General features: G+C 49.5%; 2 protein-coding genes and 1 non-coding gene across 6 annotated transcripts in view; all 3 read right to left on the bottom strand.

Annotated features, from left to right (window-relative positions):
• Positions 1-21,119: 21,119 nt before the first annotated feature.
• KIF14 (kinesin family member 14) lies at positions 21,120-54,547 on the bottom strand. Of its 4 annotated transcripts, none has more exons than XM_066379861.1 (30): positions 54,480-54,547; positions 51,429-52,595; positions 49,079-49,333; positions 48,331-48,418; positions 47,967-48,065; positions 46,979-47,031; positions 46,403-46,433; positions 45,930-46,037; positions 44,651-44,767; positions 44,221-44,336; positions 43,011-43,183; positions 41,994-42,141; positions 41,720-41,783; positions 39,887-40,071; positions 37,764-37,866; positions 36,941-37,095; positions 35,755-35,902; positions 35,073-35,225; positions 33,530-33,650; positions 32,776-32,869; positions 32,140-32,272; positions 30,584-30,684; positions 26,397-26,461; positions 25,717-25,938; positions 25,324-25,514; positions 24,637-24,777; positions 24,013-24,135; positions 22,715-22,789; positions 21,824-21,962; positions 21,120-21,464 (listed from the first exon to the last, which is right to left on the bottom strand). In XM_066379861.1, exons 2-30 carry the CDS (start codon positions 52,496-52,498, stop codon positions 21,133-21,135), a joined length of 4,803 nt encoding a protein of 1,600 aa, XP_066235958.1. In that variant the 5' UTR covers positions 52,499-52,595; positions 54,480-54,547; the 3' UTR covers positions 21,120-21,132. The 4 variants fall into 4 exon arrangements, with proteins under 4 accessions (XP_066235958.1, XP_066235960.1, XP_066235961.1 ...); XM_066379863.1 differs by having other exon boundaries at positions 25,717-25,896; XM_066379864.1 differs by lacking the exons at positions 21,120-21,464; positions 21,824-21,962; positions 22,715-22,789 and adding an exon at positions 23,352-23,656.
• On the bottom strand, positions 50,612-50,743 carry LOC136389850 (small nucleolar RNA SNORA42/SNORA80 family). Its single transcript, XR_010748411.1, has one exon. It is a non-coding gene; the product is annotated as a small nucleolar RNA SNORA42/SNORA80 family (small nucleolar RNA).
• A 10,666-nt stretch (positions 54,548-65,213) lies between the features above and the next one.
• The window catches only part of DDX59 (DEAD-box helicase 59), an 11,868-nt gene continuing 6,027 nt past the window's right edge, over positions 65,214-71,054 (bottom strand). The window contains exons 5-8 of the mRNA XM_066379860.1: positions 69,971-70,222; positions 68,789-68,941; positions 67,853-67,981; positions 65,214-65,603 (exon numbers count right to left, since the gene is read on the bottom strand). Coding sequence (XP_066235957.1) covers positions 65,340-65,603; positions 67,853-67,981; positions 68,789-68,941; positions 69,971-70,222 — 798 coding nt within the window. The 3' untranslated portion in view covers positions 65,214-65,339. The remainder of the gene's footprint in view (positions 65,604-67,852; positions 67,982-68,788; positions 68,942-69,970; positions 70,223-71,054) is intronic.

Here is a 71,054-nt window from a genome sequence, read left to right as displayed (position 1 = left end):
CGTTTCCAGCTTCAGAAAAATACAAAAAAAAATTAAATAAAATAAATAAAAATAAAATAAGATATGTGCAGTGTGCAAAGGGATTTATTTATAGTTTTTTTTATCGTCGGCCCTCCAATGGTCTGAGGAATAGTGAACTGGCCCCCTGTGTAAAAAGTTTGGGGACCCCTGTTTTAGGGTTTCAGGTCAGGATATGTCAAAGGGGGACAGAGACAGCCCCACCAGGTCATTCTGCAGGTAGCAAGCCAAACTCCAGGGCAGTGATGTGTCCAGAGCCAGTCAGCCAGGCAGGGGCAGACCAAGGGAAATCCAGGCTTTGCCTGGTCCACACTTCACCCCATTTCCTCTGGCCTCAGGGCATAGGCTGGGGAAGGAGAAGAGGGGAGTAGCAGTTACAAAGTTTTAATAGATTTTCTTCCATCGGCACAAAGCCCACACCCCCTGACCAGTTACCATGGCAATGGGCACACCCGGGGAGCAGCTGGGATCAGCTCATTTTTTTTTTCTTCTGCTCTCATCTCTCAATTTCTGATTTTGTTTTACGAAAAGCAAACCATTCTGTTCTGTGGCATCATGTTTGGTGGGGACTCAACCGCAATGTTCCTGCATTCAGCCTACAGAGACTACGGAGCCTCCCCATGCTGCCAGGGACAGTGTCAGGTTCTGGGATGTGAACGGATCACTGATCTGTCTGCCAGGGGTCAGGGGCTATGGATGCATGTAGCAGGGGCACCAACCCCAGCCTGGGGGCCAGGGAGGCCCCCGGGAGGGAGTGCTGACTCACGAATCTGAAGGGAGTGTGGGGACAGACCACAGAATGTTGCTCTACATGATAGTGATGTTCTTTGATGTTTTTAACCACCTCATTTTTTATTCTCATAATAATTCTCGAGAGGTAGGCAGGGCAGGCATTAATTGCACTTTTAAAAGACAAAAACAATTGCAGGAGAAATAGAAGAAGGTATTAGAGCTGGGTGAGAACCGGGGTGTCCGCTGAGCCCCCAGCAGTGTTCCTGACCCAATGCCCTCTCCAAGAGGGAGCAGCAGCCTCTTCCACTGGTGTGGGGTCCACACCCATCTCCCTCCTCTAGGAGCTCAATATCCCTTTCTCTAGGTCCACTTGGCTCACGGGGCCCTACTTGGCACCCAGGGGCTGTGGTTTACAGCTGAGATGGCCCTGCCAGGCCCCAGAGAGGGCTTCCTTGCACCTGGAGAGCTGAGGGTGCCAGGCAGAGCTGGGACCTCAGTGCCCACAGGACACCAAGAGGGCAGCCTGCAGATGGGCCTCCCAGCCGCCCAGGACGTTGCCAAGGGTCCCATCTGCGGCTTCTCCCTGCCTGCCCACTCCCTTCTCTTTCCCCTTGGCCTTCCCCACCCTGAATGCTTGTGCTAGCACACCCAGTTTCCTTCTCCAGCCCGGCACGCACACACACGCGCACGTACACACTGCTAGCCCTCACCCCTTCTCGTCTCTGGGGCAGGGGGGGACTCTAAGCCACACTGCGGTAACCGTCCTGGTCAGGAGAGACCCTGGCTCTTCCAGAAACAGAAAATGCAGCTAGTCTGCGAGGCCACAGCGCTGTCGCTCATTTCAGGCCCTGGGGAAGGTTTCTGTTTTGCATTTTGTGATCTGGGGCTTTTCCGGTGGCCAGCCTCTGCAGAACGGGTTGTTTGCCCTCTGCTTCTTCCCTACTTTTCTGAATTTACCAAAATGTCTAGGATGATGATGTATTGCTCTCACAATCATGATTTCAAAAAAGTGTTTTAGAACATTAAAGCACTCCAGCACGTCAGCCTCAACCCCATCGTCAGGGTCTTCCTGAAGCCCCATCTAGTGCCGCTGAGCTCACAAGATGCTGCCTGGGGCATGCAGGTGGCTGGTGTGGCAGTCCTCACGTTAAAGGCTCATGGGGGTGGTGGCCGAGGGGGCACCAGCCGAAGCTGTGGGGAGAGGCGTTTCACGCAGAGGGCGGGCGAGAGCGGTGACCACGAGGAAGGCTGGGGAGAGGATCCTGGAGAAGAGAACGGAGAGGCAGACGTGGGTCTGGTGAGGCGGGGGGGGGGGGGGGGGGGAGACTTGAATTTTACTCTGAGTGTGAGGGGCAGCCGTGGCAAAGCTCCCAGCTAGGACGTGTTGGCAGCCGATTGTTCTGGTGAGCCCTCCCGGTGAGAGGAGAGTGGGCCTCAGGTTTAAGAGCAGAAGCAGGCCAGTGAGGAGGCAATGCCCAGGTCAGGGTTGGAAAAGACAGTGACCTGGGCCAGGGAGGCAGCATGGGGTCACGGAGACGCATGGAGACAAGTCACAAAGCCCAGAACCTGTCCCAGGTCGACCATGAGGCCTTTAGAAGGTGCCCAGTACATGTGCATTGAATGAAAACAACCGGTCTCACACCTGAGACCAGGGAACTCCTGGGGGCTCAGTGGTCTCGAGGGCTGTTCTGCTCTGAGACTCACCTGGTTCAGACGACAACACCCTTCCCTTCCACCTGGGGTTCCCACAGGTCCCTGCAGATGTGGTCCAAGGTCCCAAGAGAAGATAGCTTCTGTCCCAGAGAAAGTGCAAAGAAGGCAAATTAAAGCCCAATCAAATTAAGTGTTGAAACCTGGACGTGCCTCTGCCCGCCACACCCCTGCACACTTTACCTTTCTGTCTGAAAAGCCAAGGCCAGAGGAGGGAGTCAGAGGACCCCGGGAAGATGCCCAATGTGCCGGCCCTGGCAGCCTTCTGGCCACAGGATCCCCATCTGGAGTCACCTCTGTGCCTAGTGAGAGGCCAGGGCACAAGCGACTAAGGTGTGAGTATGAAAACTGCCTCCCTGGGATAACTAAATACACCCCAGATGCAGGCTACATGGAGCTGGCAACCACACCTGTGGCTAAAGGGGGGACAAAAGGACCCGAGGGGCCTTTAAAATAGACCTGCACGCAGACCGAGTCCACCGGTGTCTAGCGTGAGGCCCGGCAGGCAGCTGTAGCTTTTCAAAGCTTGTCAAAGCTCCCAGGTGAGCCTCAGGTGCGTCAGGTGAAGCACAGCCAGGTAAGGTCAGCAGCTTTCTCATCTGCCCTTAGCCCCCGGACATCGAGGGGTCCTGTGAACAGGCTACCACTGACGGCACGGTGCTCAGACTTCCACATGCATGTTCAGACGCACACCTGTCCTTGAGAGAATTACTTGGAAAAGACTTCTCACACAAACATGTTAACATGTTTCAGGCGTAGGAGTGGGCAGCCTCTGAGAGGCGGCTCAGCCCTCTGTCACCCGCCATCCCAGCCGCCGGTCTTAGCCCTCTTCCTCCTCCTGTGCGGTCCTGTCCCCTCGCCAGGATGCCCCCTACCCACACTCGTCCACCCATCTGGCCTCCTGGACACCTGCTCTCAGCCCCCAAGGCAGGCTGGCAATCCCAGGGGGGCATCAGGCCGCAGACAGCAGCTCTTAGGAGGAGGGGTGGATGAAAAGCAGAGCTTGTTGCTGAAAAGCCGACGCGTTTGTAAAAAGCCCAGCATTACTACAGACGTGTGTGCTCCACGGCTTTGAAAACAGTCGGCAGTTCTTCCCCAGGTGAGGTGTGGAGTTCACACAGGGCCAGGAAGTCCTGTTCCTAGAGACATGCCTGAGAGAAAGAAAAGTCTGCCCACACGCAGAAACGTGCACACCCGCGTGCGTGGCACACAGCTCAGAGCAGCCAATAAGTGGAAACTGTCCCCGTGCCTGTCAGCTGATGGGGCCACCCACACAGGGGAATATTACCCCCTAGAAAAGGAGCGAGGGCTAAAACGTGCTACAATTCTACCGCTCGGACGTACCTTGAAGACAACTAACGACTCCATGAAAGAACTTGGCCCCAGAAGGCCTTCCGTTGTGGAATGTCACTTATGGGCAACATTCTGTGCAGAGAGAAAGGAGACTAGGGATTGTCAGAGGTTGGGGGAGGGCAAGGGAGGAACGCAGAGTGACGGCTGATGGTGGGTGAAGTTGTTTTCAGGTGAAAAGACATTCTGAGATTAATTTTCACACTCTGTCTATTGCCAGGTGATCACAGAGATTTTAGCCTTTCTTGTGGGGCGGATCACAGTTCTTTTTTTTTACAGAGACAGAGAGAGAGTCAGAGAAAGGGATAGATAGGGACAGACAGACAGGAACGGAGAGAGATGAGAAGCATCAATCATCAGTTTTTCATTGCAACCTTAGTTGTTCATGATTGCTTTCTCATATGTGCCTTGACCACGGGCCTTCAGCAGACTGAGTAACCCCTTGCTCAAGCCAGCGACCTTGGGTCCAAGCTGGTGAGCTTTGCTCAAACCAGATGAGTCCGCGCTCAAGCTGGGGACCTTGGGGTCTTGAACCTGGGTCCTCTGCATCCCAGTCCGATGCTCTATCCGCTGTGCCACTGCCTGGTCAGGCGCCGGATCACGGTTCTTTCTGTCTCACAGGTTCTGCTCTGAGCTGCAGGATCCACTCCAGTCACAAATGACACCCCGGACCCCTCCACCCAGCCCCGTGCCCCAGCCCCACACTGGGGCCGCCAGGGACTCTGTGGAGTCCTCCTCGGTTCTGGACTAAACGCCCAGGGTTTGCAGGATTTCTTGTCCTGCACCCTACCCAGCCCCTAGGGTGGATCTGAAAATGCTCATTTATTCAGACGCATACCTCACAGACACGTCCCGAGTTCTGGACTTTGTTCCAAGACCAGGAGACACATATAACGGGACCAACAAAAGCCCCTCAGGTGAGACAGACAATCAAGACAGCACATTAGATAGGTCGTGAGTAAGAAGGTCTCAGTGCTATTTGGGAGGGGCACGCAGAGCAGGTAAGGGTGGGGCTGTAATTTTGGAAAGCAGCGGCAGAACGAGCACACGGAGCTGACATGTGACAGACTTAGACAGGGGTCCGGAGAGAGGCGAGCGTTTCTGGAGCAGAGAGCTCCCGGTAGGGAGAGAGGCGAGCGTTTCTGGAGCAGAGAGCTCCCGGTAGGGAGAGAGGCGAGCGTTTCTGGAGCAGAGAGCTCCCGGTAGGGAGAGAGGCGAGCGTTTCTGGAGCAGAGAGCTCCAGGTAGGGAGAGAGGCGAGCGTTTCTGGAGCAGAGAGCTCCCGGTAGGGAGAGAGGCGAGCGTTTCTGGAGCAGAGAGCTCCAGGTAGGGAGAGAGGCGAGCGTTTCTGGAGCAGAGAGCTCCAGGTAGGGAGAGAGGCGAGCATTTCTGGAGCAGAGAGCTCCCGGTAGGGGCCAGCCAGGCAAAGGCTGAGGTAGAGGTGGAGGTGAGACTCAGGCTGGCATGGCTCAAGAGACGGGGTGACCGAGGACAAAGGACACAGCTTTCCCTGGGAGCTAGGAACCTGGCAGGGACAGCGGGAGACCCGGCTGGCTCCCATTCTGAGGACAAGCCGACCTCCCTGTTCACTGGGGACCCTCCCCTGAGTCAGGAACCCCAGCCCTTCCTTCGCAGGGTCTGCAGAGCAGACACTAGCCGTCCCCCTCCCCCCTGCCTGTCCCTGGTCACCCCCTGGTGGGGGCACTCAGTTACGGGGAGGAGGAGTCTGTCCCACGGACAGGCTGCAGACGTCTGGCCAGGTCGAGAGAAGGGAAGTGAGGCCCACTCTCCAGCTGCCCCTCTCTTCTCTCCTGGAGGGTCTCACCACACCCCACAGTCAATTCTGCACACAGCCAGTGGGGAGGGGGCAACAGGGCGATTGATAGATGCCAGGGGCATCTCCCAGACAAGAGGGACAGGCATTGGCCCGCAAGGGTCAGTTATTAGGATGCATCACATGCCTTGACTATTTGTGTCCAGGATGCTGTCATGGGGTGGCGAGCAGGGGTGGTGTCTTCTTTTTGTGGCCCCAGATTTCTGACCCCATGAGGCCTGAGCAAACGAGGAGGGCAAGAACACCCTTGTCCACTCACAGCCCATGCACCATGCCATGGAGCAGAGACGTTTCCAAATACGCATCCCTAGGAGGCAGGGCTGTTATAAATGAAAGTGAATAGCTAGTTTTATTGCAGAAATTTGATGGTGGTGTTAGGGGTGTGCTCTTTATTTAAAAAAAAACACAACAACTGTGTTTGTGCTGGTACAAAAATGAGCCATTTATGAAACTTCTATTTCTTCATATTTAGAATTATCAAAAGCAAACCAGGGTGGTGGTGAGGGGACACGATAGGTTCAGAAAATTACAGAAACCTGTTTCCAATACAGGCCTGTGCGTGCACACCCCCATCTCTAAGCACGCGTGTACCTCTGGGAACGAGCAAGGCGGTTTTTTTCCCCCACTTGCAAATTACTGGCGTGTTTAAAGTTCAAAGTTGATTGACACATGCTTTCGCTTAATGAAGGTAATTACAAAGAATAACAACCCCGGGCAGATCTGGTCAGTGTAACCACCCGTCCCCGCTGTGGAGATCCCACTGACGGCTGTCAGACTGCCTGGTTTGCCACCAGCCATGCGTGGGCACGTTGGGGAGACGAGAAACAGATTAATAAGTGTCAACACGTTCCTCTAAACACTTGTTGAAAGGAAGAAAAGCCGGCCCGGGCTGGAGGAAATGTTCCGAGGTGGACGCTGTCTCCTCCAAAAAAGAAACAGCAAATAAAAACCCCAAAAAACAGCCGGCCGGATTGGTGGGAAGCACACAGCCGCTGGGGCACAGGCGTCCGGCTGCTTTTTACTAAAAATCTCTCTCCAGCACCCTTTGTCGACGTTACAGCCCAGAGAGGGAACTGTTTATTTCTGCTCCAATGGTTAGCCTTCGTTGGGGAACCTACTGTCTGGTCAAGACTCATCTACCTAACACTCAGGTGGTCCCGGGGAGGAAGGGCCACAGTTAAATGGGGACCGTTCCCCATCACCGTTTGGGGAACGCGGCTACAGATGGAAAGGGTCTGTGATTACAATTACCCTGCAAGGCTACTCGCTGGAACTTCAAACACCCAAAGCATAAAACAGGGCTCCACCCGTAATTAGACTTATCCTGCCAAACATGTTGGGTAAATGACGATCGGGCCTCAAATACCAAAGAGTGGATTTTCCACTTGACTTTTCCCCCGCCATGTTTAAATTGCAGGTAAAATGAGAGCGGATGGGCCAAGGATATTGAAACAATCAAAGTGCATACACCGCGAACTTCGTTACGTTATCGTAATTGTGGGGCCTTTCGTTCTAACGCTGGTTAGAGTTTTGGGTCATGGTTTTTTTTAAAGTTTTTTTTTTTTTTTTTATAGTAAGGGGGCATAGAATTATAGCCTGGGAGTCATATGATCTCAGCCCCATCATTAATGTAACGTGACTGTGTTTGCTTTTGTGTGACACATGGCATTACGAGGCACCACCGACATCCCAGATAATGGCAAAATAAACAAACAGAATGGGGTTGAGGACCAAAGCTGCCCAGTCCCAGTGGCTTGTGGGAATCTGCGTGTGACATTTACACCGAGAGGGGAAACAGTTATCATCTGCATTCAGGGGTTGAAAAACGTGTATTGAAAAATTTTCTCCCATGGAAAAAAAATACATTTCTGCCATGCTGAGTGAATGGAAAAAAGGGTGGATGGGTTTGTTTGTTTTTCAACGTCTCTGGGGAACATGGTTGGCTAGTTTCACACAAGCAATCCAGGCTGTGGGCCGTAGGCTCGCGGTGCCGCTAGTCAAGTCCTGTTTTAAAAGCATGAAACTCAACGGACATGAGTGTCTTCGAAAATGTTTTGAGTTCTGAGTTTCGCTCATTATCTGTGAAAGGGCTATAAAATTGGAGACTTAGTTGCAGTAGAAGGATACTATGCAACATCATCACCTCCGCGTATGACTTCAAGGGTACACTGTTACTCTCTCCCAACAAACAAGTGTGCCAACAAAGAGTTCTCACCACAATCAGCTAAATTCTCGGGCTCCCAGGCCTGTAGGAAGAAAATGCCCCCCATTCCCAAAGATGTTTGATGTTTGCACTGGCCTGAGTACCTACCACTCATCTTTCCTGTCCCGCCGGCAAGAATTCAGAGCAGCCTACAACAAGTACCTGCCAGGTGCCCATGACAGGCCACTCCTCGGGACCTAGGAGTACAGAGGTGAGGAGGACAGACCCTATCCTGAACTCTGTTCTCTCAACGGCGGGAGATGGACCAGTGAGTCAACGAGATCGATACAGACCACAGTAAATGCTCTGAAGGAACCAAACATGGTGACCTGGGGCAGCGTGACCGGCAGTGACTGTGCAGAGGGCAGGAGAGCCTTCCCGAGGTCTGCAGCTGAGGCCCGCAGGGTGACAGGGAGCTGCAAGCAGGGGACATGCAGAGTCCCCAGCAGTCCTGAGCTTGGCCTGTTTGTAGAAAACATGTCACTGTCAGAGTCTTGGGGTGGCCAGTCGGGACCTAGTCCTCAATTCCAAATGTTTCCCCAGGATCCTAGGCACAGGTACTGGAGGAATAGCTAAAACGGTCATTTCTCCAGAAAACAGTTTTGCAGCAAATCGAAATCGGTCCCGCATGATTGCGTCCAGTCACTGCAGCTCGGTGGCTGAAATGCCACACGCTGGGGTCTGAACTCATTTGCCGGTGCCTGGGTCTGGCCTCACCGTGTTCAAGGGTGAGTCCAAGCTTGCTCTTTAGTGGCATGCGGACTGACCTCAGGGAAACTGTGAGAAGGGTCATTTGTCTCTGATGTCCCCACTGCCAGGGTGAGGACAGGTGCCCAATAGGACCTGAGTCCTCATTTCCACCTGGTGGGCAGTGTCCGTGGGACCCGGCCCTCCTCTGTGGCCACCTGTCTATAGCAAGAGAGCTCATGGTCTTTGAAACGCGGCAAGTCTTACGATGGGCAGCTGTGTGGTTTGTGGTGAGTTCACTGAACTTCCGGAGGCTTCATGTTCCCCATCTGGCAAGATTATGTGAAATAACATACGCTGAGTGCCTAGCACTTACTAGAAACTTCCGCCTTCAATATATAATGCACTTCCCAATGGACAGATTTCTAAAAGCCTTATTTTTATTTTAATTCAATTTATTTTAACTTTGAAAAGTTACTTAAATAGGACATGATCACGGAAAACATGTCCGCCAGTATGGAAATGTGTGAAACGACCATGCGAAGTCACTGTTTATCTTTGAATGGTTTTCTCTGGTTCCCCTGCACCTCCGGACCAAGTCCGCACATTGAACTTGTTCCCAGGAGCCATGACTTTGGGACCAGCCCACCGGGGATGAGGAGACCGCACCAGCCCCCACGTGGATTCTCTGTCTCTCTAAGTAGCGGCGGGTGGAGAACTGTTTCATGGCTCCTGGCACACAGTGTCCCGAGAAATTCATGCTCTGTGGGCGTTCGACAAAAACGTGTGGAAAGGAATTGAGTTACCAACTAAAACTTTAATTTCAAAATAACAGCTCTCCCGGCATAAACGGGACACTCTGGGTGGGCGTCAACCCTGAGCACAGGGTTGGCATCACCTGGGGACTTTTAAGGACTCCTGATGCCTGGGCCCCACACTCAGAGATTCTAATTTAATGGGTCTGGGGTGTGACCCGGCCATGGGGATTTTTAAAAGCTCCCCCGGGGTGGAGTGGGGTTTCAAAGCTACAATCAGCAATGAGAAGCCCTGGGCCTAGGTTCCACGAATGAAGAGTTTGAGTCACTGTTGAAAGGTAACATTGAGGGCAAAAATATACCCCACCAAACAGAATTCTTCAAGGAGACAACCACCTCATGTGAAGCCTCCCCCCACATCTTCTCCGGGGGAGGGAAACTGGACCAGACTTAGCTCCGAAGCGAGTGTGGGGAAAGGCTCTCCTGACCGGGATGAGCCACCAAGCCTGGGGTGGGGGCGCTTGGGTCAGACAGTGTGACCCAAGAGGCATCGCTTCTCCAAAAGGAGAACCAGCAGACCGTGCCTGCAAAGGACCAGAGAGGGGAATGTATCCCGGGCTTTGCAGACCCCGCCCTCACTCCGCCCGGGAGTCACACAAGCAGCCAGACGAGACACAGCATGCAGACAAGCCAGGCGTGCACAGTCCAATCTAACTCTCTGTGCACCCTAAGACGTGAATTGCATGTAAATTTTCACATTGCACAATAGTGTTTTCTTGATTGGTCTCCAGTCACTGAAAAAGGTGTAAAAAAACCCAAAATGAACAGAAAATGCTTAGCTAGGGGCACAGACCTGGCCCATGTCCTGGAAGAATGTATGTATGACACACACAGAGAGCAAATAACAACTCTTAATAAATCTATCGACATAGCAAAAGGCATATTGGATAGACTTGACTTCATCTGTCCCATGTACCCTCACGGGAAACCTGAAAATGAACCACTATCTCTCCCCCACCCACTCACGTGCTCCCAGGTGAGTACCTGAGATTCCGGGTGCTTCAGGTGGGGCTGGCTCATCTCTGAACCCCCCCCCCCCCATTCTGGGAGAAATTACAGGCTGCAAGACATCAGGACAGGGCTGCATCTAACTAGAACTTAAAAACTCAATCACAAAACTGGCAGCGGCTTTTACTGTCCTTTGAGTCGTAAAAAATCCCCAGCTCCTGCCCCCCGTGACCGATTTATAGGTGTTGATTTACACAAACATAGGTCTGTTGAATCGGAGCCCAAAAGATTGTGGGGGGGATGAGATGTGAACGCTGGACATCAGAGATGAAGTGAGCCCCACACTGAAGGGCCAGCAGGCCATTTCTGCGCAGGGGACACTAGATCAGGCTCTGGCAGGCAAGGGACACCTCCCGCAGCAGCGAGGCCAAGGCTGAGGGGAGCGGTCCTGGTGTACAGTGACCGCGCCCCCACTTTCTGGGTGACTTAGTTGACCTGTGCACCTGCCACAGTGACACCTCACGCTTATGAAAACAGTGACATGCAAACGGCATTCTCTCAGATGAGATTCCTCAAAAACGATTGAGCATCATGGAGAAGAGAGATGTGGTCGTGGTGGACAAGAGAAAGAGAGAAGACATTAAGAGATGGTTTCTTCTTATTTTGGAGAAAAAAAAACAAAGATGCACATGTCAGAGAGAGGAGGAGGGAGGGAGAGGGAGGGGGCAGACCTGGGAGCTGTCATTTGCAGGGGGTGGGGTCTCATTAGCAGCATCAACCCCCTCCGTGGGGACTGGCAGGCTGGCCCCCAGGCACGGCGCAGAACTGCTCCTGTCTCCATGTATCACAAGCCACCAACAGGCTCTGCCTCGGTGGGCGTCATGAACGTGTTTTATGTCACCCTGTTGCTGGAGGCAGCCTTATCATCCCCAGCCCGTAGCCACCTCCTAGCAGTCCGGAACAAAGACCAGAGTCCAAGCAGAGTGAAGGGCTGGCCTGACCTTCCCTTCGTTGATGGGCTTCGCTTTCAAACACCAGCCCGGTCCTCTCAGTCGGCTGGACCGAGAGCCTGTGCCTGTAGCATCTTCCCAGCCTCATAGGGAACTTTCCAAAGACGCACACAAAATAAAGCCCCCGGCCTGAGAGCCGAATGGTGTTGGAGACACCCAAGACTGCTTCTTATCAGGGCTGAAAGCTGATGACAAAGTTTATAAACAGGGAACTTCGAAGGTGGGGGCTGAGGGCTCTGAGAAGGTTACTTCTGAGAAAAAGTAGGACCGTCGGCTGTTTGGGGGTGTTGGGGGGAGCCGGCTCACCCAGGCACACCTGTCCAACCCCCACCGAAGGGCTCACCACTCCATTCCACAGACCCTAGCTTTGTTTGGCCTCGTGCTGATGTCCCAACTGTCCTGATTTCTGTCACTTCTAGATTAAATTGCTTTCTTAGAACAAATATAAAAAAACACACCACAAAACATGATGAAATATGTTTGCTCTAACATGACTTCATATAAAGAAACAAGCATGTCTGCGGAAATAAGCTTTTTCTGGATCGTGTGGCTTTAGTTTTATTTTGAAAATAATTTATAGAGTGGCCAGATCCTTTGGTGTGTACAGACATGGTTTTGTTTGGGGGCAGAGGGGCTAGAGTGGAGTTAAGGAGGACTGTTGTCTCGAAGTGAAGCCCAGTGACCAAAATCCAAAGATACAAAGAGGGAAAAAAATGTATAACTGACACCTGGGCTCAAATTTGTTTTTTTAATTGCCTTTGGAGGCAGATAAACCTACATTTGGATCCTGAATGTAGCACTGACTGGCTCTGCGACCAGATAATGACTGTGGGCAAGCTGCTACACAGTTCTTGCCTCGGTTTCCTGCAAATTAACAATAACAACAATGCCTTCTGTCTCTGGCTTAAGTGAGGGTTAAATGAGATGATACATCAAAGCCCTTAGAACGGAGCTATACTGACCGTGGTCAGTGTCCATACAGGACAGCGGCTGTGAGGATCCTCGTGATGTTTCCTGTAAGACATCCCCATCCATGTCTGTGGGATGCCCACTCAATAGTTAGTTCCCTGGAAAAACCATTTAAGACATGAAGGAAACTAAACAACAGAGAAAGCAAGGCCTGGCTTCCACGCCAACGGAGCAGGCTTCTAAAACAGGGCTGGAAATCCCCCAACAGCTTTCCATGGATCTGGACATCTCTGTAGGAATGTCTCATTCTTTTTTATCTCCCCACCACCACCAGAAAAAATTGAGAATGCGTATCAGCGCCCCCCCTATCAGGACCCCATGTGCATGGGAAGCTGAGGACAGAAACCCAGCTCCAAGGGCACCTGATGACTCAGAGCCCGGAGTCATGGGGCTACACACAGCCTTCACGGAATCGATAATAACTGCATTGTTCTTGTCGGCCACTGCAGGTAAGAAAAAAAAAATGGGTGTACAGTGTCACTCAAGAACCTTCTGAGAATGCTTAGAGAGAGAGACTTCTTTTCACAATATTAAGAATAAAAAAAAAAGAAAGAAGAGACTTTTTTTATCTTGCTTGAATTCAAGTTGGAGTTGGGAGCTGCTGAGAGGGCCAGAGCCCTGGGAGACACTGCCATCCAGTGGCCAAGGTGAGCACTGCAGCGGGTGACCCGCCTCTCCTCCATCCCTCCAGTTCTGGGTTTGATATGGCAAACCTGTGAACGTGCTTCTTTTGCCGACATTCCCACCGATTACACTGACGACAGCCAGGTTTTCTGTCCTTGGTAGAAAGAACACAAAGGGGCCGTCATAAAGACCCATAAGCAATTTAGATTAAGTGCTTTAAATATATATATGTTTGAATAAATGATGTTTGGGTAGAAGCGTTTTACTTGTGAACATTAAACACTGCATTTATAATTAGTTCACCACACTCTCCTGCCCCCACGGGAGAGTCTGTGAAGTCCAAGGGAACTGTAAGGGAGATTATTCTCTCTCTTTCTTTTTCTTAGGTTTCCATGGCAGCTGAGTGAGTCCAAAGGAGAGAGATTTCCCCCTCCCTGAGGTGACTGAAGAGGCTGACGCCTCCATCAGTGTTCCATGTTGCCTGGAAGACATAACTTCAAGCCTAGTCCCCTCTCTGACACATCTGTTTATAAGTTCCTCACGTCTGACCCTGACTCAACCAAGTGACTCAGGCCTGACTCCTCGGTGACACAGCAAACCTCAGGACGGGGGTGCCTAAGGTGTCACAAAACACAAGAGGTAGCTGTCACGAGGATGGTGGGATGGAGTGCTCCACTTGCACAAGTGTGTGAACACATACACACACACACACACACACACACGCACACCCAGTGTGGCAGGCATTCCTCACCACCCTGGAGAGCCAGGTGCACCAGCCACTTGGGTGATGGCAATCTATTTCCAATTAGGCCACTTTGACTCTGTTCACGTACCTGTGCCTGTCATGGGTCCTCCTGAAATGGCCTGCTAACTCTCTGGTGGGGTTTAAGACATCTACCGATTTTCCCCCCCTCCTTTCTAATTGTCCTGACAAGGAACTACGTAATGTTCAATACGGGTCAATCTGGATGGAGATCTATCATCTGCTTCTGATTCTCCTCTCTGTTGTCCACTGGGGACTTTCAGGGCCCCACCCCCATCCCATGTGGGGTCAGGATTAGCTAGGCATCTGAGGAAGCAGCAGGCAAAGACTTTATTTCAATTTAACGCGTAGGCATGTAACATGCACATGTAAGACCAGTCTTTCAAATTGGATAAAATCCATTCAATGTCTATTCAACTAATAGACAGGGGGGAAGAGTTAGGAAATTCTGACAGGTGAGGAGAAGGAAGGTGGGTTTACTTTACCAGAGATGAAATCCAATTTTAAGACACATTCATCAAACCATGATAACAGCATGAGAACAAATAAATAAACCAATGCAAGAGATTAAAAACAACAACAACAACAAAGGTTATAAAATGGGCCCTGGGTAGGATACTGAAGATATTCGGACATTTTATTTCTTTCCAAAGTCACAAGTCAATGAAGGAGGGCTGCAGTGTGTGACAAATCATATTTTAAAACACAATTGAAGCCCCGGTCGGTTGGCTCAGTGGTAGAGCATCGGCCTAGTGTACAGAAGTCCTGGGTTTGATTCCCAGCCAGGGCACACAGAAGAAGTGCCCATCTGCTTCTCCACCCCTCCCTGTCTCTTTTCTCTCTTTCTCTCCCCCTCCCGCAGCCAAGGATTCATTGGAACAAAGTTGGCCCAAGCGCTGAGGATGGCTCCATGGCCTCCACCTCAGGCATTAAAATGACTCTGGTTGCAGTGGAGCAACGGCCCAGATGGGCAGAGCATCACCCCCTGCTGGGCATGCCGGTGGATCCTGGTTGGGTGCATGCGAGAGTCTGTCTTTCTGCCTCCCCGCTTCTCACTTCAGGAAAAACAAAACAAGATGATTGATCATTTGGGGGGGGGGTCCCCCCTCCCTCTTACCCTACGTCGCAAATGCATTACAGAATTTAAAGTGAAAGCAGTCACAGGAACTAGACCCCAATGGTGACAATGGAAACATCAAGGATGGAAAAGATTTTCTGGGCTTGAATTCTTATGGCGCAAAACAATGGAATAAAATATTGAAAGGTTCTGACCTCCCAAAACATTTTAAGTTATGAAATTTTGAAAATATGGTAAAATTAAAAGGCAAATTATGATTGGAAAATATTTGGGCCCTGGCCAGGTGGCTCAGTCAGTCAGAGCATCATCCCCATTCCCCAAGGTTGTGGGTTTGATCCCCTGGTCGGGACACATACAACAATCAACCAATGAATGTATACATAGTGGAACCACAAATATCTCTCTCTCTCTCTCTCTCTCTCTCTCTCTTTTGCTCTCTCTAAAAAATCAACCAATAAAAAAAATGTCACACCTGTGTCCCTGGGATGCAGAGTCCTGACCAGGGAAAACCACAAAGCCACAAGGCTGTGAACTCACCTTGGCTGCTCGGGACAGGACAGGTGTCTCAATGAGCATTGGCCTGCCTCTTGCCTGGTGTGTTCGCCAGCAACCTCATCATCCTCAATCCTCAAGAGAAATCTAAATTAGCTAGGATTTTCATCCCATTCTGGTGAAAAGAGGGGAAAGGGGCTCACCACTACTAGAAATGGCTTATCGAACGGCACATTAGAATCCACTCAGCTTTTAGCCTGTGTTCTGTGGACACTTGGTGTTCAACCAGGTCTCCTCCAATCCCTTTAACACCAGTGAAAATTAATATTCTGGTTGGCGACCTTGAGACCCTGGCCTCCCCAAGACGGACCTGCGGTGAATGTCCGCATGAAGACATTGACTCTTGTGTTGAAAAATACTGAACAGGAAAGGGTATGTTAAATTAAAAAGAAAAAACAAGACACTCAATGAGAAAACCAAGATGCAACCTATGCTAACCAGCCACATGCGTATAAGACCAGAAAGAAATTACACTTTACATGTAAAGCAGTTATTCTGTCTGTGTAGAAAGGGGCACCCTGTGATAGTTATTTTCTCCTCTGATTTCTCTAGTTTTCTGATACAAAGTGAGCTCTTTACTAATTGCATCATCTGACGAAATGATCTAATTTTTAGAAAAATGTTATTTGCACATGGTATCCTCTCCTAAGGAAGGCATGCAAACATCTAGCAGGAATTTCAGCAGCTCCAAAGGGCTGGAATAAAACCCTACGATCTGCTAGACCACTATTCTCCCTGCTTGTGGTACCCGGGGGTCCCTGTGCTGTGAGTGACACTCTGTGATGCACCCAGGTCACGGTGGGGGGCTCACCCGGACAGGACCTGCCAAATGGATGGGCATCCTGAGCTGTGGCCACGCCTCCACCCACAAGGAGGGTGTATGACATTGCTGACCCCTCTCAATTGATCCGGACCCATCAATGGGGACCATAAGGGGGTCCAGTTGATGAATAATAAATAGCGTATTTTCACGGCCCTGCTCTCCCAGAAGACCTTTAAGTACTTCATAAGCGGAGAGAGAAATCACAGTTGAGACACAGCCCCCAACCCTGCATGGCAGCCCCTCCTGGGCTGACAAGTCACGGGGTTAATTGCTGCACAGGACACAGGCACAGCTGCCCTGAGCCACCTGAGGAGCATCGGCATGTGGGGAGCAGAAGGGAGACAGGGGAGAGACCTGCGGGTCCCCCAACCTCGCCTGAGAGAGTAACAGGAAGATTTCCCGACCACAGGGCTCCCTGTGAACAAAGCACATGCTGGGGGGGGGGGGGGGTAGCTTGTTGCCAAGTTTTCTCTTGGTTCACACTGAGCTTGGTCCTACCTGATCGAGGGGTTGTATATTCAAGCTCATCACCTGGACGATGTCCATGGCCTCCTGAGAGCCCTTCTTACTTCTCCCCCTGATCCCCAGCGGTCTGCGCTGCACCCCCCACCCGCAGCAGAAAGAGTGAACTTCTCAAAATGTGACTCCGATCAGATCATGTGATTCCTCCCCTGAAAACGCGCCAACGGTTCTCTCCTCGGAGTTCAATTTAAAGTCATTATTGCCCTGGCCGGTTGGCTCAGCGGTAGAGCGTCGGCCTAGCGTGCGGAGGACCCGGGTTCGATTCCCGGCCAGGGCACACAGGAGAAGCGCCCATTTGCTTCTCCACCCCTCCGCCGCACTTTCCTCTCTGTCTCTCTCTTCCCCTCCCGCAGCCAAGGCTCCATGGGAGCAAAGATGGCCCGGGCGCTGGGGATGGCTCTGTGGCCTCTGCCCCAGGCGCTAGAGTGGCTCTGGTCGCAATATGGCGACGCCCAGGATGGGCAGAGCATCGCCCCCTGGTGGGCAGAGCGTCGCCCCTGGTGGGCGTGCCGGGTGGATCCCGGTCGGGCGCATGCGGGAGTCTGTCTGACTGTCTCTCCCCGTTTCCAGCTTCAGAAAAATGAAAAAAAAATAAAAATAAAAATAAAGTCATTATTACCTGCGTCTCCAAGGCCTGGGCCGCTCTGCCCTGCTCCTGTCGTCCGCCCCCCCCCCCCCAGCCCCTCTGTGCTCTGCTCACTCACCCTGAGCCCCGCAGGGCTCTCTGCTGTCCTTGGGGCCTGGCTCTGCGGGGTCCTCAGCTTTCAAGCCTGTCCCCAGGATCTATCTGCGGCTGGCTTCACCCTTCCCAGTGGGTCTCTGCTCGGCCATCACAATCCCTGTGAGGTCGTTCTTGTCCTCCACCCATAGCACGGCAGCCCCCACGCCGCCGGCCCTTCCTCCCAGGCATTTTCTCCATAGGCCTTCCCACTATCTGATACAACACGGATCTGTGATGGATTGGCTACGACATTTCGATTTTATGAAATTAAGGTTCCGTGGACATTTTAGATTTATTTCATCCTATTTTTTAAAAGCTTATCAGTTTCTAAAATTATACGTGTGAAGCCTAATGACCTACTGAGTATTTAAATGTTAACGGGGGGGGGGGGGTCAACCGCTTTGCGGTAAAATCAAGTACTACTCGGAAGCACCTACAGTCTGTATTAGCGTCAACATATTGCACAAAATAATTTGCAGTATTTGGATGTTAACTAGTATCTGCCTTCTGCCCTCATTCAATGCAAAACCCTTGGGAGAATGACTGTCCCCTGCTTTTCACTGCAAGTGACAGAGGGGTGTGCCATGTGCCCCGTGGTCTGGTGACATTTCCCACGTGCGTCTGCCGTGCCCAGTGCGCAAACCAGAACACTAGCAGCAGTCAGGACCGGCAGAAATGTGGGGGGTGGGCCCTCACACCAACGGCCAGGCGCTCACAATGGCACCGCAGAGCCCTGTATGTCTCTGTTGGCACCAACTTCATATGAAAGGCATCGTGGCTGGAACAAAATTCTCATCGTGGCCTTTGAGATAAGGAGTCATTTTAAAACCTTTTCCTAAATGTCGGTGTTTAGTTGAAAAGTAAACCCTTTCTGCTTTCAAAAGGGGGCCCGTGAGCCACAGGAGGCCCCAGGGTGGGGGCAGCTGGCCAGCTGATGGCTAACAGATGCCTGGACGCAGGTCCTTTTGCAAGGACCTCCGCACTTCTCTCCTTTGCCGGCAGGTGTCGCCGTTGAGCCGACAAGTGGCTCACAGCCCAGGTGACACCCTGGGGCGCCCTGGGCTCTCTAAACAGGCCTGGTAGAGACACTGCGTAGGAAAGGGGATGGCTGGAGAATTGTTGTATTAAAAAAAAAAAGTCTAGTTGCTGAGTGTTGGGTTGGTCAGGAGTCTGAGTCACTGGCTTCTCATAAGTTTATGTGGCACACCTGACCTGTGGTTGCGCAGTGGGTAGAGCACTGACCTGGAATGCTGAGGTTAGTTCAAAACCCTGGGCTTACACAGGGAAATTGATGCTTCCTGCTTCTACCCCCCCCCCTCCTTCTCTCTCTTTCTCTCTCTCTCTCTAAAACAAATAGTTTTTTTTTTTAAAAAGTTGAGGTGGCATTTTGTTCCAAGGAATTTCAACAGGACACAGACCCTCCCCAGAGGGTCACTGCAGTGCATCCTGGAGGACTTCACCCTGGACTTGGTGTTTCAGGGCAGATAAGCTACTTCACTGTCCACCTGAAGCAACTTGAGCCTGTGTCAGTGTCAATGTCTGTGTTGGGAGGGAGCTGGTGTCGGAGAGGGAAGTGGGGGGTGAGTCAAAACTCCAGTCTGGGGGTCGGAAGTTCTTCCCTTCTGTTCTTGAGTTGCTACTGCCAGGTTTATCTAACACCCCTCAGAGGTCTTCTGTGGGGTGGGAAGGGGCCCCCCAGGGCACAGAAGGTGGCATTTGAATGCAATCACCTAAGAGCGTGAGGTTAGGAACAGCTGGGTCTTTCACAAGATTTGAGGCAATCTGGTCTTTTTTTTCATGTTTCTGTGACTTTGCCCTGCAAGTGTGTCTGCCATTCAATACACACACAACCTGTGGATGTGTGGATGAGCCCGGGCATCGGACAACGGTAAAGGAAATGGAATGTCCACACGTCACTCTGAGAAGTCTGCAAACTAAACAACCTAAGAAAGATGGAGCACTCAGTCTTGACACTGTCACCCTGGGACGGTGACTTACCGAGCCCAATGCATGGACCCACCTGACAGGTCAGCACCTCTGTCAAACGGGACGTCTCACGGGCAAGTTCATCCCAAGCCCAGCAGCCGTGGCTGGCAGAGGCTGCTTACACGGGCTGCTTCTCATCCCGGGAAAAGCCACAGGTGCACTCTCAGCTTTCCCTGCACTGGGCTCCTGCCCTCTGACTCTGTTAAAGGGAGTTCCTGGTTTCCCGCTTCTACCAATGGACTGAGTTAGACCCACCCCAGCCAATCAGAACTGCACCACTGCATCCAAATTTGCACCCTGACCAACCAGAACTGTACAATTTTATTGAGAAACCTCATTTGCCTAACATGGGCCTCAGGGGAACCTGGGTGCAACAGTCCCTGTAAAAGGCAGCCGCCTCTTCATTTTGGGGGGCTACGCTTTTGGGTTCCACCTGAGGGCTCCATCTCCCCGGGTCGCAAACTGTCCCCTAAATAAAGTCCCTCCTCTGTCTCGCCAGTGCCTTTTGGATTTGATCACAATATCAACTGTATTCATTTTTGTGAAAAATGAATCCCTACTTCCTGTATTTAGGCGAGACTTTGAAACAGTTATTGGATCATTAGTTAACTAACAATAGAAGGGTGGGCAAAAGTAGGAATAAATAAAATCAATTAAAAAAATTTTAAAAAACCTCAGGTCAAGAGACTGACAAGATTTATTAAAAGTGTTTTCTCAGTAGCGTTTATTAATGCACATGATTCTAGTAGCAAATACATTTCTCACCACTCATTTACAAGCTGTAACAATTTATTTGAGAGTATAAATATATAAATACACTTTACAAAGACACTAACCGCTTCTGACCAATGAAGCCGTGAGCAAGCAGCTGGTGAAGGACTTTGAAAAGCACCCACTGGGGCTGCGGCAGGCCCTTCGGGAAAAGCCCAGGGCCATTCGCTCAAACTGCAAACAGGATCGGGGGAAGGCAGACGCAAGGCCCCGCCATTTCATAGCCCCAGGAAATCGCCCCTGTGCTGCATGACTGGCGTTCACACAGGAGCTGCCTGGGGAGGAAACGTCAGATCTCTTCACTGCAAGCAGTGGGTTTCCGCTGGTCATGCCAACGCACATGTGGCATCTGCTCGGCAGGGTGAACAGGACGGCCGTGTGGGGTCCCCTCCAGCTCTGCTCTGTCACCAGCAGCAGTGTGTGGTTTCCCGGTCATGCTCACGCTCATGGTGCAAACAGCAGGTCCTTCATGGAAGATCTCGAAGCACAGTCTCCTCTTTACGTGACCACAAAGAGGTTTTATATGCCGTGAAGCCACGTCAGTCACTCGGGTTCATCGGGTCACGTGCAGACTCCACTGCACACTCAGCAGAACAGCGCTGGGGCCCAGCCCCACCCAAGTGTTGAGTGTGACTCTAGAAACGTCACTGCTCTGAAGTCATGCTCGTTCACCCCCGTTATGCAACACGAGTAACAGTATATTGGTGTGAAAGATGCATATTAAAAACCCAGGCAACTGAAACTGGAGTTTCGAGCTCCTTGTCCAGTCTGTCAGCCACAGTGGTCCGTGTGGTGACTGGCTGCGGGAAACTTCTGGGGCGCATTCGGGTGCCAGGAGACCCAACTCCCAGCAGGCCTGTGCCCAGACCAACGGCAGGCCAGCGCCCAGACCAACGGCAGGCCAGCGCAGACACGGACATCCCGGAAACAGGCTGACTTCTGGCTCTACCTCCCTCTGCGTAAGGAAGCGGCCTGCCCACCCTCCCTCCCACAGTGGTCCAGAGCCTGCACGCGTGCTCACACCCACCGTGTCCTGCTGGACACATGCCCCTCTGAGCTCCACCGGGGACGGGACGGCAGCTGGCAGACGCGCTTCGGGATGCCCGTCCTGCCGCTGGATCCGGTCCTGCTCAGGCCACACTGCTGGCGCCCGTCGCTGCCGTGCAGGTCACGCATCTCCTGTGGTTTCAGCAAATCAGGCCCCTCTTCAGACTCGAAAGAGAGCAGCAGGGACTTGGCAGCAGACTGCAGGTCCCCGCGGCTCCGACAGCCGTCGGTGGGGAGGGACCGGGCCAAGCTGCAAACGCTCTCCACACAACTCCTGAGCTGACTTCCGTCCCCGGCGCATCCTGTGTAGGGGAAAGAGGTGACTGGGCTGCCCTCTCTTCACCCAGCGCCCATCACTGTCACGTGACTCCTGGGAACTTTTCCTCAGAGCAACCCACTGTGACGACTCCAAACCAGTGATGGCTGTCTGTCCAACTGATCTACTAAATAAGCTAGTGGGGTTTTTCAAGGACTGAATTCCTCAGGGGCAAGTACTGACACATAGTAAGTGGGAAGTCCACCACCCAAGCCCCTATGTTGCTAATGACTGTCAGCGAAGTAGCATTAATTACATTTTGTTAATAAATGAAACTAGAGGTGAACAGATGTCTGAGCTTCATTAAACTATAAAATTTTGATTAAAACTACCAATTCCGTTTACCTCTCAGGGCAGGAATAACAATCTGAAAAGCTTGCTCTAAGCAGTGCTGCAACTTCAGAAGTTTTGGGGCACAATCAACCATCTTCTTCAAGTCCTGGTATCCAGAACCACCTTCTTGTGCAGGACATCTGGAATTTCTCTGTGGGAACAAAACTCATACATAAACACAGGGCAGGTCACATGGCAGCAAGGGTCCATCCACACGGCTTTAACACCAGAGCCGTGTCTCTAAGAAAGAGATGAGTTTCATTTCCTCACCAGTGTTTAACTCTCGTTCTACAAGCAAGACTAACGTACAATATTAACAGTTACTGTTTTCAAAAGAAATAAAAGTTTTTACCTAATCACCCCATCACAGGAGAATGGAACAAAACAACAGTACCGCTATCATCCAATTTCATAAAAGATACATGTATTTAATATTTAAGATCTTAACTTTCTACCTGCCATTCATTCTACTTAAATGTAAATTTTCAAGCCATAAACATCTCCCTCCCTTTGAACACACTGATTACAAACTTAAGTTTATATTTTTCTGTTCACCTACGATATAAGGATAGTTTGATCCAGCTGTGTTTTAGAATCTGAGCACATGGGTTAGACACACACGTTTTTAGCCTACAGTGACTATCCCAGGAAACGCTGAGCATCACTAAACCAGGGGTATAAGAGACAGACAGGTTACACTGATCAACGTCCACACAGTGGCTCCTCACTAAACTGCTAAGTTACGACATCCAGGCGGACACAGTGGAGAGCTACCATCGTGCCTGGCCCATGGTCATTTGGCTAAGGGTGAGAGATGAGACCAGCGTAACAAACTCGAGCCCAGCGAGATGGTAAAAAAACAATGAACAGAATTAAACAGAAACAATGTGAAGTTTCTCTTACTGTTTTCCATTCTGCAAAGACACTTTCAAGAGCCCCTACGAACGCCTGGGCGTTGGCGTTCATCCGCTGAGTGACCTGGAGAGAACGTTACAATTTATTGCACAAGCAATCCTTTGCAAGTACAAACCCCAGAACTGCAGGGGCCAGCAGGGAGAAGTTCTAGCCCAGAGGTCAGGAGACAGCGTCCTAGTCGTACGACCACAAGTAAACAGCTAGAGCCCAGGGAGCTCCTCCTGGCTGATCGACTCAGCAGGAAAGGGAAGCGGCAGACAGTCTAACACAGTGATTTTCAACCTTTGTTTCTCATGCACTCATAAACTAATTACTGAAGAAAAAGGGGCCCTGACCTCTTCTTCCTTAGTAACTAATTTATTTGTGCCATAAGATGAAAATGGTTGTATTTAGTCAGGGGCACTGACTTTAGTAATTAGTGTATGTTTGTGCCATGAAAAAAAAAGGTTGAAAATCACTGGTCTAACAAGTCGTTACAACCACACCTAGAACAGACGGGTCTCTGAAAGTCAGTCATTAGAGCTGAACTTTACCTTCGGAATCCTCAGCTCACCAATCATAATGCTCAATAAGGAAAATTAGTGCATGAATGATTAAAAAAACTCATGTCGGTGACACACTGGGGACATGACTCCCTGCCTGGCAGAGGCTCCCAACTGACTAGTTCATACCTGTGACACAGGTGGCAGCACAGGTGAAGGACAGGGTCAGAGCATGGGTGACAAGCGAATGCTGGGAAGTGTCACGGTTCTAGCACAGGCCTTGGGGTCACACCCACCCCCACCACCTCTAAGACTGCGGGGCTTTTGCTCGGTGTCAGGGAGCTGGGGGTGGGGAGGAGCTTCTGCAGGAGCCGCACACTCTTCACCAATCAGCGTCCTGGTGTGAAGTCATCAACTCGAACCCCTGGCCTTGAACTTAGTCCAGGCACTACAGCAACGCAAGTGAGAAGCAGAGATGGAAACGCAAGGGAGAGTTACCAGCAGGGGTCACAGCCTCTCCGCCTGCCTGGGGCTCTGCACAGCGGTGACCAGCAGGGGTCAGGGGCCAGGGATCGCCACCGCTTCACCTGCTGGGGCCCTGCACAGTCACACAGGCCGCAGCAACCCAGGAGCATCAAGGGGAAATGCCACCCCAACAATGACAGCAACAGCCTTTCCAACAACACGACTTGACACAGATTCATGTACACAAATGTGCAGAAATCTCATCCGTGCAGTTACACATATAGAAACCAGACTCCTCCACCCTCCGCTGCCCCAGAGAATGCCCTCTGCTACTCTCACCTGGTCCTGGGGGCACTGCCTCAGGAGCTCACGCTGTATTTCCTGCGCCCTGGCTACCCCGGACGCGAGCAGGGTCTCCAGCCCCGAGCCAACGCCACCCCGCACAGTGGCCACGAACTCCTCCTGGGGAAGGCGTGTGAGCATTAACTGGTAAATTCAGGCTTCAGATTTATCAAAAAAGTTAAATAACTGCTATATATTTCTGCTTATTTAGAAACAGTACATTCCAAGTTTATTACATTCAACCTAAGCCAGGTAAGAATTGTAACATCCGGCATGCTATATTGTTGTCGTAGACACAATGTTGCCAGAACAGACACATGGTAACACTGTCTACAGCCTCAGCAGCCTCCCCCGAAGACACAAATTTCCTGGGATTGCAGAGTTGTCTGCATGCAAACCCTCCAGGGTAGACCATCAGCATCAAACCAAAGGTCCAAGGGGTCAAATGAGGACTCCAAAATCACCCAGCACGTCCACACATGTGGCCACCTTAGACTGAAACAATTTTAGTTCTCATTAAAGTAAATTAAAAGTAGGAACTATTTTAAAATAAAAACTGGCCATGTGCAGGGACACTAGTATCAGAGTTCCTCCCACTCAGAGCTCCTGGTGCTGACTTACCGGGATGCCGGCCTCTGGAAGACACAGTTCATTCCCCTGAAGGACCACCAACTGCCCTACGCACTTCATGGCCTGCTGCACGCTGTGGACGGCCTTCTTCCGCGTGTCCTTGACCATCGATGGTATGTCTGCGCAGCATCCCTAGAAGACAGCCGTGGACGGCACGTCGGACATGCGGCTCCCAGGCAGAGCGACGTGGACAAAGTAGACTCTGCGTCCATTGACAAAGTGATCATGCTTTCTCCAAGTCCCTGTCCCAGAAAACATGTGGCCTGCAGCTACCCACAGTGACAGAGTGACAAGGAACACGGCCGCCTCCACCCTCTGGGCGTCCATGTGAGCAGGGGACATGGGTGTGTATACAGTTGACCAGATATAACATGGGACTGGTCAGTGAGCACAGGAGACTGGACAATACGGTGGCTCTTTTGCCCTTGAGCTTTTCCTGCCCGATAGTGCCTGACAGGTGGTTACCGCAGACATTCCCATGTGGGGACGACAGACCACCTGGTGCCCGGCACACAGAAAGCCAGGGACAGTCCCTTACAGAACCCACAACCTTGGGTTCCAGAACAGAAGTCGCTCTAGAAACCCCATGGCCCTAACTCTGGGAGGCGCAACAGGACAAGGTCAAGTGAAGCTTTCCAAACAAACACCCTTCACATGACCACCAGCCCATTGACACACCTGCAAGAACACCTGCAGGTGTCCGCCCAGCATCTTCACCTCCTGCCTCAGCTCATCTGCAAGCCTCACCACATCGGTGCCAGTGCTGGGAGAAACGCTCACCAGCCAGTACATGAGGAGCGCCGTGAGCTGCCCGAAGGCACAGGCGACCCGGACAGTTTGCGCTTGGGCCATGCAATCGGAAGAGAACACTTTGAAAGAAGGAGAGTGATCAGACAGGGCAACCTGCAGACAGAAGGGCTGACCCAACACCACTCATGGCCACCCAGTCAGGAAACGGGCCCCGGTAACGATGGTCACGCACAGCAGTGCCCGGGCAGAGAGGTGCTGCCGCGGTGAGGACAGCATGCACAGTGGTGCCCAGGCAGATAGGAACCACCGCGGGAGACTTACGGTCATCCTGGCTCTCCTCGTCCTGCTCCTCATACGCCTGCGCGATGGCAAGGAGCCCGCTATGAATGGCGAGGAAACTGCCTACCAGGCTGTCGGCCACCGTCCCTCCCTCATGACTCTCTCCAAGCACAGCCAGTGACGAGCTGATCAGCTCTCTGCAAATCCTTGGAAGAGTTGATGCTGGGGGGCCGGGGCACACGGTGCTCAGTTTCTGCATCAAGCCTGTTCCAACAGGCTTGATGTCAGCCTGGTTTCAGGCACAGGGCCTTCACAACAGGCACTGTGTGTGTGTATATATATATATATATAGGCCTGTTGGCCAGCACGCTCAGGCAGGAGAGGCTCACTCCATACGCCCAACTGCTAGGCGCCCCGCTGGCTGGCCCGGGCCTCATTCAACAACTGGCGCGGCCCACGCCTCCTCCCGCAGAGGACAGTGCAGACTGACCATACGCACTGGGCTTGCCTCACAAGGAAACACACATCTTGTGCACGTCTGCACACCATGCCCTCCCCACGTGAACAGCTTTGGGATGACACAGCACAGGAGGCTATCAAAAGGGCAGCGGCTCCGTCCCTCCTCTCAGAGGAAGAGACTATGGGTCGCAGGGCCCCGACACAGCATTTCTCCGTCTGTGAGGTCATCTGAGGACACACACATGACGAACATGGACTCTGACCTGAGGAAGCCTGGACGTCATGCAAATAGCCGGAGATCCTCCTGTCCTTCACCAGGCTGCGGCTCCTGACAGGGGTGGACCGGGCGATTAGTGGTCTGCCGCATGGAAGTGTCACTAAGAACAGTTGTCATTTAATCCTCTGAAGAAACTGTGTGTGTGTGTGTGTGTGTGTGTGTGTGTGTGTGTGTGTGTGTGTGTATGTGCTCGCGCGCGCGCAAGTGTGTACACGCTGCAGGAATACTTCATCAAGGGTTCAATACACTGGGTTCACTGAGCAAGAATGGTACTATTATTTCTAGGTACTGTTCCAAGCAGGTAGTTAACTAACTACATAGAACAGGCTCTGACCTCCACAGAGGGACACAGCATACATGGCTTCTGGGCTTGCTGAGCTACAAGTTCACAGGAAGAAACTAGACAAATAACTACAGTAAAGTGCTGAGTGTCGTGAGAGCACAGAGCTGTCGGAGCTCAGGTGAGACTGGCCCAGGAGGGAGAGGGCCGCTATATTGATATGAAGCATCAATATGGACAGCTGAACGGCAAGGCTGGCCTGGGAGCAGGGAACAGCATTCAGACGCAGGGAACAGAGTTCAGACGCAGCACCAGCATGTCGGGAGGAGAGGCCAAGGCTGGGGGCGAGGCTGACCTCATGTGCCCACTGTCCTGAGGACTGTGAACAGGGAACGGGTGGGTGAACACTGACATCTTTGCTGCCCGTGTGAAAAGCACGCACCTGTGTGGTACGGCAGCTGCACAAGCGGAGGAAGTGGGTTCTCCCTGTCTCTCCTTGGCTGCTCCTTTCCCTCAACCAAAAAAGACACTCTCTCTCCCTCAAGGGGACGGCTATTTAGCTGTTCCCTGTTTCCTAACTGCTGGGAAAGCAGGCTCCCTCCATACCTGCCTGTCACCATGTAAACTCTGCCTCCAGTCCCCAGAGCTCAACAAGCCTCCAGCTATGACCCAGCTCTGAACCTAGTGGCCCCTCTAGAGTCCCTTTTTACAGACTTTGCTCCTCTGGCCCCACAGAGAAAAGCACATCAGCTGTAAAGACTGATGTGCTCCGTCCATCAGAGGCTAACTGATTCAAACATAACCCTCCCCATGGATGCCCACAGAACAGGCTGGCGACAGGAGACAGCAACTCTTAAAGGTCACAGTGCTTGGCACTCAGGCGGAGGGCTTGTCGTTGCAGTGAAGTCTGAACCAGGAGACCTGTCCCCTCACCACTATCATAGGCAAATGATGCTGAAACTCACATAAAGAAAATACGTTTGACGTTCCTTTCTAAGAATTTCTATTTAGCAGTGGAGGGAATTTTACTTTTAACTGTCAACAGTACACATCAAAATTTATGGGCCGCTGGACCTCTATTTTACGGCAGGACGGCAGGGCCTGTCAGAGCCCGGAGGTGGTGCTGTAATTGAGAGGCTGTCAGGGCTCCCGTTACTATGGCCGCCTCAGGGCGAGCCATCCTGTCGTAAACATCCTCACAAGGCTGCAGCTTCACTACAAGGTCTCTGACCAAGAGCAATTCACTGCCCTTAAATGATACTTTTAAATTACAGACGTTCTCAGAAACATCTCTGCCAAACAACACCCAATTTCAAAATTTTAGGAAAGATTAAAAAAAAATTGATTTTTCAGTAACAATTGAAACTTCACCTGATTCCCTAATTACTATCCTAACAGTCGGCGAGAAATAGTGTGTCAATCGTCAACATTCCATATGCTAAAATTGTAATGTTAATGACCAATGCTCGTGTTGTGGTCTATAATTACAAGAACTCAAATTTCTGCTCACAATAAAAAACCAGTCATTCTAAAATCTAGAGGAACTTATAAATCACCCTATAATGAATCTGTAGTTCTGGTTTGATTTTTTGGGAGGCTGGTGTCACTCTAGGTTGGTTTATGTACCTCACGCCCAGTCACCTAACTCCGCCCAAGGACACTTCCACTCATCTCAGTGCTGGAGCCGAGGACCTCAAGAAATGTCCTGAAGAAATAACCGTCATTGGTATGAGATCAGAAGTCATACCCTGTCTTTCACACATAGGCATCCAATAGCGAGCTGCCACTTACTAAATATATACCCACTATAGTAAGAGCTTTACATACATTACCTCTAATCCTCATAACTGGACATCATCACCACCATCATCACCACCACAATCACCACCTTCATCATCACCACCATCATCATCACCACAATCACCACCTTCATCATCACCACCACCATCACCACCACCACCACCATCACCATCACCACCATCATCACCATCACCATCACCACCATCATCACCATCACCACCACCACCATCACCACCATCATCACCACCACCACCACCACCATCATCACCACCACCACCACCACCATCACCACCATCATCACCATCACCATCACCACCATCATCACCATCACCACCACCACCATCACCACCATCATCACCATCACCACCACCACCATCACCACCATCACCACCACCACCATCACCACCATCATCACCACCACCACCACCACCATCACCACCATCACCACCATCACCACCATCATCACCATCACCATCACCATCACCACCACCATCACCACCACCATCACCATCACCACCACCATCACCATCACCACCATCATCACCACCACCATCACCACCATCATCACCACCACCACCACCACTCCACTCCTTCCTTCAAAGTTCTAAACCCAAAACTGCACACCTGGATGTCCCCTGGGAACCTCAAACTCGTCTTACCCTGCATCTCCGGAGACACTGTTTGCTCTAGTCAGTCACCCCAGGTGAACCCAGGACTCACCTGTGAGCCCTCTCTCCCTCCACCCCATAGCCAGCCAAAGCCTTCTGGAGCCTGACTCTGCCCTGCAGCCCTCCTGCCTGAACACAGGCCCGGCTTCCCAAGCTGTCCCTCCAGGTTCCTGAATCCCACTCCTCAAGGACACAGAGCCTATCTACCCATCTCTGTGCCCTCGGGACAGAGCAGAGAGCAGTCCTGATTAAACCCCAGAGTAAGAAGGACTTGTGTAGAAAGCAGTCTGTGAGCACACACCATGCTGGAAGCTAAACTGGTTCCAAGACCAAGGCCGCCCTCCTGTCCTGAAGCACTGGCTTCTCCACAGTCTGTGCACTGGAGGCCTGTGTGGAAACCTCTCTTCCCAGAAGAGCACTGTTGAGCAAATAAGTTTGTAAAATTTGTGTTATTTTGTTTTGCTCACTTTTATTATTAAAAATGGCCATCGCTCATGTGATGATGCTGCCACGTGATACAGCTAATTACCTTCATGCTTAGAAAGGGGCTTGGTTATGCTAATGTTTGCTGGAGGAGAGAACTATCCCGCTGCAAAGTTTGAAGAAGGAGGAAGGAGGAGCTAGGAGGCCATTTTGGGCAGAGAGGACATTGTTGCAGAGGAGGCAGGCAGCCAAGATGGTGGGAGCTGAAGGGGAACAGAGGTGAGGGGCTTTGTGAACTCTGCTGATAACTGGTGGGGCCTTTGATTCTAGGAAAACTCGGAAAAGATTCTCCTGGTCGTGGTACCGGAGAATGTGTGAATGGATTTTGGTGCCCGTGTGTTTGTTTTTACTCGCCGGCCAAGTGCAAGGCTACAAATTAAGAAAATGGCCCACCATTTCTTGGCTCTGTTGTTTCTCTACAATCTGTCTGAATCTAATGGGAACCTGCACATGCCAAGTGGCTGTGATGGCTGCGACTACTGGCCATACAAGCACCTATGTTTTCAGTTAATAAGTAGCACTTGTCACGTACAGAAGTTCTCCATCACCACGATTTATTCTCTGTGGTGCTCATGTTAACTGGACAGCATTTGAAATTCAGTGACTTACAATAAAATATCATAGAATATGCCAAGTTCTTGAGAAAGGGTAATTTAAAAGTAATAAACGTTGTTCATTGTTATAGGAAATTAGATTTATGCCATTCCAAGTTGCTCTGAAGACTTATATGGTGAAATACGGAACATTTTTGTTCCTATTTTAACTGAGAAACAGTATGATGCCTCATGTGCTGTAATTTAATCAGTAACATACTGTTTCTCTTCCGTCATTGTGGTCCCTTTGCAGACACATCCATCATGACAACTGACAGTTCTTTAAAAATAAGGAAATGAAATATATGGAGACCCAGACCAAGAAGACCAGTAACACACATGTCCTTACCTCCTTCTAGAAAACGAAGAAAGGGATGCATTTGTGATGTCGGGTTCCCACTCATCCTCAGGGTCACAAAAGAGGTCGTCACACTTGTTGGCACAGTTACTCTAAGAAAAACAACAGTCATTTCTGTTCCTTATGAACTTAAAAAATCACATTCATCACAGGTCAACAGGTCATCCGCCAAAATACTAAAAAAAAATTACATTCCTTATCAAATAAAAACTCAATCCTATGAGGTTAAGAATTATTTTAAAAGAAATCTGATAAAAGCCACAGAAATCATTCAATAACTCAGAGATAATAAACTTGGGATTTAGAAAACAGTAAAAATAAAAACAAAAACAAAAAATCCTCAGGAGAGAAATAAAATAATCTGATATTAAGGCCTGACCAGGTGGTGGCACAGTGGATAAAGCGTCAGACTGGGACGGGCAGGACCCAGGTTCAAAACCCCAAGGTCACCGGCTTGAGCACGGGCTTATCTGGTTTGAGCAAGGCTCACCAGCTTGAGCAAGGGGTCGCTCAGTCTGCTATAGCCCCCCGGTCAAGGTACATATGAGAAAGCAATCAATGAATAACTAAGGAGCCGCAAAGAAGAATTGATGCTTCTCATCTCTCTCCCTTTCTGTCTGTCTGTCCTTATCAGTCCCTCTCTCTGTCTCTGTCACACACACACACACACACACACACACACACACACAGACAAAGATTTACTTACTGGTTGTTTCTATCAATCATATAATAACCTATGTTTTAAATCCATTAACATTTAAAGTTCTAACATGATACTATATAGCATGATTCAGAAATAGTATAATTACATGGAAAAAAGAGTAAGGAATATTGTGGTGAACAATTGGGAAAAAAAATAAAGTAGGGTAACAATTGCTCACTGACCAGATTTCAATGTCTACACCAAGGTAAGGATGCCCACAAGACCTCAAGACAGTGATTCACATTTATGGCAGAACATTTAGAAACTGCTCACACATCTCAACACAAAGACACAACAGAGGCACTCAGAACCTGTCAGTCAGAGATAACAAAGTCAGCACACTGGTGTGACTCCTTTCATTGCTGGGTTTTTGATCATGAGCACGCCTGTACTCCTGGAATAAACCCGGTGTGCTCATGGTGTGAGGGTTTTCTGGGTACATGTCAAGGTCTACACAGTTGTGAGCCTGTTATGAGTGGTGTGCGATTCTATTCTGAATCATCTTTTCAAGTTTGTGGTTTTGGTTTGATTTTAATCAATTATTCGAGCATCACAAGACTACTGTGACAGCTCTATCTCATGCGATGTTCTAGAATAGTTTACAGGATACCACATAATTACGAGCGAATAGATTCAGCACTAAGTGCTTCTATCCCAGTTGTATGAAACCAGCAATACTTTATCTACAGACGACAGCAAACGCATGTAACTGCTCACACTGGTTGGTTTTCGGGAATACAAACTGACTGTTCTCTGCCCAAGTTTCTTGACTGAGGAACATTTGCTTTTATATATATTATTTTGTATTTCAAAAAGTTCAGTGAGACTTTAATAACATCCAGACCTCGTAAAGTTCTTTCATGGCTGCAAGCTTGGACTCAAACTTTTCCAGGCTCCAGAAAGTGGACACTCCGAGTCGCAGGTTCTGTACCCGGACACAGGGGTCGGGGCCACTTCCTTTGTCTGAGGGCTCATGTCTGAAATAAAAAGTGTTATCTTAAAACACACACACTTGTTGTTTATTTTAGGAGCTTTCCGAATCAGATTAACTTCCACAAAAATCTGGCCCACTGATTAAATATATATTTCTATATTAAGCATTTTTATTACAGTGATAATCAAATTGAGTATATGCTACATTAAAACGTACATAAAAACTTTATAAATCAAAAGAGGTCTAATAAGGTAATTCCCTTTAAAATGTGAAATACTGATAAATTTTCAACTCAGAAGGAAGAAAGTCCTAAAGCATTGAGAGTGCTCAGTGTATAAACCACAGCAATCAGCAGGCTGCTGAGAGCAGGTCCCTGCACAGCAAGCCCGGGAGGGGGTCAGACGGCCACCAGGCATCGAACACCCACTCCTTCCCAGACAGGCACAGCAGAGAACCACGTCTATAGAGAAACTGAACAGATAACATGGAGGCAAATTCTTTTAAGACAAGGAATGGCTTGAACGATTAGGACAGTTGATGGCTCACCTGCCAAACACGTAGTATCTCTTTAGTCTGCTGCTGATGGCGTTGGCCTCCTGTAGCATCATGGAGAGCTTCATGGAGCTCCAGCTGGTGGGGACTGAGAGATGAGGGAAGAGGACACAGATATGAGAGTGATGGGCGCCACCCACCTGCAGAACAGCTCCGGGAAACACACGTTCTGGATGAGCGGCTTTAAGCAGCCATACGGAAGTTGGAACAAAGTGAGTAACTCCCCTTCAGCCCTTGTTGCAAAGGACACTGTTCACATAAAACGAGGTTTGGGCCCTGGCCAGCTGGCTCAGTGGTAGAGCGTCAGCCTGGCATGTGGAAGTCCTGGTTTCAATTCCGAGTCAGTGCACACAGGAGAAGCGCCCATCTGCTTCTCCACCCTTCCCTCTCTCCTTTCTCTCTCTCTCTTCCCCTATCGCAGCCAAGGCTCCATGGGAGCAAAGTTGGCCTGGACACTGAGGATGGCTCCATGGCCTCTGCCTCAGGCACTAGAATGGCTGCAGTTGCAATGGAGCAATGTCCCAGATGGGCAGAGCATTGCCCCCTGGTGGGCATGCTGGATGGATCCCGGTCAGGAGCATGCAGGAGTCTGTCTGCCTCCCCACTTCTAACTTTTGTTTTATTTTGTTTTGTATTTTTCCAAACAAAAAAAACACATTTTCAATATATGAAGGTAATCAACGCTAACCTTGCAGTAATTACAGAACACACACAATTTCAGGAAATGTTAAACTCATCACATACTCACTCGTGAGAGTTTTATTCTTGTGACTGTGCTGTAGTATTTGTACTTCTTTGGCAATTTTTTGTTTCTCGGCTTCTAGAGCTTCCAGAATCCTTGTGTGGCGGATGCTGTGGTCCTCCAGTGCCTAGGTGATGGTCATCAATAGAGACCCACACGTGAGAATATGCAGAGATTGTACAACCAGAGTAATTATCCTAACATAATTATACCTCATTTTACAGTATGTGTTTTATTAAGCATAAAAGGCTATTAAAAATATGTAAAATACCCCAAACTCGATTCCCAGTCAGGACACACAGAAGTGCCCATGTGCTTATCCGCCCCTCCCCCTCTCACTTCTCTCTCTCTCTCTCTCTCTCTCTCTTTTTCTTTTCTCCTCCTCTCCTACAGCCATGGCTAGAATGGAGCAAGTTGCCCCTGGGCTCTGCGGATGGCTCCATGGAGCCTCTGCCTCAGGCACTAAGAAGAGCTAGGTTGCTAAACAACAGAGCAACACCCCAAATGGGCAGAGCATTGCCCCCTAGTGGGCTTGCCAGGTGAATCCTGGTCAGCGCGCATGCAAAAATCTATCTCTGCCTCCCCTCCTCTCACTAAACAAAAAGTAAATAAATAAAAATGTATAAGATCTTTATAAAGTGATCTCCGCCACAATAACAACAAGAACAAAAAACTTCAGAAGAAAAATTTGCTCAAAGCAGCCCACATTCAAGGACCTCTGACTAAATAAAAGTTAAATTTAAGACACCAAAAAATCTCATGGGACACAAATGAGCCTCATGACAGCCCACTAATCACATTTCAAGATGTAAACAGTTCTGCTTCTCCTAAAGCTCTGGGAGTTTTGTGCCCGTTGTGTCCTGGCGCTGACTGGTAGTATGTGAACAAGTTACTACAGCATCCAAACTTGGTCACAGCTGAGATTCCCACGGAGCCGTCACCATCACTCCCCGCCCACCTGGCCGGATCAAGTTCGGGTCTGCCCAGTCCCTGGGGACCCGGTGTGGCTGGCAGGTGTGCCGACGCTGCTGCTCTAAGCACCGCTGATATCATGAGGCTGACCACAGAGATGAGCAGCACTGACCATGACACCCTGGGCGGTACATGGGTTAAAGGAGCGGCCATGGAAGAAACCTGCCCTCCGAGATGATGGGGCTGGTGCCCACACCTCTCAGGGCTCAGTCAGGCAGGCGCTGCCAGCTGCCATTTCCCGGGGCCGACAGTGTCCCATCAGTGACAGAGAGTAAGAGTGTGACAGTGACAACCTCCCAGACTGCCCAGCCCTGTGCCTCGTGTGCACGCTCTGTGGCACGACCAGTCCCAGGACAGCTGTGCTGCTCGGAGACAAGCAGTGTGGATGAGCTGGAGGAACAGCTGTGTCCCCCTCAAAGCAGGTGTGTGGGCTACAGGGGCCAGTGGTGAGCCCGACCAGGACAAACAGACAGGGGCCTGTGAGCCAGACGCAGGCCTCCCCTCTGTCCAGAGCCCCCACTCCTAAAGACAGGAGGGTACCCCGCTCTGCCCCATGGAGGCAGCGACCGCAGGTCACCTGTTTGGCAGCCAGACACTGCACCGCCAGCCACTTTCTGCTGGCATGGACTTCCTGCTCCAGACACTGCTTCGCCCTCTCGAGCTCCTCAATCCTGTGGCTGGCTTCCCGGTGACTCAGTTCCTGCATTTTCTTCCTGTGAGACTCCTCTTTCTTTAAAGGACGATAATGAAAATACACAGCATGTTTTCAAAGCTTCCCCAGATGTGAAAGGCCTCTCCTTTCACCAGAGCATGAGGACTAAGAGGAATGTCCCCCACTCACGCGCACTGACAACCTAACCACAGAGAAACCTTGCAGTCAAACCCTTCTCTACAGGAGCTCCTGGGAATGCAGGTGGCAGGGGCAGAGCCTGGGGAGCACCTGTGACACCAGTGCGATGACAACAGCCCCTCTGAGAGTTGGCATTTTGGGGCATCCAAAAGTCAGCACCCAGAGCAGGTAAACACCGAAGAGTGTGACACACGTGGGTGGGACAGACGCCTGGGGCTGGAGGAAGTGAGGGGCTGCAGGAAGCCCCTCTGGGCCGGGTTTCTCACAGCCGCCACCTGTCTGCCACTGACAGGAGAGGTGTAGGCCTGGCCCCACAGCTGCATGGCGTGGCTGTCCTGATACCCGGCTCCTTACAGGGACACGAGTGTCCCCAATGCCCTAGCAGAGAAGGCCCAGCCCCGCCATTTACCAGCTCCGCCTCCAGGGCCTCGATCCTGCTTTCGTAGGCGGCCCTCTGGGAGGACAGCTCCTGCTCGGCCACCTCCCTGGCGATCTGGACGCCCTGCAGCATCTCCTGCTTCGCCTGCAGCCGGGCCTCCTGGACCTCTGCTTCCAGCCTGTTGAGCACAAAGTCTCACGCGCCCCGCCAGGAGTGCTGCACACACAACAGCTTCCCTCCTAATTCTCCAATCACAGTGCACATTCAACATTATTTCATGTGAGTGTCTGGCGTGCAGCACAGCGGTTAGACCAGGGGTCCCCAAACTATGGCCCGCGGGCCACATGCGGCCCCCTTAGGCCATTTATCCGGCCCCCGCCGCACTTCTGGAAGGGTACCTTTCATTGGTGGTCAGTGAGAGGAGCATAGTTCCCATTGAAATATTGGTCAGTTTGTTGATTTAAATTTACTTGTTCTTTGTTTTAAATATTGTATTTGTTCCCGCTTTGTTTTTTTACTTTAAAATAAGATATGTGCAGTGTGCATAGGAATTTGTTCATAGTTTTTTTTATAGTCCGGCCCTCCAACGGTCTGAGGGACAGTGAACTGGCCCCCTGTGTAAAAAGTTTGGGGACCCCTGGGTTAGACGGTCACAACCATGACAGTGCTTGATTACGTTAAAATGTTTTCCATGAAGCAAAAAGCTAATCTCTAAACATAATTTCTGACATTCTGTCAATAGCGTTTGTGAATTTTTATTAGCTTTAGAATTGTTCATACAAAGAAAACATGAAAGGATGAAACTTTGCTTATTTTCAACTTAGTTACTATTGCAGATGCCTGACATTTAGTTAAACACGGTTTGCTAACGCCTAAGGAAAACACATCATATAAACATACGGTTTTAAAGTGGGTGCTTCTGTAAATATTATAGTAAACGTTATAGTGAACACAAAACAAGGCTATTCTATGTCAAACTGACGATGGTAGAGCAATAATTATATGTCATACACCTGTACCTGTCCGCTTCCATACCTGGAACTGTGCAGACACTAAATTTCTGCCTTTTGAGTGTTTGTGGAATGAACGAATGAGCCACGAGAAAGACCACATCCCACAGTCGGCACCCAGAGCCAATGGCGGTGTGAGCCCGTGCTGACCTTGCTGCAGACCTCCCTTCCCCCAGGGCCTCACTGCTCAGATCCGCAACACTCACTGTGCTCTCTGGGCCACGAGCAGCTCGTTCTTGGCAAAGTCAAAGTCCTTCGGCCCCTCACTGGTGGGAACGCCTCCCGTGAACGGTCTCGTCTGGACCTCCACTGGGTGATTAAACCTGAAGTAATGGTCTCCACCAAGCACCACTCGATCCCCCTAAAGCACACAACAGAGTCACCAGTGCGGCTCAGTCTGGACAGGAAACTACGGGACAAACCACAGGCTGAGTGAATTGGTCCAGTCCAGGACTATTAGTGAGACACACAGAATCACAGCCACTCCCAGTTGTTCAACACGTTACAGATGCTAAGCTCTGTGTTCAACATTTCACACAGGCATCACCTGCTTGCTGTGCACATCTCACAGCAACCCATGACACATGGCTACCCAACCTCGGAAGTAGGCACAAGGCATTTTCTCCAGCCTCCACTCACAGACAGGTCACATGTAAGTGACTATGTGTCTCATGGTGCCTGCCACAATGCTTCACACCTGTGCTCCCCATGTAATTACTAAAATGCTCCCACAAGGGCTCCGGTCTTCTAGGTGACGTTCAACTGGCTGGTCCAACAGCTTTTCAGAGGTTACAGCACTAATGGCAGGGTCAGGGCCCCCCGGACTGAAAAGCCCAGCGCTTCACTGGACACAGCAATGCAGACTGCGGTCAGCTCATTGGTCCTGTTATAGCCAGACTTTTGTCTTTGCACACGAGAAGGCAGTTAATGATTTAATAGGAAGGGGGATTTTCAAACTGAAACACAAATAAATTGAACAACTTGCTTAAAACCAAACAACGTCCCCCATTTTGGCACCCGCCCACTTACGTGGTGCAGCACCGTGGGCTCCAGAATGTGCCTTCCATTTACGTACGTCTTTGCTTCCCTGATCGGGACGATGCTCACGATCCCGTCAACATTTGTGATCATGCTGTTGAGACAGGAACACGCTGTTATGATCACAGGACAGGCGGCAACGCAGGAGTAGGTGACATGGGGTGGGCCGCTCAGGGCTGCACCTGGGGGTTAGGTTCCGTCAATTCGTGACAACAACTTAACATTTGTTTGGTTTCCTCCATGCAGATCTTGTAGTCTGGTGAGAACGCCTGGCCTCCCTAGCATTTCTATCCACCATATGTAGGGGAGTGTGCTCGTGTGTATTTTAATTATGACTACTTAAAAAAAAAATACCCCCTACACACACAAACACACACACACGCGCACGCACACGCACACACACACAAAAAATGAGAAAAATTTTCAACCAAAAAACCCACATTAAAATACTGATGGTTCACCTATAGATGGAATAGATGTGATGTGTTCTGTTCTGTACTTTTCGATTTACACAAGAGCTTTAATAATAAAACAGCGACCATCTTCCTCTACGAGAGTGGGAGGCACAAAGATTAAAGCGCCTGGCGGCACCGACCACCAAGTAAGACTACGGAACAGCAGCCACAAGCACGGCATGGTCCTCCGAGTCTTTTTACTCAGAGAACAGGAAAGAAACCCCAAAGTGCAGTTCATCTTCGGATGGACTGGACAGAAAGGGCTGAAGCAGACCCATTTCAGGAGGGGTGCTGTGTGAATGCAACAGGTCACAAGCGCAGCAGAGGCCACCGAATCCTTGGTCCTGGCAGATGCGCCACTCACATAGAGACCAAATGAACCACATCCCTACTTCTCAAACAAGGTTCTCAACATGATAGCAAACTTCAGGACATCTGGAAGAGCATTCAGATTACTGTCTCCAGAACTCCATGTGGAAGGTTCTCAGACAAGACACACAGACTGACAACCACAAGGGAAGAGTCGACTGCAATGAATCCCAGACCTGTGGCCCACCAGGAGCCACCACAAGGGAGTGACAAGACGAGGCACACACTGGAAAGAAGACGTCTCAACACATAAAATGCACAAAGATGTGGCAATGAGAACACATGAAGAACTCTCACAAATTACTAAGAAAAAAACAATCCAATTGAACAATGGATTAATGACATGAACAGGCAAGTCAAGGAGAAGCAAAACAAAAATGGCCAAAGATTATTTGTTGAGGAAACACAGAAGTCCACAACGAGGCTGTGTGTCACGTGTACTTGATGGGCCTAAAGGAAAGCCTGACAACACCAAGTGCTGACACGGATTTGGAGTAACAGGCACCGTCAATGCCAATGGAACAGAAACTGATCATTACTTTGGGAAAGAATTTGAAATTACCCAGTAAAGTTGAATATGCATCCAAAGTCATAAATGCACAGCTTCAGACATACAATTTAAGACTGCTTGCCAAACTTTAAAAGTATTATTATAGATAATCAGAGAACTACAATTCTCACACAGCACAGGGAGCAAATGAGAGCTCTGGCAGGCCAGCCTCCCAAGGGCTCACAGCTCGGTCGGTCACATGGGAAACTCCACACTTGTACCAGGTGGCGGGTTCAGGGACACTCACTGCACTACTGTGGGCAAAAATGTTTAAACGCAACGTCTGTCACCAAATGAGATAGATTGTGACAATATTAAAGATGGATGATAAATACAGGGGTGAGAACGCGCATGGAGCTGGGACAGGCTGCATGCACTGTCACCCCGACGATGCCTGTATCAGCCAGTCCAGAGGGACAAGGTTCCCCTGGCAGTCTCACACTGGTCCATCAACCCACATCCAGCCACACACGACAATGGAGTTTAGCTTCAGGTCTGTGGCTATCATGCCAAGAAGCCTGTCCCTCAACCCAACAGGTCACTCAACTGAAACAAAACTGAGTGTCAGTAGTTTGTACCCCACGTCATCCTTGGAAAACACTCACAGAGTCGTTTTTCTGGGTAAAGACACCTCTGAAGAATGACACCAAAGACTCAGCACACACACATGCCTCGTGTGACCAGGACCAGATGCCTAATGAAAACAACAGTGCCTGTGCCTCCTGAGAGGCTTCACTTACCAGTGGTCGTCAGCCACCAGCACCCCAGACAACTGGATGTCAGGCCGGGAGGTGGGGCGGCGCTTCCCGACCGTAGTGGTGCCCTCCTTTATCACGTACAACAGCATCTCCGACAGCTGAGGGTCTTCGCTCAGGTTGACCAGGTTCGGCAAATGGTTGTCCACTTGAAAGGTAATGCCTGCTTTCTGGTGGGAGTCAGAGAAGTCAATGAGCCGCGACTACAAGCACAAAGTTGTTAAACTCACTTAAAACAAGAGGTCTATGTTACACACTGAAGTTGTGCCACATAAAGTCTCCCTCAAGCCAGGTTGCTCAGCACCTCCCCTGTGGTTCCCTGGGGTGCACACCAACACGCCCAAGATGTCCCAGTTACGGTGCTCCTCCTCTGCCCACCACCTCCACACCATGCCGCTCTCACTGATCGATCACTCCGCAGTCTATACAAGACGCACTCCCCACATGGCCACCAGCTTAGCTCAGGGCCTCTCAGTCCACCCTGAGCTCCCGCACCCTGCTGACTTCCCCTGCTTTCAGCCCGTTTACACCTCACACCACGCTAACTCTCCGGAGTCTTCTTAAAGTGTCCACCTCCTGCTCACACACTTTCAATGACTTCCCACATCCTGCAGATAAAACTCAAACTCCCTGGCTGGATAGTAAGTCCTTAATCAAAGAACCATAACCCATCCCTCCAAATCCATCTCCTCTGACCTTCCACAAGCTGCTCCAATAAAACAGAGTCACTGCCTCTGAGCACCATACACTGCACATGCCTCCTGTCCTCTCCCTAGTGAAGTAACCCCCATGCTACCCAGCCCAATACCATCCTGCCTCCTCCAGGAAGCTGGACCGACCATTCCCAGGGAAGCCCCCTCCTCTGAGTTCTAACAGGACTCACTGCCACTCACTCGAAACATTTCCTCTTCTGCCAACACCTCTGCCCTGGACCATCCCTCCCATCTCCCAGAACCTCACTGCAAAAGGGGTCTGACTCCTACAAACAAGCTCAAGCTCTCGTCTTTTAAGGGAACAAACCCTCATAGCCTTCTGAGTCCTATAGTTCCCCCGAGGTTTCACCCAGCCCACTGCCATCGGCTGCATCTTCCCCGCCATAGTGACCCTGTCACCTCATGACAAAGGTGTGCACCTCAGACACCTAAGCGTCGGCCCCGAGTGTTGTTTCTCTTGGTACCCACCTTGAAAATACACTTCTCGGTCCCATCATCTCTTGAATCTGACCCTTCCTCTCCACTCCAACCCTTGGCCAAGCTCCTCACTGTCACAGTCTGACCTCTGTCACCAGCACTGATGTGGAGCCTCCCAGTTCTGACACCGGGCTGTTCTGGTTGCCTCGGTCAGAACCCCTGGCTGCTGGCCCTGCCAGGTCCTGCTCAGGTACGGGACCTCGTCAGCTGTCCCTTCTCTTTCTCTTCCTCCTGACAACCACCCTTGTGAGTCACCTCCTCCGCTCTCCTGCTGCTACAGTCTAACTGCACAGTGGGCTGTATGACATTGCCAGTCTCGGGCACCTGCCCGGGCTATGGACTCCCTGGACCACAAGCCCCCTGAGAGACAAGCTGCCTGCCATGCATCTCGGCTCCCTGCACCTGGCCCAGCACAAACGCTGAATAGCATCTGTGAATGGGCTGTTTCTGTGTGAACCTCCCCACTGGCCGGCGGCCCTGAGCAAGTGCCCTTAGGACCCCTCACTGCTACACGCTGTCCACAGCAGGCCCCATACCGAGTCAGTACCTGGGATGCCCTGGGAAAATGGATCTCACATGTTTACCTGCCCCTCTAACTTTCCCATCACTCAGAGCAAGGAAACTGTACCTGTAACTCCTTTATTTCCTCATGTTTCCGTTTTTCAGCTTGTTCAAATTTTTCTTTCCACATTCTATCCAAAGACAAACAAGATAATAGTGTAAAAAATACCCACATATATGTAAGATCAGGAATCAACAATCAATAAAGAGCAGGAAACCACTTGAGAGTAAGTAAGATCGCCTAGGGGTGGGCTGAGGATGTCCTGTGTGGGAGGGGGCAAGAGCGGGGACACTCCCCCAGCCCATGAGGCCCCAGCAGGTGCCGCGCTGCACCCACCCACCTCTGCATCTCTGCCATGTCCCGCTCCTGCTGGTGCAGCTTCATGCGAAGCGACGTGACCTCCTGCCGACAGAGCCGGTTCCACTCGGGGTCCCCGTGCTGACGGCTCCTCTGGGCCGCCTTCAGCTTCTCAATCTCCGCTTTCAGTTCTGAACATTTGTGAAAAGATACATTGTTGGTCACAGCAGACAGTCAGCCTAATCTTCCAATTTCCATTTCAAAGTTTCAATTAAACATTAAATTACTACATGAACTAGGCTGTTCGCAGAAATCAATTTGTGCCTACATGAGCCATATGTCTCCAACTAGCCATGACCTGTGCCAGGTAGGAGGATCCCAGGTAGGGTGACCATGTCACATTCTGCCCAGTGGGCACTCTGAGGACAGGGCGTGACGAGTCCCACTGGGACAGTCCGTCCCCAGCAGACCTATCTCAGGATACCTCGGGTAAAGGTCAAAGGTCTGCCAGCTGCAATCACAACACTTATTTTCATGAGAATGGTCCTGTCTGTGGGAGTGTGGGAATTCAGACCAGAAGCTAGTCCCGGAGGGAGCAAACTTGCTCTGTCTGGGCCACGGCCAGCACCTCCACCCCTCCCGTTACTGAAGGGCCAAAGCACAGGTGGAGGACAGTCATCCCTCAGTGGGGTGCCTGTGGCACACAGGAAGTAGTGTGAGTGACAGACACCTATACCAGAAACTCAGGGCAAAGAGCCTCTGCATCCAAGGCCAGGCACGAGGGCAGGTGACAACAGGGACAATGGCAGAAGTCCCACGGGGAAAAGCAAACCAACGACCTGAGGGCCAGTGCTGCACCCACAGATGTGGGTCACTCCCTATCTCCCTGCACCCAGGCTCCACTCCACGGTCCCCCTCCATCACCACAGAACAATGGCTGAGTCATTTCAACAGGCACAGAAGAAACCTGATTTTCTTCAGTCACTCATTTCCACAGCCCAACTTAGTCCTTGAGACGGAACTGCTGTGAGATGCTCCTAACCGCCCGGGGGACGCTCACCTCGGATCAGCTGTGCACTCATGTCCTCATTCACTCTGGCCACGTTGATGATCCGGCGGGCCTGGTGGGCGTAGCGGAGGGTGCTCAAAGTCTCCTCCACACTGCTGGCGGCTGGGCTGACCGTGGCGATCATCACTGTCTTGGAGTTGCCCCCCAGGCTCTCCTTCAACAGCCTTTGAGGGAAAGGGCCACCATTAGACTGCGCGTCTGCAGCCTGAGAGGAGCAACTCTCCAGGTTCCGCAACAGATGTGCAAGATGCCCCTCATGCTGGGGGTGGGGGGCTTCCTGGTGTTTGTGGCCCTTTTTAGAGCTCAGGGACATGCCATTTTCTCTTATACTTTTCATACCATTTCATGAAGTGACAATCGGTGCACAGATTTTAAAATACGGTTAACCCTCAACTATTCAATAAGATACCTCTCTCTCTGCACTAGACCGTGAACCACTTTAGGAAAGAGACTGTGTGTGCTGGTCACCTGTTTCCAGGGCTGTTGTGACATTCGGAGCAGGGAGGGGCTCAATAAAGGCTGAAATAATCAGAAATTGTTTTCTGCTACATGGAAAAGCTGTATTTTAGAGGGAAAAAGAGTATGAGGCTAAAAAGTCTATCTTTATCAATGTAGAATGAACTTCACTATTCTTAACTTTCAAAAGGATTAAAAAATAAAATCAGTCTTTCCCTCACAGCATTCTGGTGGCAATCACATTGTAATAAATGGTCATGCAGACATGCCGGCATGAGGTAGAGACGCTGTCCTTCTCGGAATTGTACATGAGTGCTTATCAGAACTGGATATTAAAGCTAGAGATGTAATTTCAATGTAATGTATCTGAAGTGAAATACACGCTCATTAACAAAAATAAAACACACACTAGGCAGCGTGTGCTGAGCAAACTATTCGACATCACGTACACAGCAACTCTTGGCGAGACCGCGTGTGCCGACGCCCAGGCAGAAACAGGACGTACTACATTGGAGCTCACAGAGACAGCGCAACACCACGTACGCTGTTCTTCATTATTCACATAACCCTCACTGCAACCCGGAAAGACAGGCTGCTGTTCCCCACTCCACCACGGAGGAGACAGCTTGCAGGACGCAGAGCTGAGGCCTGGGCCTGGCCCAGGCACTTTGGCTCCAGAAGTCACCCTCTCACCCCTTCTCTGTCCCAAAGTTACTCAGCTCTTTAAGGTTCAAAAGACACTTGCCATGTGAGAACTGACTCGCGGTAAGGAATAAATAGCATCCTCCGGCTCCCGTGCTCAGCAAGCGCAGAGATGACCTTGCCTAGGGTCAGCAGGGACTTGTTGATGCTAACGCCCTCCTGTGTGCGAAAGAAACAGCTATAGCATCCACCACTGCTCAGAAGTTCGTGTCACAAAACAGACTTCTTCCCTCATGTGACCACTGATGAAACACTTTCTTCCACAAACCACTGTCTCTCTCATGACTCAGAATTTTCTAACTTGACTGAAAAGTAATTATATCTAAAAAGCACCATCTCTCTTTAATCCGCAGCAATGCAGCCCGTAAGCTGCAGCAGAGACAAACTTTTTGTTGCTGTCAGGAATATTCCATTTGTCATCTAAAATTAATGCCCTAGGAGGAGTCCCCACCAATCAGGAAGGCCACACACACCCGCAGCTGCTGTCCACTGGTCCGCGTGGAGCCGCAGCGCTCGCTGCCTGCCAGGTCCACCAGGTGGATGTGGCTAGTCACTCGGTGAACATGATCCTCCCCATCCACCAGCTCCGTCTGTGGCAAGGGGAGACAAAATAATACGTCCTCAGTTCCTTCACAACTTGCCATCAGTGTGAGTTGTCAAAAAGGAAAGTTACACACGGTTAAAAATCCCTTGCCCTTGAACCTGTGATAATGTGCAATACATAAGTAATCAAGAATACGCCCAGCCATGCGTGCATCTTGCCAAAATGAGAGAAATGACTTCAAAGGGATAAAAACCCACCACTACACAGTTACATTAAGGAAACAACCATAAATAGATTTAAAAGCATGTTTATCCCAGCATTAAAGTTGCAAAGGATTTAAAATCTAAACAAATGCCCAACAGTAGAGAAAAACTCGAGAAATTGTAAGTCAATGGAATATTTGGCAGCTATGAAAAATGTTGGAAAAAATTTTAGTAGCATAAAATTGTCACAGATCTTGTAAATCTGTTTAAGAGTAATTGTAACATAACTGAAACATTATTTACCAAGATGTTTTAGAGGGGCTTCATTTGAGTCATGCCGCTGAACTTTAAGAAATCTTTTACTTTCTGATATGAGTTCCAAACTATACAATAATCACCATGTGTTACTGATAACATAGTATCATAAACTGATATACTATCAATGATATCACCGTAAGTTAGTAATGCGCATTGTTGACTTTTACAACAGTGAGAAAAGCACATAGCCACATACACCAGAACGATTCAGTCACTGTGTCTATTTCCTACAACCTAATTCCATTACATGGTTACACAAATGGACTCTCACTTTTTTTTTTTTTTTTTTTATAGGGACAGAGAGAGAGTCAGAAAGAGAGATAGAAAGGGACAGACAGACAGGAACAGAAAGAGATGAGAAGCATCAATCATTAGTTTTTCGTTGAGACACCTTAGTTGTTCATTGATTGCTTTCTCATATGTGCCTTGACCACGGGCCTTCAGCAGACTGAGTAACCCCTTGCTCAAGCCAGAGACCTTGGGTCCAAGCTGGTAAGCTTTTGCTCAAACCAGATGAGCCCGCACTCAAGCTGGCAACCTCAGGATCTCGAACCTGGGTCCTCTGCATCCCAGTCCGTCACTCTATCCATTGTGCCACCGCCTGGTCAGGCTGGACTCTCACTTTTGATTTAAAGGAATGACAGCCACCTACAGGGACCGCCCCCCCAGGAAGCCACGCCTACCCACCTGGGTGCGGGTCATCACCAGGGTGACCACTGCGTGGGACCGCGAGCTCTTGTCATTCATGCCGGTGGCTGCTGTGGCCCTCTGCTTGCTGCCCAGCTCCAGCCAGCCCTGGTGGGGAGGGAGGTCAGTTCTGCCTTAGGCAGCCACAGGGACACACGCATTTATACGTCTGTAAAATGAAACTATTAACACACGTGCCTCATGTCGATTTTTGTCTATCACTGAAATCCGAATCAGAAAATGTTTCTAAAGGCAATTTCTGTAACTAAGATGACATGATGGTCACTCTTTATATTTAGATCAGATGAGTGATTCTTTTGAATAAAGTTTAATAAACAAAATCAGTTCATGATAAACTAACAAAATTAACCTTTTTCTGATGCAAACAACAACTAAGGAGAAATAGTCTTAAGTGTATCTATGATTACGATCATTCTAATAGTAGAAAGAAAGCAAATCACAATCAGCCTTACCTGGACATCAGAGTAAGAACCCACAACATTCCTATTTTTAAAAGGGAAGACAAAATTGATTTTACTGACGATTACACTCTTGTTCTCATAAAACAAACAGTATGACTTTTCTTAACATAAGAGAGCACCTCAGCATCTTAACACGATGACATTCAGGTCTAAGTCAGGAGTCCACAAGGTAGACTTTATGTGCTGTACTAGCACAGTAACACGCCGTGTGCGTGCGTGGGGTGAGCACACTGTCTGTATGGGTCTCAGTGCAAAACCAGACTTGTTTGTTACATGAGCTGCATCCACATGTTCTAGCCACTTCCCTCTCCTCTCAGAAAGCGAGTGAAAAGCACAAGTGCCCTCAGCATGGTTCACACTCCTCCTCTTGAACTTGTCCACCCCCCTCCCCACCTCAGCTTTGGGGACAGACGTGAGCGCAGCCTGAGCGGGAAGCAGGGGTGAAAGGAAGAGAGGTCAAGCATTTCCTGCCTGATGCAGTTAGCACCCCGCACCGGGCACCGGGCACTTCACAGGACTGGGAGAGATGCAAGCGGGCAGGAGAACAGCAGCTAACCCTGTACTCACACAGCCAGAGCTTCGACATATGGCCCGGACACAGGGTGCTCCCGGACCCTCAGCTGGGGAAGCAAACATGGGTGTCAGGAGGGCGTGGTAGGCGTCTCACAATAAAGACAACTGTCAGTGGCTTTCTCTCATACTCTAAGTTCAAGGGAAAGAGCACTGTCTCCACTCTACACAGGAATGCATACATAGGTTCTCACAAGAGCAAACCTGTCTCCACTTGCATGCACACGGGTGGAGGCGCCCGGCGGCAGTCCCTGCTCCTACACTGACACCTGCACCAGCTTCTGTGTGCGGACTTTAGACACCCCTGGACAGGGTGCAGTGCACTCACACAGGCCGTTTCCCAGGTTCACAGTAACACTCTACACTCTGTGACCAGAAATTTACAACACATAGACGTCACAGAGAAAAAGGCCAAGTGTGTCTGACTTTCTGGATGTACCCAGAGGGGAGTGTGACCATGAACAAGTCACAGCACCTCTTAGATGGTAGCTTCTTGCTCTCCAAGGTCCTTTCCAAAATTAAATTTTTAATTCTAATAGCAGATTTTAAATAAGCTTATGTATTTCTAAAATTTTCTATTTCACAGGAAATATAATCTATAGGATACCAATTTATTAAATAGTCCAGTGAAATACATTGCTATAATAATGGTATAGTTTTTGTACGCTTTTACTTCTTTTTAGCTTTTTCGGAATTGAGCTTTTGATGTGAGTGGTCCAACTACATCTTGGAACGAATGTTATCTCTAACTCTTACACCACACTTGCTTACAATAAAAAGGTAAATTTAATAATTTAATGTCCACTAGAGATAATGCTCAGCTTATTTACTAAATAACAATATAGTTAGATGGTGGGTCCTACACATTTGCCATCGTGCAATAGCATTTTAGTAAAAATTTAAGCAACGTACACCATCTCGAGAACTAATATAATAATATGCATTTACAGAAACAGAAATTAATAACAAACGGTTTCAACCTTACCGGCTGCTTTCTCTGCCCATTTTCACCTTTACAAACCAGAAGGTCATGGATTTTTTCATTATAAACTTCAAAGAAGCTCATCTCTAGGTGGTACCTCACCTAGTAGGAACAGAGACCCAGCAAGCAATTGATTCTTAAAAGTCCTTGCATTTTTTGCAAATTATGTACCCGAAAAGGGTCTAGCCTACAGAATATATAAAGAACTCTAACAACTCAACTACAACAAAAGCACGCAATTTAAAAATGGACAAAGAACTGAACAGACATTTCTCCAAAGACGACACACAAACAGCCAACAAGCGCATGCAGGTGCTCCACACCATCTGTCAGGAGGGAGACACAGACTGAAACCATAATGACATACCTCCTGGGTTTGTCTCTTGGCTACTTGAGCAAAAAGATCTTCACAGAATCTTGGAATTATTCCTGGTTCTTCACCAAATCCCATCATCCTGCAAAATACATTATGGACAGGGGGGAAGTAAAACCCATTAGGGTTTTAAAGTTCTCTTTGAGGAGATGGGTTGAGGAGGGAGCAGGGAGCAGCTAATTAAACCTCATCATTAATGTCCAGAAACTGAGTCGGCCTGAGTCCATCTAGGTTTCACCATTGTTAGCGCCGTGACTTTGGACAAGATGCTTTACCTCAGGAAACCTAACTTCCTCTTCTGTGAAATGGGAATGAACAACAACTCTTTAGGTCAGAGGGCCATTGCGAGAAAGCTTTCGCCCAGTCTGGAACAGAGTAAAAACTAACAAAGGTTGGCGCTACAGAAATTCTGGGACAGATATCACCAAACCATTTGCTAGCTGGCTGACTTCTAGATCTCACGATAGCACTTACAAAAGAACCTCGGAGGGCTTTGGTTTACACAAGAAATGCCATTTACAGTAAAACAAGGCTGAGGATACCTACAAGGTCAACACTATCTTGTGCACAAATGAAACCCAGAGGTTAAGTAACTAGACCAAGTCTGCAGAACTAGTGTGTAAACACCGATGAGATCTGAACCCTAGCCTGTGTGGTTTCAAAGGTACGCTGTCTATCAAAACACAGTGCTTCTCACAGGAGACGTGAATCTTTCTGGAGACCGCATCTGCAGTCAACTTACGTGTACGACTTCCCCGAGCCGGTCTGCCCGTAAGCAAAGAGGCAGGCGTTGTAGCCTTCCAAGGCACGGGCGAGCAGCGGGGCGGCCAGGGTCTCATACACGGTGGTCTGGCCGGCGTAGTTCGGGTGATGGTCATCAAAGGACCAGAAGGAAACGTCATACATGAAAGTGTACACGTGTCTCATGTCCGGATGTCTCACTGCTATCTCCTCCCCATTCAGGAAGACCGCCTGGGATGCACTCTCTGCCTTCTCTCTGCAGAAAGAGGAGACATCAAGTTGCTGTCATTACTTTGAGTATTTCTTCCACAGAATATGAGTACCTCAGGACTGGTCAAATATACTGTCCCACTGGGGCAGGATACTGCCGAGCAGCAAATGCCGTGACAGTGTGTTTCTGAGTCACGGGCCCTGGAGCTTCTGTGCCACCTGAGTTCTCGTCCAGAACATCGGCCCTGCTTTCACCACCCTCTCCATCTCTTCCCTTCCTCTCTCATGTTCTCCCTTTCCTACCTACTGTAACCTACCTGTACACTGCAGCTCAAACCTGAAAACTCATTTTTAATACAAAGAGAATTTCAGAGGTGTCCATGTATAGAGACCTGGCACGATGTACAGACAGAATTTCAGCACCCCCCGTTCAATGTAAGTCTGACTCGCAGGTCTCCTACTCCTCCCCACTGTCACCGCAGGCCCACAGGCCCCTCCCTCAGGCCTCTCCCTGGAGCCGTGGATCTTCACACACACACCGCCACCTCAGACTCAGTGGAAAGCTCACGCACTCTAGATCAGCAGGAAGCACAATGTCCTGGTCTGGCCTCACATGTCCCTTTTCGCCCCGAACTCTGTGTTAGATGAGAATTCATCCTGGACACACCTCCCTCCTCACTGTGACAGGTGCCCTCAGCCTGCCATGCAGACAGACAGGAAGTGTATGCTGGGCCTGGGAACTGTCCCTCCACATGGGGTAGTTCCTGCCGACCTGTTCCTCCTGCTACCTCGTTTCCTGTCACGGCTGGTAAGGCCTTTCCACTAGGTTTGCCCTCGCTCACCAATCAGCACGTCCTCAGTCCCCTCCTCTGAGCACTAAGCCCACACAGTCCTCAAGGGCTTACTTCACTGTAAGACTTGCCTTGAACTACTGACCCTCTGGGTTTAAACTGGAGGCTCCTCTCCCACTGCAGTGGTCACCAGATCCCCTTGTTCACACACAACAGAGGCAAAAACTGCTCCTCCGTCAAGGTTTCCAGTCATCCCGCAAATAATTAGATGCCACAGCACATTCTGTCACGTCCATCTTCTTGAATCCTGCCCATAACCCACAACTATCCCTCCCACACCGAAGTCAAACCTGATAAGTAACCAGTAATGGGCACCACGTGTCAGAGACGACAGCAGTGACCCCTGCTTGGGACAGGGTAGGCGGGAACCTCTTTGGGGAATGAGGACCCACTACGGCTCTTTCTAAGGGGAAGGCAGCGTTCCCTCCATACACTGAAAGCCGGCTACATTAGAGACCTAAGTCACTTTTCCCCCTTGTACAACCCGCTTTGGTGCCTGCAGCCTATGGCAGGGGCCAGGCAATGGCTCGGGGCCACAGTTTCCTCTGGCGTGAGACACTGTGAGAGACCTGGGGGATGGGCCTGCCATCAACATACACCAGCGCATCATTCAGGCATTTTAAAAGCAGTGTATCTAGAGAAATCTACATTTGCAAACTACGGTGATTTTCTTTTTTTTTTTAATTTTTTTAATTTATTTATTCATTTTTAGAGAGGAGAGAGAGAGGGAGAGAGAGAAGGGGGGAGGAGCTGAAAGCATCAACTCCCATATGTGTCTTGACCAGGCAAGCCCAGGGTTTTGAACCGGCGACCTCAGCATTTCCAGGTTGACGCTTTATCCATTGCGCCACCACAGGTCAGGCTAAATATTATTAATTTTTTTATAAGATTTTATTTATTCATTTTAGAGAGAGGAGAGAGAGAGAGAGAAAGAGAGAGAGAGAGAGAGAGAGAGAGAGAGACAGAGAGAGAAGGGAGGGAGGAGCAGAAAGCATCAACTCCCATATGTACCTTGACCAGGGAAGCCCGGGGTTTCGAACAGGTGACCTCAGTGTTCCAGTCGATGCTTTTACCCACTGCGCCACCGCAGGTCAGGAGATTTTCATTTTTTAACTTCATAGCCAATCATCTAAATAACTGACACACTACAACTCAACCTATAAGTTCTTTCTCTTAGAAACAGCACCAAGTGTGAAGATGCGCAGGCCCAAGGGCTTCCCAAAGGCGAAGCAGGGTCAGGCTTGTTCAGCGGCGCCAGGGGGCCCGGGGCAGGAAGCTGGGACTACATACCTCCTGCTGAAAGGCCGCACACGCACTGCCACCGTCACCTGGCTGCTCTCTGCTCCTGTGGAGTCTCTTTCCGGGGAAGTGCTCTGAACCGCAGAGTCCTCCTTGGGAGGAAGTGTGTGTTCTTGGGACCTCTCCCTTTTATTTGTGAGGAGAGAACTTTGGGGCTTCGGTTTCACTTGAGAGCTGGGCGTCCTTCTTCTCAGCATGGATGCGGCCGGGCTCTTAAGCTGAGGTGTGCCGCACCATGGGGTCCATCCGTGTTCTGCAACACACTTTGTGGGTGTCCTTTTTTTTAAGCAATCAAACTTGTTTGTGTTTTTTGCAACACCCTTCCCAATATTTCTATGATGGAAGCTTCCTGTTCCCGACACTGTAATGTCCAACTTGCATGGAAGGGGTTTCGCGGCCAAGCGTCCTGACCAAACAACTTCAGGCTGACTCTGGGGATGGATGGGTGTGCTGTGACTTAAGCACTGAGGTGCCACACTGTCGTCTGCCCCCCTGAGGGCAGGGAATGTCTCAGCCCTCAGGTCAGTGCCGTTTGTGTCCTCCGCTGACGGTATGGCAGATGCAGCGAGAGAGCATTTATCACCATTGACCATCTTTACATTTGTACCCATTTCCTGGGAAGTACAATTACTTCCTGCTGTACCTGCCACATTCCACGCTGGTGTCCCCTTGTCCACAGGCCCTGTCCGAGGACGACGTTGCAATGTAAGACGCGTTTCTGTCCCTTTTTCAGCTGATTCTCCTACCCCACTACCAAGCAATGACGAGTCTTTGTTCCTTGTGACTCTTCTCTGAAGGGTCAGTCTGCCCACAGGATTGGGGGCAAGGGGCGTACCTCCGGGTGTTTGGCAGGCAGAGATTACATAAGTGCAATTTATGTCTTTGATTTTCCTTGCAGATCTCAGTAGTGGTTCATCGTTTTCACATTCTGACATGTCCGACTTCAAGAGCAGCTTCAGGCTGCTGTTGTGGCTGAGGTCGTTCAGTGACGCGCTCCTCCGGGAACGAGAAGCATCAAGGGCATCGCTGATATTTCTCCTGGGCACCGTAGGGACCGACATTGTGGCAGCAGCTTATGTTCAAAGGAATGTTGTGGAAGAATCTAAGATCTTCTTTGGATGTTCATTTGACTTCTCATTTGTCAGTTTCCAAAAGTATCTGTCAAATTACAAAAAAATAAATTACATTGCACAGGCTACAAACAGACTGCAAAAATATGAGGCAAAAGGGTCAGACAAGGAAGGGTGCATTTTAACTCCCTATATGTTTAATGTGTACGCCAAATACATCATATAAAAATCTGGGCTATGTTCAGAGGAAGGAAGAGTGAAATCTGGTGGAAGAAACATCAGTATCTTAACATGTGAAGATGATACTATCTTACTGGCAGAAGGCAGCAATAGCTTGAAATGAACTCTGATGAAAGTGAAGGGAAAAAGTGCCTGAGCAGGACGGCATCTGAACACCAAGGGACAAAATCATAACCATGGAAGAAATATACATTAACATAGACAACAAAGACCTCCAAATTGTTAAAGATTTTGCTTACATTGGCTCAGGTATCAATGTGAGAGGAGACTGCAGCCAAGAGCTGAAGAGACTAAGACTCCAAAGGGCAGCAATGGATGAATTAGAAAGTCTCTAAGAGCAGAGACGTGTCATTAGAGACCAAGGTGGAGAACCATCCACACCCACGTCTTCCTAGTTACTACTTACGGATACTTAAGTTGGGCAGAGAAGAAGGCTGATAGGGGGAAAAGTCAATACATTTGAAATATGGTGCTTGAGGACTGCTCTACAGAGACCAGAAAGATAAACACATGGGTCCCAGAGCAAATTAAGCCTGAAACATCGCTGTAGGCAGATTGACAACACTGAAGCTGTCCTACTTTGGATACATCATGAGAAGTTTGGAAAAGACAATAACTCTGGGAAAAACAGTAGCAGGGAAAGAGGAAGACCAACTAGGAGATAGAGTGGCCCCATAAAAGAAGACACTTGCTGAGTCCACAGGAGCTGAGCAAAGCTGTGAGGTCAGGACACTGTGGACACCACTCATTCACAGGGTCTCCAGGAGCCAGAGCCGAGACATCAACATGTCACCCACTCATAAGTGTCCCAACCTTGATAAATGCAAAACCCCATGGAAGCTTCCACGGGCGGTCCTCAGGGCCACGGTCACCTATTTGCCAGGACTCTGGTATGACACTGCCCAGGCCTATCAGGGCAGTGGAGGCAGACCCCAATTCTGTGAATAATAAACTTCTACTTTTTTCAAAGTTTCCTAATAGTTATTGCTGAAAGGCACCTTGCAATTATAATGAGAACCAGGAGGGCTCTCCAGCCACAACACTGGCTATTAACAGACTGACAGCAACCCAAAACAACAGGTGTGTATGAAAACACAGGTCAGCAGCAAAGCTTAAAAACAGAAAGAACCCCAGTGACAGCCAGGGGCCCGCTGGTAGCCAATGCTGCAACACAGCCAATGGCTGTATCCACTGTAAACAAGTCTTTAAACTCGCTTGCCTGGTTGCCTTGGAAAGTGACACTCGCTCAAACTATATGCTTACTCCCAGGAGTGTTGCAGTCCAGAAACAAAATAACGAAGTTGATTGTTAAGAAAGTCTTTCAAAGTTCTCTAAATGACGCCCAGGACGCAAGCATCCCCATTCAACCCAGAGAAAACTTCCTATTCTGGAAATCAAAGGAAAGTCAAGACACTCCCCGGCGCTGAAAACTCTCTGCTGCTCACGCGAACAGGCAGGAAGTTTGGGACGTTTCCCCGTCAGACGGGACGAGCACAAGGGAAACAAGTCGCCGCGGGAGGCTTCCCCAGCGTCCCCCCAGAGCAGGTCAGTGAAGGGACCTCCGCGCGCCGCTGCCGCCGCCGGGCGAGCCTCCGGCGGTGAGCCCGGACCGGGAGTATGGCGGGCCGCCAGGTCCCTACTCCCTTCCCTCCCCGGGAATGTGGCCCGGTCGCCGGGGATTGGGGGCGCCTGAGCCGGGACCACAGCCTGCACCCCCCACATTCAACCGTACCTCGCACGTTCCCCACCACGAAGCCGTCCCAGCACCGCTCCCACGACACTCACAGCCAGCCCGGCCGGTGCCCACAATTTGAATAGCCGCTCCGCCTTCTGATTGGCTGCTAAACGTCTCGGGTGTCGCCTTCTGATTGGCTATTGGACGTCGCATGATGATGAGCCGCTTACGTCGCTGCCTTCTGATTGGCTGCTGGACGTCGCGTCGGACGCTACGCGTAGGCCTCCTCTCGCCCCCTGAAAGCGCCGAAGGCTGGGTGGCTGCCAGTCTAAAACCCGGCCGCACCGCGTAGGGGTTCTGGGCGGTCCGCTAAGGTGAGTTTTAAATGAAAAGAGGGACGATGACACGTGTCGATCCTCAGTGTAAAAGAAGCGTAGTCTGTCCACCTTCCCATCGTGAAAATATCTATTTGTCCCCAGATTCATCGTAACTGCTCTTTTCTAGCGCGGAGACAGGAATGGACAGAAGGTCTTAACGTGGATTTTTTTTCTTTTTTTACTTAATCTTGAAAACCCCAAATGGAAAGACTCTCAGTGCCCAACTTTGAAGGAATGCCTTAATTAAATGCTTAAATACGTGGGAAGACAATAAGTCCCTTACAACTGTTAAGTGTCTGCTCGGTTATAATTATGAATTAAACAGGCCCAGACCATTACCGCCCCCCAACCGTGAGCCCTGGAGGGAGCAGGACCTGACTCAACCTGTGCCCCCAGGGCCTGGCACGCGAACCTCGCGGGACCTTCAGAGGACATGAGCCACAACTTCCACTTCAATCGGAAGCTCCCCAGTTAATTCCGACCTCAGGGAAAAGACAGAATCAGGGGCCACCTGTGAGCCCCCTCCAAGGTTACAGAAGAGGGGTTGTGATCTTTTATTTCTGACACCGAGGCAGGGCTCTTCTCTTCAGATCCCGTCCACAGCTGACCAGCAGAGAAAGCCACTCAACCTCTGGTGCCTTGGGTTCCTCATCTGGAAACCGCTGATGATAATGTCACCTGTCCTGAGGAGCTGTAACGATGAAATGAGATGGTGTATTCAATGTGCTGGGCATTGAGCCTGGCACAGGATTAATGCTCAGTAAATGTGAGCTGTTAAATTGCATAGCCTACTCTGCGAACCATTAAAAATCCTTATTGCAGGCTAGTGCTATGGAACCGGGTTGTGCATTTTATGGGCTCTCTGTTATCAGGATAATGACACATTTTATGAAGGATGGAGATTTAATCCCTAGAAATAACTGCAAGGTGAAAGTGAGTCCTTTGGTAATGGGCTCACTGTACTCTGTTAATAGTCAGGAGAGAGCAATGAAAATTAAGGGGGGCCCTGGCCGGTTGGCTCAGCGGTAGAGCGTCGGCCTAGCGTGCGAAGGACCGGGGTTCGATTCCCGGCCAGGGCACACAGGAGAAGCGCCCATTTGCTTCTCCACCCCTCCGCTGCGCCTTCCTCTCTGTCTCTCTCTTCCCCTCCCGCAGCCAAGGCTCCATTGGAGCAAAGATGGCCCGGGCGCTGGGGATGGCTCTGTGGCCTCTGCCTCAGGCGCTAGAGTGGCTCTGGTCGCAACATGGCGACGCCCAGGATGGGCAGAGCATCGCCCCCTGGTGGGCAGAGCATCGCCCCCTGGTGGGCACAGCGTTGCCCCATGGTGGGCGTGCCGGGTGGATCCCGGTCGGGCGCATGCGGGAGTCTGTCTGACTATCTCTCCCTGTTTCCAGCTTCAGAAAAATGCAAAAAAAAGAAAAGAAAAGAAAATTAAGGGGAACAGCAGGGATCTCCATTTTGCTACAATTTGATTAATTAATTTATTTTTTAGAACTTCAGATCTTGTGTGCTTTTTGAGAGAAGACAAGAAAAGGAAATCTAGAAAGTGCAGATTTGGGGAGCCCAAGGTTTATAGGGGAAGCAACCTGAATGAGCCTCATTTCACATCAAGTCCCAGTTTCTCTGAAGCTGGCCAGCTTCCGCCCAACTTAGGGGCTGTGGTGTCCTCGCCTGTGCCTACCAGCAGCTGTCAGGATCAGAGCTCTCTGTTCTTGCGTGCAGGCAGAAATACCAGTACAGCAGCTGTTTACAATGCCCAACATTTTAAAACCAGTTTTCAAGTTTGGCTCACTAAAGGAATAGTTCCTTTGAGGGACTAATGTCCTAAAACCTGTTTGTCATGAAAATTTCCTCTCACCCTTGGCTAGATTTGATTTTTTTTTTTTTTTTTTTTTTTTGGCTAGAAAAATCAAATTAGATAATACATGTGGTTTCTTAAATGTGACTCATTACTCCATATAAATAGAATTGATCAATGTTTTGACTCTATACAGTTAACTGTCAGATATTTGTGAGAATTAAAATAGCGTGTATGAAAAGGCAAGCACATTGCATGCAACACAGCACTCCTTAAATGAACTACATTGGAAACCAATTGCATCTTCAGTAAGCTAAGAACCTTGTAGATAATCATAGTGAGAGGCAAGAGAGGTGCAATTCTGGCCCATGAACTTCCACATCAAACAGGGCTCTGCTCTACAAAACAGGGCCGACACATCCTAACACATTGGCAGCTCCAACAAAAGCCTACCTATAGACCTTGCATGGCTTGGCCTCTCTGCGGCACTTAGTGTGACTGGCCCATGCTCCCTTTTAAACCACTCTTCCATTATCTTCCGCTCCTTCCTCAGCTCTATAGTCCCCTGCACCTCCTTCTCAATCTCGCTACATTGCTTTCTTCCAGCAAAATGGGAAACTAGAAAACAAAAGGGAAGACCTGGTTTGGGGGTAGATACCAGCTTATTTTCTGGCAAAAATGAGGTTGAGGTGTCAGTTGGATAAATGCATGTGATGGCTAGAGCTCTGGCAGCTGTTTTGGACCACGAGGACAAGGGCCACACCCTAGGGATGGAGAAATAGGAATCAGAAGGAGCCTGGATCTCTGATGGCAGGGAGCTCCTGTAATTTCGTCCCCGTTTATCTTTCCACTTGCCATGGCCTTTCACTTGTAACCTGCTGTGCTTCTTCTCAGCCATTTCAAGTCACCTGTAGTCCTCTGAATACACCTTTGTGTCTGCAAGTGCTTCCTGGTGCTTCCTAGTGCTCACATAGGTGTCGGGGAGCAGATGTCCTCAGCCTGCTTCTACGTCCCCTTGTCAGAGCCTCTGCAAAGACCCCCATCCTGGCAAGACGGTTTTCTGGAAGTTCTACAACAGGAACCGGGCTGACAACACGTGAACTCTTGAGCAAAACCTATCCAAACAATCCAGTTATTCTGAAAATAAAAGCAAAGTATTTTTTTAAAAATCCACCAGAGGGAGACAATTGGAAGGAAAACATAGAGTTCAGAAGTGAAGCCAGCAGCTTTGAAGCCTTCTAGAATAGGTCAAGGTTTAAAGAAAAACTATTCACTCGGGCCAGTAAATGGTCTCTTAGGATACAAATTTATTATACTTCATTCAATTTCATAATATTTAAAGTATTAAAACGGCTGTATTTTCCTGCTTTGCAAGTGTTCATACTGAGTTGCATTTGGGTCCCTAACAAAAAAGTGCCATAGGATGATGGGAATTAGTCATCTTAAAATCTGAAGGACAAAGCTGAGAACTTCTAAGAACACAGAACCTGAATTCTAGCTGTGGTTCCGCTGCCACCCAATGGTGGCACCACACCGTCTCTCTCTGCTAGTTTCCTCCCCTATGAAGCCCAATTGCTGGGTGAAGTGGTCACAGCCAGCAGTTAAGGAGTCCCTTCTTTCTGCATAATCCTTTAAGGGAGCTACAACAGTGGTGATTACTGCCCTTTCACAAGTGAGGGAAACTGAGTCTCCAGGAAGTTTAACAACCTGCCTGCAACAATGTGTCTGTTAAGTCGCAGAGCCAAGTTCAGAGCTCCGGAACTAGGGCACTGCTACCCTGCACAGCTGCTCTTACAAAGATCCTTTCCAGTCCTCAAATTCCCATGATGTTATAAGAAAACACAAGAGGTCAACACAAAGGCAGTTTTAAACTTGTCAGGCTTTGGATTTTCTTTCTAAATTAAAGCATCTGTTAGACCAGGAGTCTTGGGTATGTGCACTTGCTCCTTTTGGTCCAGTCTGGTTGATGAAATCTTCATGAATTCAGTTGTGATACACTCGGTGATACAACCTAAATATACTACTCACAAAAATGAGGGGATATTTTATAGCTTCATATTCATTTTGAAATATCCCAATTTTTGTGAGCAGTATACATTTGGCAGTTCTGCCAGTAAGTGGAAAAGAAACAATTATGTTAAGCGACTAATTCTTTTTTTAATACAGAAAGAAGGGAGCTGGGGGATTAATAAATGTTCCAGACGTTCTTCCCTCTTTGAATCACGCTGGTTTCATTCCACAGAGGATTAGCAAGATTTAAAAGCCATTGTCAGCCCCACAGCCTACTGGGTAACCTATTTTTACATTAAAGAAGCTCTAGGATTCACTTAGGATGATGGTTCTTTAAAAAGGCCCAGCCTGACCTTCAGTCAGGTGTCTTCTTCCCACTGTGCTTTGCTAACTAACATGGCCAAGGTTGAAATTGTAGCTGTTTTCCAAAGTGGAAAATGAAACAGTTTCCAGTCACTCAATAAGTATAAAAAGGGATATTAGATGGGCTCAGTAGGGACATTGAACATGTTTAAGTCACTCAGCTGTCCCAATTTGCCCCCAAATAGTTTATCATCTCATTTCTTTTGCTGGTAAATTTCAACACTAGCAGTGTCTAGGATGTCTAGAATTGTCTGGAACAATACAAATTTAGCTGTTTTTAGAATTCCTTTCAGTTTGCTTGTTCACACACATCAGTTTCCTCGTTTTGGAAAACACCATGAAAAAAGACTTTGCCAGGTGACTGCTTCCCATACATGCGGTTTTAAAAGGGCAGCTGAGCCTGACCTGTGGTGGCGCAGTGGGTAAAGTGTCGACCTGGAAATGCTGAGGTCGCCGGTTCAAAACCCTGGGCTTGCCTGGTCAAGGCACATATGGGAGTTGATGCTTCCAGCTCCTCCCCCCTTCTCTCTCTCTATCTCTCCTCTCTCTCTCTCTCTCCCTCTCCTCTCTAAAATGAATAAAAAATAAAAATAAAGTAAAAGGGCAGCTGATTGCAAGAAGCCACCCGGACAGTAGGTCTCAGACATCGTCAGAGCATAGTGGGGGGGGGGGGGGAGCAGGGGAGCGTCTCTGCAGCCTCACCATGGCTGTGTCACCCTATACCCATCCACACGGCCTCACCTGTCTGCAAGAGGCTTAATCACAGCCGGCTGACTCACTTCGGAGCAAGAGAAATCCACCATCAGAAAGACTTCTTCCCATCTCCAAATACAACAGTTTGGTGGGGTATTTGGATGAACATTTTCTGTTTCCCCTGGTGTACAGACACAAATAAATAATGGCATTCTTCCATCTTCTGCAATAAGTGGTGTTTCCATGAGCCACGGACTTGAGGGGTTTCATTCCTGTGAAATTAGAGTCAGCCTTGTTCACTCCACCTTTTATGTCTCCTGGCTGCTTTTCTTAAATGATCCTCATTGAATGTCTGCACCACGAGCTCTCATGGCCCCAGACATCGGTCCAGGTAACAACACCTGGGCTAGAGCTGTTTGAGATTCTATTCCCAAGGAAAGACCATGAAACTAACTTCCAGTTCATCAGTTTGCTCCTCCTCCCCATTGAAATTTAACAAGGGGAATGCAAACTGCTCCCCTAGAGAGCTGTCCCATGTTGTGGACTTCAAAAGCAGGGCTGTCTGATACACTCACTGTAAGCCACATGTGACTTAAATCTTCGAGTGGCATATTAAGGGCAATTTGTTTTAATAATATATTTTATTCAATGCAACATATCAAAAATACCATTTCAATATGTGATCAACAGAAATGATGACCATTTTACACTCCTGTCTCAGGCACTCAGGTGTACAGAACCGGACATATCCTCAGAGCCACATATTGGTCTGGGGCAGTGGTTGGCAACTCATTAGTCAACAGAGCCAAATATCAACAGTACAACGATTGAAATTTCTTTTGAGAACAAAATATTTTAAACTTAAACTATATAGGTAGGTACATTCCTTATTGAGGTAGCACCTACACGTGGTATTTTTGGAAGAGCCGAACTCAAGGGGCCAAAGAGCCGCATGTGGTTCGCAAGCCACAGTTTGCCGACTAGGGGTCTGGGGACCTGTCTCTCTCTCTCTCTCTCTCTCTCTCTCTCCTCTCTCTCCCTCTCTGTCCCTCCCTCTCTCTCTCGCTCGCTCTCTCTCGCTCTCTCTGTCATTGATTATAAGAATGAGGGAACAGAGTCTAAGATTTGGGTTAACACTAGACAATCATGAGAGCACTGCACTCTACCTGGACCAAAAGAAACCGAATTCTCCGGTTCCAAGTCTCTGGACACATACTCCATGGCCCCTGACTTCACCCATCTGGGCTTCATCGGTCCCTTTCTTTGCTGGTGCACCTGTGGTTTAAGGCTGTTGGTGATTTTATGAAATTGTCAGCAAGCTAGAGCTCCTACGTCCCCAACTGTGCTCAAATCAATGTGAACTTCAAAATTACCGCTTTTCTTTTTTCCTCAGCTCAACTCCCCTGCTCTCTCCCTATAATCAATTTAGAAGCCTCATGGCAAAAAACACACAAACACAGAAAAGTTCCAAGTCAGCAAAGGCGTGAGCACAAAAGCATGAAAAGAATTGTGCCCCCCGCCCCATGTGAACTCCTGACACTGGAGCCAAAGTTGAAAGGTGCCTTCTCTGGTCAGCTCAGGAAGTGGGAGAATGGCTTGGGAGCCCGGATCAGCCTTCCCAGCCCTCTTCCTCACTCCCTTTCCCAATAGTGCTTACTTTCTGGCCAGCAACAGCCCAGGGCCACACACAGGGTCCCCAGTGAGCTGTTGGCTGTGAGGGCCTCATTCAGACAGGAACCGCCACCTCCCCTGCTCCAGAAGGAAGTCCCCTGTCTGCCCGAGCAGAAGTGTGATCCAGCCCCAGGGCACTCTCCTCATTGTCCTTAGCAATTCTCTTCAATGTATTATAGATTCCACCTCAACGCAGCACCTTCCGGCTCTGTGAGGCTGAATGTCATTAGCCCCGTTTCTGCCCGTTCCCCTAAACTGTTTAAATCTTTGGTAATCTGGCCCATTCCTGGAATGTAGCACCCGATACTCCATCATCACGAGTTCATCTGAAACCCTACCTTCTTAGCCGAGGACACAATGCACTCAATGCTCCTGTTGTGTGGAAGGCACCCACACAGGGTGAGCAGAACGGCGCACCCACCGCAGGGGTCCTGCTGGTCTAGGGTGCTGGGCACTCAGCAGTGTGGGTGCCTGGTCCTGCCCAGACCCTCTGCCTGCACCAACTCCCCACTCTGCCCCAGGACACTGGGGGTGGGGATGAGTTTCCCAGTCACAGAGTTCTCTCTGAACCCCAGCCTCCCCACCTGGCGGTAACCCTTGGCTCCTGCTGAAGCTTCATGTCTGCCCCCATCTTTGTGGAAGAGACAGGCTGTCTTAGATGGATGAACTAGGCAGTGGATGTGGGGGCCCCTATCACCGTCCTCCACCCCTGACTGAGCTCCCAGCAAAGATAAAACTGCAGGCTTCACTGATAGCCAATTAGCCTCTCAGCCCCAGCCTAGCCCCCACCAGGCTGCCTGGGCTCCAGGCTGAGGCTCTGTCCCACTCAGAACTGCGGGTGGAGCTTGACCTTGACTCGGGTCTCACCTCACCTGCTCCATGTTTAACCACAATGGCCAAGAATGTTTCGTGACCAAATGGTTAAACTGGACTTCAGATCGGGCCTTGGCACTCGGGGTTGTGCTCAACATAAAACCCAGGCTTCGAGGAAGGTGAGTGGACAGTCGTGTGAACAAGAGAGAGGGGAGGAGGAGGGAGAGGCGGAGACAGGGAGGCCAGATGAGGCCACTGGAAGGGTACAAGTGTGAGATCACGAGCAACCTGATTGACACTGGGGACAGGAAGAAGGCTACTCACATGACAGACATTCTGGGGCAAGGACCAGCATCATTTGGTATACAGCTATATGACCGGACATATGTGGATGTTTTGAAAGAAAACAACCAGGGTTTGCTGAGTCAGCAGACAAGGAGATTGGGGAGAGAAGTGAGTCGGGGATGACAGGGCGATTTTGAACAGGACTAGGGAGTGGCTGCCCCAGGGGCAACAGGAAAGTGGGAAAAGGAAACAAGTCTGTCTGTCAGAGAGCTGGGGGACTTGGCTCTTGATGGTCCAGGCCGAGGTGGGGCCATGGGAAATGGAAGGTGTGTGAGTGGGGCTCAGGTCAGGGTAGGACTGGAGACTTAATGTATGTAATGTGTGTGTGTGTGTGTGTGTGTGTGTGTGTATGTATAATTATGGAATATTTCAAATACAGCAAACGTTGACCTAACAGTAACGAACATCCAAGCACCCATCACTCAACTTCGGTCACGGTCACTCCTGTCTCACACAGAGCCCTCAGCCCCTGTTATTCTGAAGCAGATGCCAGACATGGGGGGGCAGGGGGGCTCAAAGTCTGAAGCAGAGAAGGTGCAGATTCAGACAGATCTTAGAGAAACCTCAGGCAAACCTCACCTTATGTGAGCAAAGCAGAGACTGGAGGTCGGAACAACCACCCCTCAGTTGAGAAGCAAAACCTTTGGAGCTGGACCTGGAACCCGGTTAACCGCCAACAGCCTGGCCACATTTCATCCCTTTCTGAGATAAAATGAGAAAAGGATGCAATTTCTTCAGAAAGCTAAAGGTCAACTTCTGAAGTTATTGCTTGTATCCATCTCATAAATGACTCTCCGTAAACATATCTAGGTATTTATATAAACACTTGCCTTCTCCTTACGTGTGTGTGGTGACACCACACAGGCCATGCACTATAAAAGGGGACTGTGACACAGCCCCTCAAGCAAGCAGAGCAAGAGAACTGGTCGCCTAATTGTCCTCGGCTGGTTTCCCCACCGTGGCCTGGACTCATAGGGGTCACCCTAAGTGCGCTTTGGGGACAACAAAAGAGCCCTATCTATCCAGAGTCGGTTTACCTGCGGCTGCCAGGAACGTCACCTTGAATGACGTGTCACCTCTTGGACCGTACCTGCCTCCATCATGGAGCAGATGTTAGATTGACTGTGGTCAGCGGCACATATAAAAGGCAATGGAGGGGTGTGGATGTGAGTTTCACTGACCAGCACAACCTGATTCCTGGTCAGCCTGCCCCCCCCCCAAAAAGAAAACATGGTAGAGTCTTACCAGAAAGTAGGACGGGTTCATGGACCCAACTCAGATTTGTTAAAGTGAGCTCATCACTGCGAGTCATAGCGTAACTAACAGGGCAATGTTCTTTGTAAAGATGCTATGAACCTCCCCCCCCCCCATGATGGAGGACCAGGAGATGGAGGAGAAGTATGAGGACACTGAGCTGCCCTCAAGCTCATTGGGGAGCTGACCTACACATGATGCTAGACCCTCGCCATGAGCCTGCGTTAGGACTCCTCCCGACGCCAGCTCACCCAGCTGCTGCCGCCAGGGCTGAGTGCCCAAGGGCTGGCTGGACAGCCAGGTCACAAAGCAATAAAAAGCACAAAGTGCAGCAGGCAGAGCCGTGGTCACAGGAAGGGAAGCAGGGACAACGGCACACATTGGGGGAGGCAGGCTGCCAGCCTCTCACACTGACCAGCGAGGCGGCACCATAGCCTGATATCATGCATTTTGCATTTTTGTTTAGTCTCTGGGACTTGCTGATTCTCAAGGCCATCTGATTTTCTGGCAGTACTGCTTTAATTTATATACAAGTTGGAGTCTAGGGAAAAACCGCCCTGGCTCTAGTGATGTGACCAACAGTTCTAAGGCGCTTATTATAAATTAAACATTGTATCCACACTCCAATTTTGCCTTTCCAACAAACCTGAGATCTTAATAGTGGCCCCATCCTGTTCCCATGACAGTGAGCACACTTGCCCCTCAACAGTTAGCAAGTAGACAGAGAAACTAGTGGGAGCCAAGCGTCTTGAGGGCTCCTACACTCTTGGGGGAATCTCTGAGCCCAGGCTTTCCTGGGGGGGGACAACACCCCTCCACAGGGAGTGGAGGTAGTTAGTTTATGCCCTACTAACAGCCCCTGGGAGATGGTGCTGAGGATACAAAGCTTGCTAAATGCAACGTTTTAACTCCCCCAATGAAATTGATAGTTTTTAATGCAATGTCTCAAAGCACCACACCTTCTTTCCTTCCAGTATCTAATACTGTCAGTTGAATCAGCAAAGTGACAAATATAAAACGATAATCGCGAAGCCACATGAGCGTGCCCACGTTACTTTGATAAGCAGCCCACATTGAATGTAAATGAAGATGCATGCTTACCGGGCTGACTGGAAAACAAAGCAGAATGAAAAGATCACTCACACTTATCTTGCCAAAGTCGCACCGACCGCTTCTTCCAGTTTCTACCGCCGACCTTCTTCCTGACGTTCATTTATTCAACAGTGATCCAAGTGCCAATGCCACCCCTCGTGGGGGCAGGACGGTAGGGACACTAAGCCGAGGAACTACCATCCAGATCACCCTCCCTTGCTCTGCAGGTTCTGGTTCTGACGGTAGCCCCAAGGAATAAAAATATAAAAAATAACAAAAAACTTTTTTTTTTTTATCTAGCAATGTGTTTTCTGATGTCGTTTTTAACTTATGAGAATTTAAAAGGAAAAAAATATATGATATGGCTGTGTAAATCCGGTATCCTATTTAAAATACATTTTATTTCATGCACTCATCCCATTGACTCAAACCGTACGTGATGATATACAGAAATTTCAGTGACGATACATGGTAAAAAGTATCCAAAGTGCCTCCGCCCATCACTTCTGGGCGTTGCTCTTATCGTGTTTCCTGATGATGTCCATGAGGTTGGCGGCGGTGACCAGGTGGCTCTGGGCCTGCTTGTCCCTCTGCTGCTCCCTCCGCTGCTGGTCAAGCAGGTAGGGCGAGTGGAGGAGCTGAGGGGGCAGGAGGGACCCTGTGGGCTGCACCCTCTTTGCCACGTCCCAGAAGAGTCTCTTCGAGTTGTTGTTGATGAAGGTGATCGCTGTCCCATTTTGACCTAATCTCCCCACTCGGCCCACCTGAAATGAAAGGCAAAGGGTGTTTTCACAATGTTCATAGTTAAAGTCGTCACGTCCCCTGAAGGAAGATGAAGGCTAGTCGTCGAAGATGTCTTCCTGGGATGAACATTCATTCAAATGGTACTTATTTATTTTGCAATTTATATCTCAATATATTTGTGACACCAGTTTAGTGGAGCTGCCCCTGGCATACTTTTAAGAAAACAGCCCAAATAGAAAACAAGAAAGTGATCACATAGTAAGAGTCAGTACAGTTTGTAAAACTTGTGTTTTGTGTAGGTGCACACGCATGTGCATGTGCTTGGGAACAGGGAGCGACGCGAAGGGGCTAGGTATTGGGGTGTCTATTTGGGGTGATGAAAATTTTCAAAAATCAACTCTCGTGACCATTGCACAACTTGTTGGCCACGCTGAGAACCACTGAACTGCACACTTTTAATTGGTGAATTGTACAGCACATAAATTACACCTATGAGAACATTTCTATTGAGATGTTTTATACCGAGCTATAAAGCTATTTTAAAAAAAATAACTGTCATGGTCCCCAAACTCTAAAAGCTGATGTTAACACCCCCAGAATTAAAAAGTAGACACATGGGAAGCACTCCTATGATTCAAAATACTCATATCCTTCCACTTGGATGGCCTTCGATGAGGAATTGACCCAAAAGCTCTGTGGGGAGAAAGTCACTGCAGTGTATTTAGTAACAAAAGGCTGGAAACACCCAATTGTCCGTCAGTCAAAGATTCGCTCAGTCAATTACAGCACAGCCATCCACTGTGCCGCCATGCCGCCACTGAGACTGAATGAGCCAGAGAAAACCAGCGGGAACACAGGGAGAGCTCCGAACAGGGTGCCCGCCGTGCGGGAAGCACTGGATACGGGATACACAGCCACAGCAACGTTCCTGACGCGGTGCTTGCTGTGCCAGACTGGTGAGGAAGATGTGGGAGGTGCATTTGACAAAGAGAGCCAGGCATATGGCGGTCGGTGTCATACGGTCCCGCTGCGGTGACAAGTGCAACAGGGTACACATGCACCTGTGTGTACATGCACACGTATGCACTCATGTTTCCTGCTCCGGGAACACTGAGGACCCCTCAGAGGTCAGAACCTTCCTCCTCATTTCACGTCTCTGGTTATTTGTGTTCTCTGTTAAGTGCATGTGTGTGTCTGTGGACTTCGATGATTGAAACAGACACAGAACTAGGCACACAGATGAGCCCTTCTGACAGAGGTGAGGACGCCACAGGCGCCAACAGCCCCTGAGGCCCCCATGGCATCACTGCATACTACTCTGTGAGAAGCTGAAAACCCCTGGGGCTGACCCTGGGACCACAGGAAAGGCCAGGCAATGAGAGCAGCCCACTCAACCCGGGATGCACAGACGCTACTTAAGTACTGTTAGTATTTTAGGAAGACTTCCCATCCCAAATTGCTACCCCTTTGGAAGAAGATAAACTTCAGGCATTTGCAAACCTGCGTCTGGGTCCCAGGTGATGGTGGGACGCGCAGGTAAATGGGGTGGGGCGGGGGAGGGGCACCACTGGGCTTCAAGGTCCCAGCACGAGTCACAGAGTCACAGCCCCGGCTGCCACGGTGGGCGGACCAGGCAGACGTGGCAGCCGAGGGGATTCTAAGAACAGCAGAGAAAGGCTTTTCTTGAAGAGGCTGTAAGTGATGCCGCAGGAGGAAGACGGGCTGCGGCGGGAAGATAACGTGCCACTCAGAGGCAGCTCTGTTTCTGCCTGAAAAAGGAGCCCCAGGTTGGCATCTCTGGCAGCAAAGGAGAGAAATGCGCTTTAAAAGGGAAAGACGAGAACCGTCATGGATATGAGGAGGAGATGAAGACAAGATTCCTAAAAAAACAAACACTGTTTAACAGGTTCATTTTATTTTGGTTCGATGTATCCACTTAAAACAAAGCCCTCTTTTTTTCTTTCCTGGTTATAAAAGCCATTTAACATACTCGCAGGAGAAAATAAAAATAAAAATAGAAAAGAAATTAAAAAACAAAAACCAATTACTTTAAAAATACTGAATATTTCAGGTTATTACTTCTCATTATTTTATAATGCATTTAAGAAATAGTTTTTAAAAATAGTTTATATATATATATCTTAAATGCCAAAAAAAGTCATTTTTATGTCTCTTACAAAACATTTTCTTTTTCTTTTTTCACTCATCATTACATTGACACTGCCTTGCCCAAGAAAAGTCACAGTGATAACACAGAAAACCTCGTTACCTGGTGCACGTACTCATCCATGTTGGAAGGCATGTCAAAATTGACAACCAGCTTGACCCGGATCAAGTCCAGCCCTCGCCCTAGGACTCCGGTGCTCACGACCACCTCATGATCTCCGTCTAGTAAGCCCTTTCCGGAAATGCAATAAAACACATTGCTCAGGATGGGTCTTAGGTGGTTTCATAGCACTGAGATATCTGACCCTGTTTTCTGACACTTTATGCGGCCTGGCTGCAGTATCTCTTCAGGAACTGAAGTCCCAGCGTACCTGAAAACTGTGTGTGGCCCCAGCTTCTCCCAAGCTCCCCATCATGCGATGTTTTCTATTCCTTTACTTGGCCGACCTTTCCCAGGGGTGAACTTCACTCATCCCCAGGCGGCCTGAGCTGGTGTCAGAAATGGTGGCTTGTGCCCTGACTAGCTAGTTCAGTGGTAGAGCATCAGCCCAGCACGTGGAAGTCCCCAGTTTGACTCCAGGCCAAGGCACATAGGAGAAGTACTCATCTGCTTCTCCACCCTTCCCCCTCTCCTTTCTCCCTCTCTCTCTCTCTCTTCCCCTCCCACAGCCAAGGCTCCATGGGAGCAAAGTTGGCCCGGGCACTGAAGACCGCTCCATGGCCTCCACCTCAGGCACTAGAATGGCTCTGGCCGCAACCGAGCAATGCCCCAGATGGGCAGAGCATCGCCCCCTAGTGGGCATGCTGGGTGGATCCCAGTCGGGTGCATGCGGGAGTCTGTCTGACTACCTCCCCAATTCTCACTTCAGAAAAATAAAAAAAATTAAAAAAGGAAATTGTGGCTTGTGAGTCAGACACCTCTCTGGCGGACCAGCCCTTGGGGCCTGGCTGACTACCCCTAAGCACAGAGGTGGTGAGAGAAAACAGACAGATTTACAGAAAAGAGATGAAAATAGGATAGGAGTGGCACATGTCAAACCTCCAGCACGCTCTTCCTTTCCGTCTGTGACTTCTCAGAATGTATGGACACGCTCTTCAGGCCCGTGACCTTCTGAACGGCCTCACTCAACAGGTCTGCTCCAAGTCTACAGTCCACGAACACCAACACAGGGGGCTGGAAGAGTTTCTTATCCTGGGAAAATTAGATACATGCCCTTGAAATTATCCAGAAACATAATGTACAGCGGGAAGTTTTTTCTGAAAGCATTAGTATCAGTTCATCACCGACAAATTTATAAACAGAAAAGACACATTCTGTTGAAATGAGTGTTTGCTTCAAAATATGCACAGACAGAAGCCAAAGAGCTTACTGCCCTTCTACTGCAAATGTAATTTTAAAAAATTAAGTGCAACTAAAAATTACAAGTATGGTTCATAAGTCAATACAAACCGCATTACCTTAATACTGTGTTTTTAATGAACTACACTTGCACATATCACTCACTCAATAGACTACTGTTTAAGTCACTCATTGTTAAAAATTCTATTTCCCAAAACAAACTGGCCAAGAAAGAACTTATCCTTACATTATATATAAAGCTACTGAAAATGTTTGAAACATGGCCCTGACTGGTTGGCTCAGTGGTAGAGCATTGGCCCAGCATGTGGATGTCTAGGGTTTGATTCCTGGTCAGGGCACACAGGAGAAGAGCCCATCTGCTTCTCTCCCCTCCACCTCGCTTCTCTCTCTTCCCCCAGCCATGGCTTGATTGGTTCAAGCAAGCCGCTGAGGTTGGCTCCAGGGCCTTGCCTCAGGTGCTAAAATAGCTCTGTTGCTGAGCAACAGAGCAACGGCCCCAGATGGAAAGAGCATTGCCCCCTAGTGGGCTTGCCAGGTGGATTTTGGTTGGGGCACATGTGAAAGTCCCTTTCTGCCTTCCTTCCTCTCACTTAAAAAATAAAGTTTGAAACAAACTATATAGTTTAGCAATAATCTTAATATTTAAATGTCTTTCTGTAACAAGAAAAGCCAACCCTGTATCCACACAGCACATTTTCACAAATGAAAATTGAGTGGATTCTTACAGAATTCTGGGGCAGGAAAAGCAAATTGTTATTAAATACCTAAACGGAACCCCGCCCAAATTGCATCTGACACTTATCCCGCTAAGAGCCGGGAGACATGCAACTGTAAGCTATGGGCCAGGGCAGCGCCACTCACATTTAAGATTTCAAATAGTTTTTTCTTTTTGGCGGGTTCTTCCACCCACAGAATGATCTGCCGCACATTGGAGCAAGGCAGGTTCTTCTCTCCAGCTGTGATTCTCACGGGGTTGTGCAGAAGCTGGCTCGCCAGCTGTTCAATGCTGGCTGGAATTGTGGCCGAGACCAAGATGGTCTGGCACTGGTGAGGGACGTTCTCCAGAATGTCCAGCACCTGCTGCTGGAAGCCCATCTTTAACATGGTGTCGGCCTGAAATGAAGCCCTTTCAGGTTAGTCCAATTTGACATTAAAACCTGGAGCCACCCAAGGAAAGGTTGCTACAGCAAATAAAATGTTCTTACACAGAAATAGCTATTGCAGTGTCAAAAAAAGACAAAGGATCGATAAAAAAAAAAAAAAGACACACTCACATAAAATTATACAGTGTCGCTACACATTTGCAATGATCCACAACTTGGATACAGAAAGAGGTAAACAGTAATGGGTAAGACCAGAGGGAGAGGCAAACACAAGTGTCTCCTGATTAAAAACCAACTTCACCAAGCTTTTCCAGAAAATATTCTGTTTTTAGCGTTGTCTGTATGTCTTCATTGCTCACGACATCCTTAATCCCCACCCTCCTGACTTCCATCTCTATTGCCACAACATCACTCCTGAGGGTCCCCAAGGGCTAAACATCCCCCCACCAGACCTTCACTGTGCAGCTAAGCATGGGCCGTGTGTGGACCCACTGGCTGCATCTGGCATCATCCGCCTCACTGCCGCCACCCTGAACTGGTGACCGGGCTCCTTTGGTTTTCCCCACTCGGGAACCTGAGAAGTGGCCTCGTGTAGATTCCACAATTACTTCCCTCCACACCAACCGCTCTGGGTAGCGGTTGACAGTCACGTTCAGTGGGCATTTACTGTGTACCAGACACTGTTCCCAGCACAGCATACACCGTCGTAACACCTGTGAGGTAACTCCGCTCTAATCCCAGATTTCCAGATGGGGAAGCTGAGGTTTGTCATACTGTGATCAGTGACACGGTGGAACCGAGATGTGGACCTTGGTGACCTGGCTCCACACCCACGTCACCAG

This window comes from Saccopteryx leptura, chromosome 1 (assembly GCF_036850995.1).
Source record: "Saccopteryx leptura isolate mSacLep1 chromosome 1, mSacLep1_pri_phased_curated, whole genome shotgun sequence".
Taxonomy (NCBI): domain Eukaryota; kingdom Metazoa; phylum Chordata; class Mammalia; order Chiroptera; family Emballonuridae; genus Saccopteryx; species Saccopteryx leptura.
This window is presented reverse-complemented; position numbering and strand designations above follow the sequence as displayed.

Coding starts and splice junctions, on each gene's coding strand:
- KIF14 (XM_066379861.1), bottom strand. CDS start 52,498: ATGTCGGTCCCTACGGTGCCCAGGAGAAATATCAGCGATGCCCTTGAT. Junction 33,651..35,072: donor AGTGTCTGGCTGCCAAACAG/GTGACCTGCGGT, acceptor ACCATCACCTAG/GCACTGGAGGACCACAGCAT. Junction 21,963..22,714: donor TCTTTGCAGAATGGAAAACA/GTAAGAGAAACT, acceptor TTGTTCCCACAG/AGAAATTCCAGATGTCCTGC.